The 72,089-nt window shown below is 36.8% G+C and overlaps 4 protein-coding genes across 5 annotated transcripts in view; 2 read left to right on the forward strand and 2 right to left on the reverse strand.

The window, feature by feature from the left end:
* Nucleotides 1-18,736: 18,736 nt before the first annotated feature.
* Nucleotides 18,737-24,421, forward strand: LOC100893005. Its single transcript, XM_003731570.3, has 5 exons — nt 18,737-18,810; nt 19,856-19,922; nt 21,969-22,039; nt 22,871-22,945; nt 23,952-24,421. The coding sequence occupies exons 2-5, from the start codon at nt 19,856-19,858 to the stop codon at nt 24,039-24,041; spliced, it is 303 nt and encodes a 100-aa protein (XP_003731618.2). The 5' UTR covers nt 18,737-18,810; the 3' UTR covers nt 24,042-24,421.
* Nucleotides 24,422-27,174: 2,753 nt separating this feature from the next.
* Nucleotides 27,175-30,402, forward strand: LOC105446823 (serine-aspartate repeat-containing protein I-like). Its single transcript, XM_011684122.2, has 3 exons — nt 27,175-27,207; nt 28,601-28,667; nt 29,459-30,402. The coding sequence occupies exons 1-3, from the start codon at nt 27,175-27,177 to the stop codon at nt 29,752-29,754; spliced, it is 396 nt and encodes a 131-aa protein (XP_011682424.2). The 3' UTR covers nt 29,755-30,402.
* Nucleotides 30,403-36,448: 6,046 nt separating this feature from the next.
* On the reverse strand, nt 36,449-60,002 carry LOC581330 (slowpoke-binding protein). Of its 2 annotated transcripts, XM_781336.5 has the most exons (15): nt 59,324-59,998; nt 54,575-54,648; nt 54,035-54,132; nt 52,848-52,928; nt 51,948-52,099; nt 50,667-50,777; nt 49,648-49,743; nt 48,491-48,576; nt 47,892-47,998; nt 47,244-47,341; nt 46,604-46,654; nt 45,926-45,991; nt 43,607-43,668; nt 41,343-41,384; nt 36,449-40,364 (listed from the first exon to the last, which is right to left on the reverse strand). In XM_781336.5, the coding sequence occupies exons 1-15, from the start codon at nt 59,363-59,365 to the stop codon at nt 40,052-40,054; spliced, it is 1,479 nt and encodes a 492-aa protein (XP_786429.4). In that variant the 5' UTR covers nt 59,366-59,998; the 3' UTR covers nt 36,449-40,051. The 2 variants fall into 2 exon arrangements, with proteins under 2 accessions (XP_786429.4, XP_011682420.2); XM_011684118.2 differs by lacking the exon at nt 41,343-41,384 and having other exon boundaries at nt 59,324-60,002.
* A 1,849-nt stretch (nt 60,003-61,851) lies between these two features.
* Nucleotides 61,852-72,089, reverse strand: part of LOC581215 (GRAM domain-containing protein 4) — an 18,125-nt gene continuing 7,887 nt past the window's right edge. Inside the window, exons 8-17 of the mRNA XM_003724077.3 lie at nt 71,940-72,031; nt 71,271-71,362; nt 70,634-70,682; nt 68,620-68,738; nt 67,975-68,084; nt 67,279-67,433; nt 66,437-66,572; nt 65,791-65,878; nt 64,935-65,016; nt 61,852-64,455 (exon numbers count right to left, since the gene is read on the reverse strand). Of these exons, the coding sequence (XP_003724125.1) occupies nt 64,162-64,455; nt 64,935-65,016; nt 65,791-65,878; nt 66,437-66,572; nt 67,279-67,433; nt 67,975-68,084; nt 68,620-68,738; nt 70,634-70,682; nt 71,271-71,362; nt 71,940-72,031 (1,217 nt within the window). The 3' untranslated portion in view covers nt 61,852-64,161. The remainder of the gene's footprint in view (nt 64,456-64,934; nt 65,017-65,790; nt 65,879-66,436; nt 66,573-67,278; nt 67,434-67,974; nt 68,085-68,619; nt 68,739-70,633; nt 70,683-71,270; nt 71,363-71,939; nt 72,032-72,089) is intronic.

Consider the following 72,089-nt stretch of genomic DNA (forward strand, 5'->3'; position numbering starts at 1 on the left):
GGATTAGTTGCATGTTCGTCATTGCAATCAAGATCGTTCTAGGGGTCAAAAGCGTGAACCCGATTTGCCCCCATAGACAATGCGTGTAATGCATGGGCGGAAAACGTACAGGATCTGTATTATGACCGGAGTTAAATTGTTTTTTCTCTCTCTCTTTATGTCTCTTTATGGGCCGTATATGGTATCATTGGAAAGAGAATTTCATGGTCGTTATTGTAAACTACTCTCTTTTTTTATATGATAATCCTATCGAAACATGTGATGTAAAATAGATTTAAAGGACAAAATGGCGTCTTAAATGGCCCCCTTGACCAATTTTAAAAATCCGGCCAAGAGGTGCCCTGCGTATTGCATCTCGGAATGTCATTGCAAATTTTCAAGGAAAAAAAAGGATGTTTAGGGGCGAAAAGTAGTCTGAAAAAATGACGTCTTGGCCGATAAGTGTTATAATCGGGCGGAATTCGTATAGTGACCCTTGTTCAAATGCGATTTACTCACAATTTTCTGTGTAAACATATACCATACTTGGTATCATTCGAAAGGGCACTTCATTGCGGTCAGTTTGACACCATTGTCATCTGCACGCAATGTACTGCACGCATTAAAGGCGCTATTATGTGATGCATAGCAAATTCATCATTTTTGGCGATAACTTTGCGCTGACGTTATTAAAATTTACTAAACTTGGCAGACAGTTGTCACGTATATGGATACATGTGTCTGCCAAGTTTCAACGACGTAGGTATAAAGATCGCCATTTTAGAGCAAGTTGAAGTTATTTCGGAATTTTCTTGAAAATGGCGAATTTGGAGGGCAATTTTCGCAAAGTTGGTCAGTGATAGGGTATATAATTTTGTATATGGCTGGAAAGGGCATATCCTCAGGTATCTAAATCCAAAAAAAGGTACGGGTCTGCCAAGCCATAATGGAGATACGGCCACAGAGAGAAAGCCAATTTCCAGAACTTTAGAGGGCGCTATTTATGTTTTGCAAAGCCATTGGAGCGTGAAATTGGGCATGGCTATCAGCAATTATGAGACAAACATACTGTGAGATTTTAATACAAAACGGACATTATATGAGAAAGTTATGGCAGTTTTAGATTATTTAGGGGTCCATTTTTCAAGAATTTGAGAGATTTTTGACGGAGTCAGTTTCAGATTTGAATTTTGAGTACGAAGATGGCATTTTGAAGGTCAGGTCATACGTCGCAGATGAAAGAACATCTATTAGACTATCTAGAGGAATTTGTTAGAAGTTTGTAGGATCTAGGATAGTGGAGATAGGAAGGAAGACAGAAAGGCCTTAAAATGGACCAAAAACGGACAAAATGGCGCCTGGACGGTTATGCATGAGTGATTTCGAAAATCAAAGAATGTAGTGACCTTGATGAGATGTTAGAGACCATGCCTATGAAATTTGAAAGGAAAAGGACATGAGGAAAGCACCGAACCAGGAATAACAAACACTACGTGCAAAACGAATGCGATTTTCTGACGATAAGGAACAGGAAAAGGAGGAAAACTAGAAATGCAATCGTGTCACAACGATGTGCGTGCAATGACGCCATGTTTCTACTCTCGGACTATCCAGAGCAATATGTAAGAAGTCTATAGCTTCTGTGATAGTGGAGATAGTTAGGGCGAAAGAAAGGTCACCAATACGGCCCGAAACGGAAAAAAATGGTGCCTGGACGGTCACGCATGAGGGTTTCCGGAGAACAAAGAATTCAGTGACCTTGAAGGAATGCTAGAGACTACGCCTACGAATTGTGAAGGGAATTGGAGTAGAGGAAGGGATCTCGAAATGGCTCGCAAGCACTGCGTGCAAAACCAATAGGACTTGGTGCATGATCAACATGTTGCGACGCGTGCTTTGGCACGAACGGCCGCCCATACTAACACAACCGAATAACAGTCTTAAAAATGACGTCATGGCCGAAACGTGTTATAACAGGGCGGAAACTCGGCGGAATTCGTATAGTGACCCTTGTTCAAATGCGATTTACTCACAATTTTCTGCGTGAACATATACCATACTTGGTATCATTCGAAAGGGCACTTCAGTGCGGTTAGTTTGAAAACATTGTCATCTGCGCAAAACATACTACACGCATCAAACGCGCTATTACGTAAAGCATAGTAAATTCATCATTTTGGGCGATAACTTGGCAAAGAGGGCATTAAAATTTACTAAACTTAGCAGACAGTTGTCACGTATATGGATACATGTGTCTGCCAAGTTTCAATGACGTAGGTCTAAAGATCGCCGGTTTAGAGCAAGTTGAAGTTATTTCTCAATTTTCTTGAAAATGGCGAATTTGGAGGGCAATTTTCTCAAATTTGGTCAGTGATAGGGTATATAATTTTGCATATGGCTGGAAAGGGCATATCTTCAAGTATCTAAATCCAAAAAAGGGTACGGGTTTGCAAAGCCATTATGGAGATACGGCCACAGAGAGAAAGCCAATTCCCAGAACTTTAGAGGGCGCTATTTATGTTTTGCAGAGCCATTGGAGCGTGAAATTTGGCATGGCTATGTGCAATTATGAGATAAAGATACTGTAAGATTTAATTACAAAACGGAATTTATATTAGAAAGTTATGACAGTTTTAGATTATTTAGGGGTCAATTTTTCAAGAATTTGAGAGATTGTTGACGGAGTCGGTTTCAGATTTGAATTTTGAGTATGAAGATGGCATTTTGAAGGGCAGATTATACGTCGCAGATTAAAGAACATCTCTTAGACTATTTAGAGAAATTTGTTAGAAGTTTGTAGGATCTAAGATAGTGGAGATAGGAAGGAAGATAGAAAGGCTTTAAAATGGACCAGAAACAGACAAAATGGCGCCTGGACGTTTATGCATGAGTGATTTCAGAAAACGAAAAAGTAGGTGACCTGGATGAGATGCTAGAGATGATGCCTACGAAATTTGAAAGGAAATGGACATGATGAAGGCACCTAACTAGGAATAACAAGCACTATGTGCAAAACGAATGTGATTTCCGGACGATAAGGAATATACTAAGGAGAATATTAATGGGGCAGAATGTGAACGAAAACAAGGCAATGACGATTTCGTCATTGCAAAAATGCAATCGTGTCACAACGATGTGCGTGCAATGACGCCGTGTTTCTACGTGTCGAACGAAAGAGCTTCTCTCGGACTATCCAGAGCAATTTGTACGAAGTCTTTAGCTTCTGTAATATTGGAGACAGGTAGGGCGAAAGAAAGGCCTCAATAGTGACCTTCATGGGATGGTAGTGACTATGCCTACGAAGTTTGAAAGAAATTGGGATAGGGGAAAGAACCTAGAAAGGGCTCGCAAGCACTGCGTGCAAAAACAAATGGGATTAGTTGCATGTTCGTCAAATCAATCAAGATCGTTCTAGGGGTCAAAAGCGTGAACCCGATTTGCCCCATAGACAATGCGTGTAATGCATGGGCGGAAAACGTACAGGATCTGTATTATGACCGGAGTTAAATTGTTTTTTCTCTCTCTCTTTATGTCTCTTTATGGGCCGTATCTGGTATCATTGGAAAGAAAATTTCATGGTTGTTATTGTAAACTACTCTCTTTTTTTCTATGATAATCCTATCGAAACATGTGATGTAAAATAGATTTAAAGGACAAAATGGCGTCTTAAATGGTCCCCTTGACTACTTTCAAAAATCCGGCCACGAGGTGCCCTGCGTATTGCATCTCGGAATGTCATTGCAAATTTTCAACGAAAAAAAAGGATGTTTAGGGGGCGAAAAGTAGTCTGAAAAAATGACGTCATCGCCGATAAGTGTTATAATCGGGCGGAATTCGTATAGTGACCCTTGTTCAAAAGCGATTTACTCACAATTTTCTGTGTAAACATATACCATACTTGGTATCATTCGAAAGGGCACTTCATTGCGGTCAGTTTGACACCATTGTTATCTGCGCGCAATGTATTGCACGCATTAAACGCGCTATTACGTAATGCATAGTAAATTCATCATTTTTGGCGATTACTTTGCGCTAACATATTTGAATTTTACCAAACTTAGTAAACAGTTGTCACGTATATGGATACATATGTCTGCCAAGTTTCATTGATGTAGGTATAAAGATCGCCATTTTAGAGCAAGTTGAAGTTATTTCTCAATTTTCTTGAAAATGGCGAATTTGGACGGCAATTTTCTCAAATTTGGTCAGTGATAGGGTATATAATTTTGTATATGGCTGGAAAGGGCATATCTTTAAGTATCTAAATCCAAAAAAGGGTACGGGTTTGCTAAGCCATTATGGAGATACGGCCACAGAGAGAAAGCCAATTCCCAGAACTTTAGAGGGCGCTATTTATGTTGTGCAAAGCCATTGGAGCGTGAAATTTAGCATGGCTATGTGCAATTATGAGATAAAGATACTGTGAGATTTAAATACAAAACGGAATTTATATGAGAAAGTTATGGCAGTTTTAGATTATTTAGGGGTCCATTTTTCAAGAACTTGAGAGATTTTTGACGGAGTCGGTTTTAGATTTGAATTTCGAGTATGAAGATGGCATTTTGAAGGTCAAGTCATGTGTCGCAGATGAAAGAACATCTCTCAGACTATCTAGAGGAATTTGTTAGAAGTTTGTAGGATCTAGGATAGTGGAGATAGGAAGGAAGATATAAAGGCCTTAAAATGGACCAGAAACGGACAAAATGGCGCCTGGACGGTCATGCATGAGTGATTTCCAAAATCGAAGAATGTAGTGACCTTGATGAGATGGTAGAGACTATGCCTATGAAATTTGAAAGGAAAAGGACATGAGGAAAGCACCTAACTAGGAATCACAAACACTACGTGCAAAACGAATGCGATTTCCTGACGATAAGGATAAGGATAAGGAAAAGGAAAAGGAAAAGGAGAATATTAATGGGGCAGAATGTGAACGAAAACAAGGCAATGACGAAGGTCGTCATTGCAACTAGAAATGCAATCGTGTCACAACGATGTGCGTGCAATGACGCCGTGTTTCTACGTGTCGAACGAAAGAGCTTCTCTCGGACTATCCAGAGCAATTTGTACGAAGTCTTTAGCTTCTGTAATATTGGAGACAGGTAGGGCGAAAGAAAGGCCTCAATAGTGACCTTGATGGGATGGTATGACTATGCCTACGATGTTTGAAAGAAATTGGGATAGGGGAAACAACCTAGAAAGGGCTCGCAAGCACTGCGTGCAAAAACAAATGGGATTAGTTGCACGTTCGTCATTGCAATCAAGATCGTTCTAGGGGTCAAAAGCGTGAACCCGATTTGCCCCATAGACAATGTGTGTAATGCATGGGCGGAAAACGTAGAGGATCTGTATTATGACCGGAGTTAAATTGTTTTTTCTCTCTCTCTTTATGTCTCTTCATGGGCCGTATATGGTATCATTGGAAAGAGAATTTCATGGTCGTTATTGTAAACTACTCTCTTTTTTTCTATGATAATCCTATCGAAACATGTGATGTAAAATAGATTTAAAGGACAAAATGGCGTCTTAAATGGCCCCCTTGACCAATTTCAAAAATCCGGCCACGAGGTGCCCTGCGTATTGCATCTCGGAATGTCATTGCAAATTTTCAAGGAAAAAAAAGGATGTTTAGGGGGCGAAAAGTAGTCTGAAAAAAATGACGTCATGGCCGATAAGTGTTATAATCGGGCGGAATTCGTATAGTGACCCTTGTTCAAATGCGATTTACTCACAATTTTCTGTGTAAACATATACCATACTTGGTATCATTCGAAAGGGCACTTCATTGCGGTCAGTTTGACACCATTGTCATCTGCACGCAATGTACTGCACGCATTAAAGGCGCTATTACGTAATGCATAGTAAATTCATCATTTTTGGCGATAACTTTGCGCTGACATATTCGAATTTTACCAAACTTGGTAAACAGTTGTCACGTATATGGATACATATGTCTGCAAAGTTTCATTGATGTAGGTATAACGATCGCAATTTTAGAGCAAGTTGAAGTTATTTCTCAATTTTCTTGAAAATGGCTTATTTGGAGGGCAATTTTCTCAAATTTGGTCAGTGATAGGGTATATAATTTTGTATATGGCTGGAAAGGGCATATCTTCAAGTATCTAAATCCAAAAAAGGGTACGGGTTTGCCAAGCCATTATGGAGATACGGCCACAGACAGAAAGCCAATTCCCAGAACTTTAGAGGGCGCTATTTATGTTTTGCACAGCCATTGGAGCATGAAATTTGGCATGGCTATGTGCAATTATAAGATAAGGATAATGTGAGATTTAAACACAAAACGGAATTTATATGAGAAAGTTATGGCAGTTTTAGATTTTTAGGGGTCCATTTTTCAAGAATTTGAGAGATTTTTGACGGAGTCAGTTTCAGATTTGAATTTTGAGTACGAAGATGGCATTTTGAAGGTCAGGTCATACGTCGCAGATGAAAGAACATCTATTAGACTATCTAGAGGAATTTGTTAGAAGTTTGTAGAATCTAGGATAGTGGAGATAGGAAGGAAGACAGAAAGGCCTTAAAATGGACCAAAAACGGACAAAATGGCGCCTGGACGGTTATGCATGAGTGATTTCGAAAATCAAAGAATGTAGTGACCTTGATGAGATGTTAGAGACCATGCCTATGAAATTTGAAAGGAAAAGGACATGATGAAAGCACCGAACCAGGAATAACAAACACTACGTGCAAAACGAATGCGATTTCCTGACGATAAGGAACAGGAAAAGGAGGAAAAGGAGAATATTAATGGGGCAGAATGTGAACGAAAACAAGGCAATGACGAAGGTTCGTCATTGCAAGGAGAATATTAATGGGGCAGAATGTGAACGAAAACAAGGCAATGACGAAGGTCGTCATTGCAACTAGGAATAACAAACATTACGTGCAAAACGAATGCGATTTCCTGACGATAAGGAAAAGGAAAAGGAGGAAAAGGAGAATACTAGAAATGCAATCGTGTCACAACGATGTGCGTGCAATGACGCCGTGTTTCTACGTGTCGAACGAAAGAGCTTCTCTCGGACTATCCAGAGCAATTTGTACGAAGTCTTTAGCTTCTGTAATATTGGAGACAGGTAGGGCGAAAGAAAGGCCTCAACAGTGACCTTGATGGGATGGTAGTGACTATGCCTACGATGTTTGAAAGAAATTGGGATAGGGGAAAGAACCTAGAAAGGGCTCGCAAGCACTACGTGCAAAAACAAAGGGGATTAGTTGCATGTTCGTCATTGCAATCAAGATCGTTCTAGGGGTCAAAAGCGTGAACCCGATTTGCCCCATAGACAATGCGTGTAATGCATGGACGGAAAACGTACAGGATCTGTATTATGACCGGAGTTAAATTGTTTTTTTTCTCTCTCTTTATGTTTCTTTATGGGCCGTATATGGTATCATTGGAAAGAGAATTTCATGGTCGTTATTGTAAACTACTCTTTTTTTTTATATGATAATCCTATCGAAACATGTGATGTAAAATAGATTTAAAGGACAAAATGGCGTCTTAAATGGCCACCTTGACCAATTTCAAAAATCCGGCCAAGAGGTGCCCTGCGTATTGCATCTCGGAATGTCATTGCAAATTTTCAAGGAAAAAAAAGGATGTTTAGGGGGCGAAAAGTAGTCTGAAAAAATGACGTCATGGCCGATAAGTGTTATAATCGGGCGGAATTCGTATAGTGACCCTTGTTCAAATGCGATTTACTCACAATTTTCTGTGTAAACATATACCATACTTGGTATCATTCGAAAGGGCACTTCATTGCGGTCAGTTTGACACCATTGTCATCTGCACGCAATGTACTGCACGCACTAAAGGCGCTATTACGTAATGCATAGCAAATTCATCATTTTTGGCGATAACTTTGCAACGAGGGCATTACAATTTATTAAACTTGGCAGACAGTTGTCACGTATATGGATACATATGTGTGCCAAGTTTCATTGGTGTAGGTATAAAGATCGCCAATTTAGCGCAAGTTGAAGTTATTTTGGAATTTTCTTGAAAATGGCGAATTTGGAGGGCATTTTTCTCAAAGTCAGTCAGTGTAAGGGTATATAATTTTGTATATGGCTGGAAAGGGCATATCTTCAAGTATCTAAATCCAAAAAAGGGTACGGATTTGCCAAGCCATAATGGAGATACGGCCATAGAAAGAAAGCCAATTCCCAGAACTTTAGAGGGCGCTATTTACGTTTTGCAAAGCCATTAGAGCGTGAAATTTGGCATGGCTATGTGCAATTATGAGATAAAGATACTGTGAGATTTAAATACAAAACGGAATTTATATGAGAAAGTTATGGCAGTTTTAGATTATTTAGGGGTCATTTTTTCAAGAATTTGAGAGATTGTTGACGGAGACGGTTTCAGATTTGAATTTTGAGTATGAAGATGGCATTTTGAAGGGCAGGTTATACGTCGCAGATAAAAGAACATCTCTTGGACTATCTAGAGGAATTTGTTAGAAATGTGTAGGATCTAGGATAGTGGAGATAGGAAGGAAGAAAGAAAGGCCTTAAAATGGACCAGAAACGGACAAAATGGCGCCTGGACGGTTATGCATGAGTGATTTCGAAAATCGAAGAATGTAGTGACCTTGAAGGGATGTTAGAGACTATGCCTATGAAATGTGAAAGGAAAAGGACATGAGAAAAGCACCTAACTAGGAATAACAAACATTACGTGCAAAACGAATGCGATTTCCTGACGATAAGGAAAAGGAAAAGGAGGAAAAGGAGAATATTAATGGGGCAGAATGTGAACGAAAACAAGGCAATGACGAAGGTCGTCATTGCAAATACTAGAAATGCAATCGTCTCAAAACGATGTGCGTGCAATGACGCCATGTTTCTACGTGTCAAACGAAAGAGCTTCTCTCGCACTATCCAGAGCAATTTGTACGAAGTCTGTAGCTTCTGTGATATTGGAGATAGGTAGGGCGAAAGAAAGGCCTCAACAGTGACCTTGATGAGATGGTAGTGGCTATGCCTATACGAAGCTTGAAAGAAATTGGGATAGGGGAAGGAACCTAGAAAGGGCTCGCAAGCACTGCGTGCAAAAACCAATGGGATTCGGTGCATGTTCGTCATTGCAATGAAGATCGTTCTGGGGGCCAAAAGCATGAACCCGATATGCCCCATAGACAATGCGTGTAATTCATGGCCGGAAAACGTACAGGATCTGTATTATGACCGGAGTTAAATTGTTTTTTCTCTCTCTCTTTATGTCTCTTTATGGGCCGTATTTGGTATCATTAGAAAGAGAATTTCATGGTTGTTATTGTAAACCACTCTCTTTTTTTTATGATAATCCTATCGAAACACGTGATGTAAAATAGATTTATAGAACAAAATGGCGTCTTGAATGGCCCCCTTGACCAATTTCAAAAATCCGGCCAAGAGGTGCCCTGCGTATTGGAACTCGGCATGCAACTGCAAATTTTCAAGGAAAAAAAAGGACATTTAAGGGGCGAAAAGCAGTCTGAAAAAAATGACGTCATAGCCGATACGTGTTAGATTCGGGCGGAAACTCGGCGGAATTCGTGTAGTGACCTTTGTTCAATGCGATTTACTCACAATTTTCTGTGTGAAAATATACTATATTTGGTATCATTCGAAAGGGCACTTCATTGCGGTCAGTTTGAAACCATTGTCATTTGCGCAAAACGTACTGCACGCATCAAACGCGCTATTACGTAAAGCATAGTAAATTCATCATTTTGGGCGATAACTTGGCGAAGAGGGCATTACAATTTACTAAACTTTACAGACAGTTGTCACGTATATGGATACATGTGTCTGCCAAGTTTCATTGATGTAGGTATAAAGATCGCTGGTTTAGAGCAAGTTGAAGTTATTTCTCAATTTTCTTGAAAATGGCGAATTTGGAGGGCAATTTTCTCAAATTTGGTCAGTGATAGGGTATATGATTTTGTATATGGCTGGAAAGGGCATATCTTCAAGTATCTAAATCCAAAAAAGGGTACGGGTTTGCCAAGCCATTATGGAGATACGGCCACAGAGAGAAAGCCAATTCCCAGAACTTTAGAGGGCGCTATTTATGTTGTGCAAAGCCATTGGAGCGTGAAATATGGCATGGCTATATGCAATTATGAGATAAAGATACTGTGAGATTTAAATGCAAAACGGAATTTATATGAGAAAGTTATGGCAGTTTTAGATTATTTAGGGGTCAATTTTTCAAGAATTTGAGAGATAGTTGACGGAGTCGGTTTCAGATTTGAATTTTGAGTATGAAGACGGCATTTTGAAGGGCAGGTTATACGTCGCAGATTAAAGAACATCTCTTAGACTATCTAGAGGAATTTGTTAGAAGTTTATAGGATCTAGGATAGTGGAGATAGGAAGGAAGAAAGAAAGGCCTTAAAATGGACCAGAAACGGACAAAATGGCGCCTGGACGGTTATGCATGAGTGACTTCGAAAATCGAAGAATGTAGTGACCTTGAAGGGATGTTACAGACTATGCCTATGAAATTTGAAAGGAAAAGGACATGAGGAAAGCACCTAACTAGGAATAACAAACATTACGTGCAAAACGAATGCGATTTCCTGACGATAAGGATAAGGAAAAGGAGGAAAAGGAGAATATTAATGGGGCAGAATGTGAACGAAAACAAGGCAATGACGAAGGTCGTCATTGCAAAAAAGAAGAGGGGAAGAGGGGAAGAGGGGAAAGAGAGAGCCCACATGTTATTACTCCAAGTCGCTGTCGGGGTCAAAGTGGGGGATTTGTTTCCGACCTCCGTTACCACGTAGGAGTGCATGGTCTCGCCACCATGCCGACATCAAATCCTGCATACACTGGCATCCATGCCTTCCGTATCATGATCCTCCTCAAGGGGCGGATCCGAGGTTTTCCAATGAGGGAGGGGGCACAAGTCCCCATTTCTAATTTCATTTAACTCCAAAAAGTCAACAATGGGTCTAAAAGGAGCACAGGCTGATTGTCCGCCACCCCACCCACCTGAAATTTGCGCCTGTCCACCCGTGTCAACATTTTATACTCAGAGGAAGAAAAAAAAGCTTTAACGATGAATTTCTATAGTAATATATGCCTTCTTCATTTAAACAAAAAATCATTTACAATTTTTTAAAAGCGCAGGTCATCGAAAGATGAAAGATACCCTTTCCTTTCCTTGCTTTGCTTTGTAGTCCCTGGGTAAAATCTCAACACAATGGTATTCCAGTGAAATATTTTATTTCATCATTTTCGTAATTTATACGATCGAGTCCAATCGTCAACCTCCATTGAAGTTCTCGAATGTTATTGTTTCTGAAAATATCAAGTTTCCTATATCGTCGATCCTTTGGAGGTTGATGAAACTCGTCGGGGTCATTCAGGGTCAAGTAGTGAACTCCTCCTGACATCATTAATAAGATGCTTGGGTTTTCAGTAGGTCACCCCCCCCCCCCCCCCCCCCACGCCCTGTTACTCTACATCGTCTTATGTTGTGTGTGTAAGGCCATTAAATATTTCAGATTCAGGATAGCATGTTAGTGTATATCAGTGGCGGAACTAGGAGGTAAGGGGGCACGTACCCCAAGTTCATACCACCCCAACGGCAGTAACCGTGCTTCCATTAACATTCTCTCTTTTTCGCGGTTGTATACAAATTTTTCAATACATTTCATTGGTCTTTGGTTTACCGTAGTTTACTTCTTTTAAATAAAAGATGCACAATGTAAGAATATACGGTTAATGCGACATAGACAGTAGCAAAAATATGATTGAAATGGGTCAGCACTGGTTCACGGGTACAATTTTATTGAGGGAGGGGTAGAGCTGACGTCACTCTCCTGAATATCAAAGTTGTAGTTGCATTTCGATTTTGACATCTTATAACAGCCGCTTTATTTCTGGCATTAAGTATACTAGATAATTGTAGATATGAAAACTACAAATAAACCACCTCTTTTCCCTGATGAGGTGACGAATGCCGGAATATGATGTGTCGAGTGGCCGAATACTGGTAATTTCAAAACTCTCGTCTGGGCTATTCAGCCCCCTCCCTCTATTTTATATGCATGTGTAGCCAAGTAACCAAATTTGCAAACAAATTGAAGTCCCAAATAGTATTGTTATTGCAATAATAGTCATTCAAAATTCATCATGATTTAAGATCATAAAATTGCACTCAGGTAGTACTGCTGAAATATGATCAGTAATTCCAGTAATATAGTTTATTTGAAAGAAATTGAAAACGTCATTATGATCCAGGCACAATAGGAAGAACTACACTGTAACATAAACTAAGAGTTTTGGGTGTAGGTTTATTAAATGATCATAATGAACATGAGATTGTCGTAAATTTGAGTTTATGCTAATACGCATGCAGACCGCATGCAACGATCATGAAATATGATATTTAACGTAAATCACATAACACGGCCAATACAATTGTGTTGTCGTGTACGGTGGAAAGTCAAGGGTATTGCGAATTACAGCAATCGGCCTTATGTAGCCTCCCACCCCCCCCCCCCCCCATTACCCATTATTGTCTTCTTTAGTTATCTATATTTATATACTTAGAGAGAGAGAGGGAGGAAGGGAGGGAGAGAGGGAGGGAGGGGGAGAGAGAGAGAGAGAGAGAGAGAGAGGGGGGAGGGAGAAAGGGAGGGAGGGGGGGGGGGGTGGAGAAAGAGAGATAACGAACAAGGAAAAGGGAGAGAGGGAACCAAGAGAAAGGAGACATCCTCATAATATTCGTATCGAAATTTATAAATCCAGATTCGCAAAAACGACATGCGCCATCACGTGTTGAAAATGCTGGAAATATAAAGCCATTTTCTGCTGCCTTCGTGTTTTTGATCTGACGAATAGACTATTATTGAGCTGAAGATTGATTTGAAATCCCATTGTGAGTTAAGATGGGGATGACATAGAGAAAGAATCTTCAAATTGGTGGAATGTCCAAATGAGATCATTCTTCCCCCGATAGAATTTTTTTTTTTTAATATAAGATTAAAGAAAGACAATTAAAGGCACATGTACTATGTCCCATTTGCAGACCCAAAAATAAAATGTTTAAATTCCAACGGCATTAGAAAGATAATACTAATTTGGAAATTCCCTCAAAACGAAAGTGTTTCAAAATGGCTTTTTGTGGAAAATAACGGCCGTTAGTTGTCGAATCGAATTTAGTGAGCGCGCTCGTTTAATTGAATAGTCTGATTTTCAGAACCTTTTGTGCTGCACAAAGATTCAATCAGTTTGATTTTGGCCATTACAAGAAGTGGGTTTAGGTAACTCTTTTTTTCGCCTCCATATCTTTTCCTCTCAGATTTCATTATCGTATCCACTCCTATTGCACCCCTGATAATGTACTAACAAAATTATGTACAAAACATAACTGCTCTCAATCTTTTAATTTCGATTTCTGAATAAAACAAAATTACCTGTAAATTTCTATGTTTGTGTATAAAAATACAACTCACGGACATGCAATGGGCACTGACCAGGGGCGTTTTGATCCATTTTCCTCGAGTGCGGGAACCATAAACTTAGAGAGAGAGAGAGAGGAAGAGAGGGAGGGAGGGAGGGAGAGAGAGAGAAAGAGACAGACAGAGAGAGAGAGAGAGAGAGAGAGAGAGGAATAGGGGGATGACTGCGCCTATTGCATCACTCTCTTACACTTTTCTATTCATCACTATTTGTCATGGATCACACACAAGGGAATATAAATTGGCGTATATTAGGATGATATTAAATCCTGTCTCCTACGTAATAATATCGATATTTTACCTATATCTATTCTCTCTATCTCTCTCTCTCTCTCTCTCTCTCTCTCCCTCTCTCTATTCTATTGTTAAATCCCTGCCTTGATTTGTTTAAATATTTCAAGGAAAATAATTGGACCTGTCTCAAGAAACAAGAATCAACCCGCCAGATAGTAGCGACACAACCCTCAACTTGCTATTGGCCTTTGAACAGATACTTTTAAGAGATGACGCTTCTAACGAAATATGAGGAAGGACCCACCCTTTTAACCCTATTTTGAAATCTCCCCCTCTCCCCCTTTTTTTCCCACACCTTTTTTCTCCCCTCCCCCTTACCCTTTCCCCCTTTTCTCTCTTTCTTTCTCTCTCTCAATGTAAAAATTTGAAACTATAATATGGGTCAGCTTTACACATGTTAAGAGAGAGAGAAAGAGAGAGAGAAAGAGAGAGAGAGAGAGAGAGACACACACACACACACACACACACACACACTTGACGATACATACGGTCAAACAGAGACATACAGAGAAATGTGTACAAAAAGACTGACACACGGAGAATCTCAGACAAGATAAAATACACTCATATTGGTCAGAAAGTAGGGGGATTCGAGAGGAGGGGGGGGGGGGGGGGGGGGGGGGGGAGGGTAAGAGTGGAGGTTATGTAGATAAAACAAAGTAAAAACCTGACGCACCAGCTACTGGTGGGATGCAGTAATAATAAGCAGATAGATATATTGAATCATACAACCCCTCTCTCTCTCTCTCTCTCTCTCTCTCTCTCTCTCTCTCTCTCTCTCTCTCTCTCTCTCCCTCCCTCCCTCCCTCCCTCCCTCTCTCTCTAAAAAGACTGAAATACAATTTTAAGTTTAAATGTTTGTAGGTTATGACACCGAGAGTTCATTCTACTTTCAATGGGTGTGCACACGCTTTGTCATCCGATGTTTTCTAATTGTTTTGTTGTTCTTTTTCCCAAGGTTCCTTGCGGGTTGACTATGTTCATGATAGTTCAAGCTTCATAAAAGCAGATGCTTAACCAAGAGCCGGAAGCATTGCCAAAACCATGCAATTAGAAAGCCTTTTTTGTAATGGTTTAAGACCTAGTATCACGCACCCCCCGAAATACCTTTATTCAAATATGTAATACATGCAGTTCAACGGTTTTTCTATGATCAAGGTGAAGGATACACCCCCTATTAAGTGCGTTCATACGAAACGCATTTAAATAGAAAGAAATACAGAAGACTGAACCTTTTTTCGTCTTTCAACAGTTCATCAACAGTGAAGTATTTTATCTTTCATAAAAGTGTTTTTATATACAGTTCTTATTTTCACACAAAAACACTTTCATCTATTCATAATGTACTTGATATATTCCGATGGGAGGGGGGGGGGGGGTCTACCTTTTACTATAAGTAGGCCTAAGGCTAATGGAAACCACATTTATCTTTTTTGTGGTTCAAGACGTATAAACAAAGTTTGAATCTCGAATCTCGAATCTTGGCAATGTGTGACCGTGGTTTCACGATTGGTTGTGTTCTGTTCAGTCAGGGGGTCAGGAGGTGAAGTTTGATCAATCACACCCATGTTCTCTAATCAACATTTAGGCGTAGGCTACCCAGGTATAACTTTACAGGCGGAGGGGTGTGAGGGGTGTGGAGGTGGATCCAGGCGCGTACGCAGGGGGGGGGGGGGGGGGGGGGGGTTATGGGGGTTGAGCTCCCCCTTTAACTTTTTTATGTGTGTGTTTTTAATGAACCCCCCTCCCTTTGTTTTGTTTTTTAATAAAAAAATAAAAAAATAAAAAAAATAAAAACAAATTGTGGTAATGGGTGACCCCCAAAAAGCTGCCCTTACCCCCCCCCCCCCCAACGATACAAAATATCGATCGGTCAATTTTTCTAGTTACCCCCCCCCCCCCCCCGGCTGAATCGCTTCCCCCTCCCAGATGAGATCGGAGTCATCACCTGATGGGGCCGTAATGTCTTGGTAGTCTCCCATGTTGTTTGTATAGATTTCATGGGCCTTTAGAATGGGGTTGGGTGAGGTCAGTGGCGTACGCAGGAATTTTTCAAGCAAGGAGGGTTTTAAAAAAATTGAAAATCGCGCCGACCGGAATTTCGCTCAGTGGGGTGGGCTGGGGGAGGGGGGAGGGGGGGGGGGGGTAACAATTTTTTTTTGCCCCCGGAAATGGGAAAATCGCGTAGGCCGATATTTCGCTCAGTGGGGGAGAGGGGGGTTTAAGAAGCATTAATTTTGTATTATTGTTTTTTTAATTCACCACACCCCCCATGAGAAACAAAAAAATTGATTGGAATGTTTAACCCCCAAACACCCCCCCCCCCCCCCCCCCCCCCCCTGCGTACGCGCCTTAGTGGGGTACGTGGGCCGTGGGTTAAATTTGCTATTAAATCCGGCATTTTTTTGTTCTTGTGTAGATTTTTTGTTGTTTAGGTAATCATGAATGAAGTAATAACTGTTACATAATTTTTTGGAATCCAAATTTAGTGCTCAAACGATCAAATGTTTACCCAAAACAAAAAACTTATTCAGTCCCTGATAATTATAGTCGTAGCTCTCCTATTTTATTTTATCCATTTCGTAACTGTAACAGTTATTGTCGTCAATTTACATTATAAACAATATAACGTTTTGTACAATGACAAATGTTTTAAACCTGTGTGATACATTGCCGATTCATTTACTGCTCTTGACATGGCTTATTTCTCTCTCTCTCTCCATTTCTCTCTCCCCTCTTTCTTTCTTTGTCTCTTTCCTCCTTTACTTTCTACCAATTTCCTTATATATTTTCTCCTCTTCCAATTTTTTATGGAGATATTTTAATGCCTTTTTATTAAAGTGATTTGATGTTTTTTCCGCTGTTAATTTTAATTATTACATTGTCGTTTTTGCTTTTTGTTTAGTGCTTTTTACTACTTTTAATGCGTATTATGTTTATATGTTAGTTTTATACTGTTCTTACCTTTGCTTTTGAGCTTTGGTGATATTCTTTATTTATATTTCCGTGTACTACATTTTTATCCTGTTCAGGACCATGATGTAAAGCAGATTTTGTATCTACAAAGTATATCTGATTCTTGTTATCCTGAATAAATATATTTCAATAAAATAAAAATAAAAATAATGAATTAACTCGAGTCATGTCGCAAATGTTCTAGATATATACGAACCAAAATGTTATGACTGTCTTTGTAAAAACAATCTCTTTGATAATTTCGCTGAATATTATTGATCAAACGATGTGATGTATACATGATTCCATCGTCTGGCATGGTACTTGATCAACAGCTGACTGCACAATCCACGTTTATTGGATAAACTAGTAACATCCGTTTCCTAAATCCCTGTACATATCCCGTATCATCTGCACTTTTAGGGAAATCTTTTTTTTTTTCATAGGGAGGGTGTCCGATTTTTTCTGATAGGATGAGGGAAAGAGCAAAGGAGTAATTTGACGTATGGAAGAAAACAGAAGAAGAAACAAATAAAGGTGAGAAGAGAGAGGGGAAGAAGGGTCACACAAAATTAATATTTGTTAGCTTTTTTATAGATTTGTTTTCCTCCCCCTCCTCCTCCTACTTTTCTGCTCTGTCTCTGTCTCTCTCTCTCTCTCTCCCTCTCTCTCTCTTTGTCTCTCTCTGTCTCTCTCTGTCTCTCTCTGTCTCTATATGTCCGTCTGTCTCTACCTCTCTCTGTGTCTCTCTGTGTCTTTCTCTCTCTGTCTCTCTCACATTCACTTTCTCCTTCTTTCTATATAATTATCTCTCTTTTCACTCGCTAACGCGCGCACACACACCACACAATCTATACTCTTCTTTCAAAACCATCTACTCATCCCCCTGAATGATCTGCCTCAGTGATATTCATCTATGGCCTTAAAACCCTTGCACACGACCCAAGTCCTAAGTAGATGACTCTGATTGGTGGAAAGCCAAGTTACGTCATGGAGTTGCGTTCAACCGCAAACATAATTATACAAGAGGTACAATGAGTATGAACTTGAAGGTTCTTCTTTACATACGCGCGAGTGTGTTCTATGGGATCCCTCCCATTCCCAATGGTAAATTAATAAAGTTCTAGATGCATATTGCTGTGTTTGTTTTGCTTTTTATAATTTTCTTAACTGTATTCTTTGTTTCCATGTCAATTATACGAGATGACATAATAACAAGTAATATTTCCTTTCTATCGCACTTTTCCCTCTCTGTTTGTCTCTCTCTCTTTCCCTCTTTTATCTGTCCTTTGTTCCCCCTGTATTTTTCGATTTCTGTTTAATCTTTCACACACTCTCTCCGTCCCTCACTCTTTCTCCGTATTTTGTTTCTTTCCCCCCTCTCCCTCTCTCTTTCTCTCTCTCTTTTCTCTCTCTTTCTCTCTCTCTCTCTCTCTCTCTCTTTCTCCTTCTCCACGCCTCTATTCTATCTTTGTATCACATTATTTCTCTTCCCTCGTCCCCTCTACAATACTGGATCTCTATGCGCTACGCGGGTGGGGAGGGGGGGGGGGCACAAAGTCTAGAAAGTAGTTGGTGGGGTTGGTGATGAGTGGTGGTTCGTTAAAAGATGAGTGTGGTGGTAGGACGAAAGCCAAATCAGGAGAAAGAAAGATTATTTTTAAAGGTTTTAGGAAATGTTGGATCGAAATACAAAATCGACTTAAAGAAAATCCACTATTTCAGCTGTTATCGCATCTGTTTCTATGTCTAATCGTGCTGTTTATTTTTTCCAATAATCTTTCCAGTGGTTTTGGCGTAATAATGCACTAAACTGAACTGCTGAATAAAAAAGATTATTGCATTGTTATTGAAATCATCCAATACAAGCAATAATAATACGATTATGGAGTAAAGTAGAAACTTCCAAAGAGATTATTTGGTTTTCCATTTTGTATACTCTGTTGTAGTCGATCATGATTTTGCAAGAATGTCGAAAACTATATAAACGGGAGAGAATTCTCAATTAAAAATCATAACTTGATTGGAGTAATCAACTAAGAGATACATTATTATTAAACCAGTATTCTCCAGAGGAACAGTAGTACATTACAACATCAAGGTAAGTGCTGATATTCTGTGTTATCCATTTATTTCTGATAATCACGATGACGTATTTTCTTTTGCATTTCTTGTGAATTGTTTTCTTAAAGGGATCCGGTAACTTTGTCTTAGATCTAATCTAATCTAATGTCTTAGAAATAATCCTTGATTTAGCTCATGCTGCAATGATAATTATAAACCTTTAGGTTATTCAGGAACTCCTTGACTTTTACAAGCCGATCGCCTGTCTGATTATCAAGATATTAATGATTGGAATTACAAATTTTGAAAACCGTTCGCTGAACGGTTTTCATAACACTACAGTCTATTGGGGAAAACGAGTATGGTAAAACCGGTCACTCAAATATTTTTACTTTTTTGAGGCACTTCTTGATCATTTTGAAGCGCGATTTTTTTAGGGCTTCAATATTACACCATATCACAGACACTGGTAACATGTAGGACCGTGTATCTCACATTTAACATTGTTAAACGATCCCTTTAAGTGGTACACTAAGGGGGCAACAAGGTAAGCAAATCATGATGATGGACAGGGACGTCTCTATTCAAGAGGTTTGTTAAGGTGATCATGGGGGGGGGGGGGAGCTGTCAAACAATTTTAAAACAAATTAATTGTCAGAGAAGCAACATTTTCTGTTTGCCGACAAGGGTTTTCAAAAATAGATACCTAAAATATTTGATAGGCATATTTTCGAGTGGGTTTTTTTATAATCCATCCCACATTCCAACATACGTTTCATGACGTAGAACAATTTATAACGGTATGTATGCAAGGCGATCATAACTGTAGTAATTTGTTACAAAATTGCATAAAATCAGCATAGTTTGTGTAATTTGTAAAAATGACCTATTCAAGCAATAATGTCTCAATAATTAAAATTGAAATCTCTGACATCATTTCAGAGACGGGTGAATGAAAATGATAGTTTTCTTGCAGTCAGAAGGACTTTAACTTATACATTTTTTGTTAAATAGAGTTAATGATTTTCTGCTCTCCACAGATGACACTATAATTAAAATGTATACATTTTTTTAAATCCCAGATGAAGACCGCATCACTCATTGCTTTTCTTGCTGCAGTCTGCCTCCTCATGGCCACATCAACACAAGGTAAGTCTATAACTAAAATACTAATCCTATGCTTATTGCACACGAGGCGTCATTTGCCTGACGTATGACTGCGTCAGTGACCTACACTATCTTTGACGCTCCATGAGAGAGAGAGAGAGAGAGAGAGAGAGAGAGAGAGAGAGTAGAGCGTTTGTAGAATGAACGGTGCAATTAGTGAGTTAAATTAACAGAGTATGGGCCAAATGCCGACGCAAGCTTTATTAGCGCAGATAATAACGCAGTCCGCGAAATGACGCCTCTAGTCCAACGTGCATAAATGTATATGCTATGGATATGTCCCATGCACACCGTGTTTTCTTAACTTAAGCAAGCATAATGCAGATCCAAGTTAAAGGAAATTCAACCTTTTATAACAACACCCTATAAGCTGTATGAAATTAATTTTAAAAAAGTCAAAGAAACTAGCGCAAATTTGAATGTTTAGAAGATAAGATCACTATATCTGTATCTGTATGAATGTCAAATTGGCAAATTGGTCATTCGAACGCGAAGTATTTGGGCAAATTCTTTCATTTGTTTTCCAGTAAATATAATAAATATAACATAATTTTTATCCTGAAATAAAAGGGAGTGGGGTTGAGTACTTAAAGAGAAAGAACATTTTTTTTAAATGAAGTCAGAAAACAACCTTCAGCATCATGCCATCTCGATCAAAGTTAAGAACGAAGAGGACACATGCACCAGCAGCAAAATGGATTTTAGATGCAGTGCTCGTAATATGTTTGTTCTATACTAACTTTGCCCTCATAATAATTTTCCAGTTTACATATTTTTGTTTTGGTAAAACAACTAATTAAAAATCAATGATAAAATTTGTATATAGTATGGGTTGCTGAAGAGAGATCTAAGACATTATTTTATTGGCAATTACTCCGTTAGGAATAATGAATATATACATGCATATTTCTCAAAAAAATTGTAATTATAATGATGATAAAGATGATACAGTGAAATTTCATTTTTGCGTGTATTCTAAAGATTATTGAAATGTGCCTAATAATATGAGATTGAATCGTTTAATGAATAACATGATTTTACAGCATATCATTCTTAACTTTACAGTAAAGCTTTACATAGGAATTGATAAAAAAAATATCTTACAGGTACATTGTTAATCAAACCATATTTACAAGTAAATTGTTGTTAATTTTGACATAAATCAATCTAAACCTGCATAAAATTCCTTTTTTTGGCAATTTTAATGCCTTTTGATGTATCAAAAATAATTATGTTTGCTTCTTTTGTGTTAATTTTGACATGAATCAATCTAAATATGCCTTAAATTCATTTCCGGAAATTTTAAAGTTTTTTTTTTTATGTATCCAAAAAAATGTTTGCTTCTTTTGTTTTTCTTTGTTATGCAAGATACCCGTAAAGTACAATGACATAAACAAGACCATATTTCAAATTCTATTGTTCCGTTTTTTACTTTCTTTATAATTGTATGCATTTAACATTTAAAGGTAAAGACCAGTTATGGTCAAGCGATTGCATTGTGAAAGAAACGTTGTGGAATCGATCAGAAAAGGTTGATCATCTAGCATCTAGCATCTGCAAGGTTCTGGAATCATCAAAATGATAAGAAATTTGGCCCATTCTTCGTAAAGTTACAAGCACTATACACAGAAAGATGTATATGGGACTACCCTATATCTCTCACAAACCATGAGAGAAACAAATTTACCAAATATATGAATTAGTAGGCGGTTTCCCGGCAAATTTTTTATCATCATGTATTAGTCAAAACATATTCTTTCACATGATTGGTAATGAGAGCTTCCATTTCATTTTTTGAAATTGGGGCGTTTCCAATACTGGTCTTTACCTTTAACTTTTCAAAAGGTTGTAAGTTACATTAATTTCGATAATCATTTTTAAATCTGCCAGCAAAATGACAAATGTAATTTTAAAACATGATACAAATTCTTTCTTTTTATTTTGATTTCCATTAAAGACCGATTTTTTGCGTCATGATTTGTATAAAATAGTTCCCAAAATGTTATGTTTTTCTTTGATATTTCTCAGGTCGAGCTGTAGTCCGAGGTGAAGGAGGGGAGGCTCTAGATAGAGCAAAGAGGCAGACATCTACAAGCGTGGTAAGTTCTCAGAAAAATTGTAGTGATGATTTTAAACTTATTACTATGACTACAGAAATCTTCATTTGTTTGCAGTTTATCAGACATTATATTGTGCCTTGAGCGTGCACCTCATATAGATCGAATTTTTTAAAAAATTACAGAGAGGGTTTTCATGTGCTGGGACGGATCAAGGATTTGGTAAAGAGTGCGCACAGTATCCCTAACATTTGCTGACAAGCACAACAAAGGTCATCATTTTTTTCGGGGCCTTTTTACAACAGAATTTTGTGACAAAGAGAAAATGGTATGCCATCCGCTCTAAATCCGTAGGTGGTTATGTTTATATATTAGGTGCCTTAATTGATGCAGTAAAATTAGTGTGAAAACGCAATTTGAAATGATTTCAAGATAATTATGTAAGATATTTAAACTGAAGCACTGCTTAACGTTGCTTGACCGTGGATGGAGAGGGTGGGTCGTGGTGGTGGTGGTGGGGGGGGGGGGGGGGGGGGGGTGGTTGGAGCGTGGATTGTCAGCCGCGTCTATACCCCCGAACACATTATACAATATTTTTACTTATTTTTTTTCTTCTCAGTTGATAATAATTACTTTATGTTTTGTTTTTAAATAAAAGCGAACGCTAGCTTAAATGATTCAAAGTTAATCAAAATTCATTATGAGTAACACGATTTGCAACTACAATTATTATAGAATATGTTTTGGTTATAATTTGTTATACCTTTTGAACTAAAATGTCTCTACTCCGATATTTGAAAAAAAACTTCTGTAATCTAACATCTAAAGACGTAACCGAAATGACCATGTTTCTTGATTGTTTCATTTTAACAGGAGAGTACGAGTGACGAAAGTACGAGTGACGAAAGTACGAGTGACGAAACTACGACTTCGACGACTAATGACTCGGTAAGCTGATATTCTTTGATTTCGTCCAGCACCTTTAATTTAAGTTTAAAGGGGTTAGAGAAGGGGACAAATATTTCATAAATGCATATTGCGAAGGAAACAAATATTCAAATTAATATTTCATATTGTTGACACCGCTACAGCCTATAATAACGGGCCTGGATTAATATTAAATACAAAAATGCCATTATGATGTAATGTCTCTATGCGTTTCCAAATAACTTTGTACTGTTATTATTATTATCCCGGCTTAAAGGTAATAAAACGTTTTGGTATGGGGTCATGAATTTGGTTCAAATGAACATATTGGAAGCATATTATGCGATCCTACAATATTCAGTGATCGTTGTCGCGGTTGAAATCGAGTCTAAAGTTATTAAATTGTAAATAATACACTCTTTATGTTGTATAGGTCAAGATATTAATTAAGCTTATAAAAAAATGTTTATTGACTAAAATCGACCAATTAGCTACCATTGTACGGCCGTAGGCGCTATTTGAATTTTATCAAAATTTACCGGGAGCACCGTTAAATTGACTAATACTGGGTCGAGTGTGGCAAATGTAGATGAATGTCTTGCCGCGGCGGGATTCAAACCCCGTACCATGTGCATGGTTCACAGTCCAGAGTCTTATCCACTAGACCCCAACACCTTACAATGTCGGTCTCGTGGTTACATCATTTTAGAATAACAGCTTTTGAAATAAATGTCATGTAATCGCATACATGTAAAACCATCTCACAATATACTAACTAATCAATGCAGGCTTATTGACCTATGCATTCGCGTATTATGATAACGATAAACTGGGAAATGCATGTTTATTTATTCATTAATGCTTTTACTAGTTTATCTATTTATTCATTTTTTATTCATTCATTTATCGATAGATCGATTTCTTTGTTTATAATTTATTTAATCATTTATTCATTCATCTATTTAATACACGAAATTAATTTAGATGAAGTAAAGATGATATCTTGTTTACGGTTGTCATTGATTAGGATTCAAGTGAAGAGAGTGAATCCGCCGAGACTACCACTGCAGCTGCAACAACGGCTGCTGTTACAACGGTTGCTGCAACAACAGTATAGGACATCAATAGAATAATAACCCACCAACACCCCGGGCAACGACTAAACAACGTCCTGTATTAATCTTGTAGTTTTTCAGGCAACTGTGATAATTATCATATTCGGTCAGCGAGATGCTTATATTGTTGTTATCCCCATTAAACTTTCATGTATTGTTTTGCCTGATACATTTCTATGACGAAATGATATATCAAAACGTTAAAGAAAAATTAAGTTCCACGATAACAGCTGAAATGCATGATGTACCTTCAATTACAAGTTTTGTTAAAGGGAGACATTTCGCCTGCTCACTACATTCTATGTAGGCCAATGTTCCCCTAAAATAAAAATAAAAGCTGTTTTTAGGAAGACATTAATTTGGATCATTAAATGCCACAGTAGCAACGTTTTTTTTAGCTTTTTTGTTTGTTTGTTTTCAATAAACATAAATTATTGAAATTTGTTTGTATTCATTTGATTCAATGAAAAATAATAAATATATCAACTAAATGTTAAGTTAATCCATGATTGTTCGTTTGTCTGTTTTTTAAAACTCTTTTGCATTCCCATTGAGAGTAGAACTCTGTTGTGAACTTAACAATGGTTACACATTGAGTACCCATGTTTAAAATAATTGCAGATATAGTCTACCGCCATGATTGAAATACACTGCATTCACTCTTTCCGTATTGAAACTGAAATTACGTTTAAAAAAACGAAGCAAATGTCAGATCATCTAAAACATAATCTCCCCTCCCTTTGTATGTCTGTCTCCCCCTCTCTTTATCTCTATCTCTCTGTCTCTCAGTGCCTCTCTGATGTCTATCTGTCCGTGTGTGTGTGTGTCTCTCTCTTTCCATCATTTCTCCCTCTTCCCTTTTCTCTCTTAATTCTTCCTTAGTGTGAAAGTGGGAGTTGATCGAGGCACCATGACCCCCATCCTCCCTTTCTCCCTTTCTGTGATGTTCTGCACCTTCTTTCACAAAAGCACTAGTATGATTGGTGTGTATGGAGAAAGAACCTTTAAAATGTTGAAGTGGAAAGCTACTGCCGTGTGGTCAGTATAACCTACAAAATGTGTGCTAGTGGTGAACCAAAAAGGTTTTCAACAGTAATGTTGTGACCACAATTAATGGTAATATTCAGAGATGGAGAGTGACAAATGGAGAGCAGGCATGGAATAGGTAAGGGAGAAGGGAGAGAGAGTGAACAGAAGAGAGCGAGAGAGAGAGAGAGAGAGAGAGAGAGAGAGAGAGAGAGAGAGAAAAGAGAGAGAGAGAGAGAGAGATAGAGATAGAGAGGCAGATATATAGAGAAAAGGGAGAGATAGAGAAATAGAGAGAGATATATACAATTATATAGAGTGAGTGACAGAGAAGAGCAGAGGGAGAGGAGAGAGAGAGGGGGAGGGGAGGGACGGTAAAGAGAGAGAGAGAGAGAGAGAGAGAGGGGGGGAGAGGGGTATAGAGGAGGGGGACAGGGGAGTGGAGTGGCCATGGACCCTCCTAGTAGGTCCACGAATAGACACAGACAACATAAAAGGAGATTTAAGAATGTCAGTCACAAAACCAAGATGAAGGAGGGGAGAGAAAAAATAGACAGAGAAAGAGAGGAGGGAAGAGAGACAAAGAGGAAAAGGAGAAAGGCAAAGAGATGAAAATCGACAGGAAAGCAAAGAGGAAAGAGAGAAAACTAGTGGGGAAGAAAGGGAGGGGGTCATTGTTTAAAAACACATGATACGACACCACCCCATCTTCTTATTCGATGGCCTTGTTCTCTAACAATTCTCATCCAAATCGTAAGTTTGGTGCCTCCCACATCCCCCTTCCCCGGTTACCCCAGCTCCCGAAAAGGGCATACATTCGTTAATAAGGCGAAACAAAATTGATCTATCGTGCCAACCATATGTTAATTGCATAATAAATGGATGTCAACAGTAATCGACCGTTACAAAACTGAAAGTACATCTCCATAGCAACGTATGATGTCGGCTGTTGGGGTCGTGCATACATCGACATGTATTGATCAAACAACATGTGAAAATTTGGTTCGACACATCACGAAAACTCATCGAAAGTTGAATGAGATCATCACATCTGTCCCATGTATGGTAATTTTTGTTTGCGGTTGACATTACAAGGTCACTTTAAATTGGTTAAGTTGATTAACAGATTTTCGAATAGCAAAGGAAGTTACTAGATATTGTTGACAATGTAACCGTCGACGACGAGTCTAAAATTTTTAACAAAAAACAAAAAACAAAAAACAAAAAACAAAAAACAAAACAAAAACAAACAAAAAAAATACAAAAAACAAAACAAAGTAACAATGATTAGTTATCAGTTCAGCCCATAACTTGTAAATACATAAACCATTTGGTCCACGGGCGGACATATTATTGCTCTTATAACATGGAGGGGACAAATTGTTGTACATGTAGGTCCTGCTCCAGATTTCTCTGACAAGCAATAAAACAAATCAAAAACAAAACGAGAAAAGTCACATACAAATAAATAAATAAACAGATAGTATAAAATCAAAAAAGAAACTAAACAATAAGACTTCATACCATACAACTCAAATAATTGTTTCAAAAATGAAGAAAAGAATACAAGTGATCTGAATATTACCCACTGAAACACATTACGAATTGTGGCATGTTTTGTTCAAAAATAACTTAACTGCTGTTTTTTCAAAATAAGCAAAATATACAACTTTTAAAAAGCAAAATGGTGCCAAATTTTTGTTTTTTAACTCCGATTTTATTGTATGTATTCAATACATTTCTTTAAACTTTATTATCAAGCTCGGTACAAGGATATTGATATCGAGTCACATTGATGCTCTCCTTCAAAGTTCAATGCCAGTCTGGTCAAGGCTAGAAAACTACTATTTTTTTAATGTTTGTTCTTTTATCTACTGACTGTTCTTTGTTTTTTAAGGGACATGTACACCTCCTTAAAGGTGTAAATAAAGGAATGAGAGAGAAGAAGAAGGAGAAGAAGAAAAGGAAAAAAGGAAAAGAAAAAGAACGAAAGAGAAGAAGAAGAACAACAAAAACAACAACAACAACAAGACGAAGAACAAGAACAAGAAAAGGAAGAACAAGAAGAAGAGGAGGAGGAAAGGGAGGAGGAGGAGGAACAGGAACAGGATGAAGGAGAAGAAGAGGAAGAGGAAGAAGAAGGTGGGGGCACTACACATCGGATAAACCTAATTTGGCATAAATTAAGACGAGAAGAGAGAGAGAGAGAGAGAGAGAGAGAGAGAGAGAGAGAGAGAGATTTAATTAGAACATGATCCCTCATTGTACCATATTTAAAATTACATCGTTTTTGTTTTGAGTCAGCTTTAAAATACATTTTACGTTTGTTTTGTTTTTTGGTCGTTAGAGAATTTTTAGGACTTGTGCCCTCCTCCCTGTATTATGTACCCGTCTCTAAATCCCCTTGTCATGCTATCCTTTGAATTCAGAAAATAAAACTTATATCGGGGTACATGTACTATCATCACAATGATTAATTTAATTTGCACTTGTAAATTTGACTGAAAATAAATAAGAGTTGTGTTTGATCATGATTGTGAACTCTGACCAGTCCTTGAGGACATGTAGACTAGTCATATCTGGTTTCCGGTGTTTTTTCACCTCTGTTGTTTTCTGTCACGTTGTATCTCAATAATAAAAAATAAAAAACATGGCCCCGCCCACATCAACCTGCTGCTCATAAATAGAGGAAGATTCCCCAGCCCTGATCACTAATTTCTCGTTTCTAGTACTTCGTCAATATTCTATCTTCCAGCTTCTCCCACAAGATAAAGTAAGTTGAATATCGGATTTATTATCAGCACTTTTTAATCAACAAATTGATTGTGTCAGTCGACCCTTACTGTTGGAAGACAATATTGAATGTGCAGATTATTGGCTGAGGTTTGGTAGAGGAATACTATGAATAACTTTGAATTTTACTGACTTATTATTTCCTTTATTTTTTTTAATGATTTCGGATGATTTATTTGCAGACGGAAAAGTAGCAAATTTGATCGGCTGTTTTGACCGAAATCTTGGTCTTTTATTGTTCCTCTATTATTAAAGACCCATTTTTAAAGCTTTTTCTGTCCTATGTGTGATTATTCATTTGCTTCATTGTGAGTGCAGTGAAAAACCGGTGTAAAAATTCTCTTGTTTATAGTGATTACTGTATCATTTCATGATAACTGTGATTCATTCGATGATAGCCAACTTATCATTTTAGGGTAAAGCATGTTTGCATTAGATTCGAGAGCAAATATACTGTTCAGACGGGTATATAGAGAATTGCAGCTCGGCTTGATTTGTTATTTTGGTTAAAGATTTTAATCCTGATTTTATTCATTTCGTTACAAGGAACACACAAATCGAATAGTACTCCACCATGTACACTAACACCACACTACTCTGAAAATGTTTCTTTTTCATTTTCAAAAACATATAATGTCAATAAAGCATGTGTTGGAAAAAAATGTTGAAATCATTCAATCGTATGTTTGATCGTTCGGAATGACTCCATTTAACAAAATTAATAACCATTTTCTTTATGCAGATGAAGTTCTCACTCTTGCTCCTCCTCTGCATGTTTGCCTGCACAGCATGGATGCAGACGGCATACGGTGAGTACCTGTCATAATCATCTCATCAGACATTAAATTTCAATACATTCAGTACATTGACATACATAGGACAAAGACTGACAAAACAGGGGGGGGTGAGGGGAATAGACAACCATGGGCTCTCCGGGCCTGCACTTCTTTTAAAATAGAGACTCAAGAGTTAGGGACATCAGAAGAATTTCCATTCAATTTTTTTGTTGGCGCATTTTAATTTTTTGGGCCTTGTCAGCAAATTAGCGTAAAATAACATTGATGACCTCTCTTTTGTTTTGTTTTGGTAAGATATTAAAACCTCTGTCGATAAATTTGGTTGGACTCATCTTTTTTTATTCAAAATGGCCTAGCGAAATTTCTCAATTGATAACAATTTGTGACAATGAGACAATCATATCGTTACTTATAAGGAAAGTTTTCTCTGTGAGAAGATCCTGCCATACGGGTTCATTATCACTGATTTAGGTCAATTTAAAACGGAATGTCATCAATAGCCCTACTACAGAAAAAATGATAACATAATGAACGTGTAAACATTGCGTTGACTTACTGTCGAATGTGTGAATATGCCAACTGTAGGTAATAACGCAATCGGGAATTACGCCCTTTTTTTTTAATCAAAAGGCAACCATGCTTAAAGTTTTAAGACAATTGTGGTTTCTGCATGATTATCTTTCGTTTTCTTGCTTCCCATTTGTTACTACAATTTCGTAGATTGTCATTGTGACTGACTATACTACATTTTGTATTTGTAAAGCCAAGAATTAAGCGCTACTTAACTTTGTTCGCACTTCTAGCCGACGGTGACGGTGACGGCGATGGCGACGGTGACGGCGATGGCGACGGTGACGGCGATGGCGACGGAGGAGATGTAGCAGAACTGAACGCCGACGCTGACGCCGATGCTGACGCCGATGCTGACGCCGATGCTGACGCCGATGCTGATGCCGACGCTGACGCCGATGCTGCAACCGATGTAGCAGAACTGAACGCCGACGCTGACGCCGATGCTGACACCGATGCTGACGCCGATGTTGACGCCGATGCTGACACCGATGCTGATGCCGACGCAGACGCTGCTGACAGGAGATGATCAGACAATAACGATCCAGTGAGGGACAGAGAGAGCTAGAGAGAGAGAGACACACACACACAGAGGTGTTAAATTGTTATTCAGATGCATACAAAAAAGTAATCATTTTACTGGAATATCTTTCTCTAATTCAAATAAATATGATCAAGGGGATTAGATGCTTTAAACCACATGTGCACATGTATACTAAGAGACGGAAACTTACAATTTCTCACATAATTATGAGGCTTCTAAGTGTACATGCTTTGCTGAGGAACAGGTCTCAGCTGATGACAGGCTGTTAACCCTGTTATCCGTGTATTATAAATCCTGTATAGAAACCGTATCTCTCGTTTGGAAGTATTATCACTGCCTTTGTATATTCTAAATTGTACACTGTCTTTTAAAAGACAACTTGAGTCTTTAGTTTGATATCACTTATGTTCATGGAGGTGGGTTTATTTCAAGAGAAGTGGAAAAGCCAAGGTGACTCTTTAATTTTGTTGTAGGCCTACCACTGCATGAAATATGATGTGTATGTGAAAACAGCAATACACATCTGAAGAAATTCAGGGTTAAGGTACATTTTTGTTAACATCCTCAGTTTTGTAAATTTTCGTTTTCTTTGATTTTAATTGAAATAAATCACGTCTTTGTATTAACAACCAACATCTTTGTGGTAGTATCTTTATCATACTTTTTGTATTTGTGCAGTTTGTGATGAATTGTATTATGGAAACGCATGCATGATATAACTGACATAACAAGTGTTTATTAGTTGTTGGAAAAAATGATTGTGTAATCTGTTTATCTACACCAAGATTTATACTTTTTTTCAGAGAAATGTTAATGACAACTTAGTACAGTTTTTAAAAAAATAGTCAGGATAGAAATTTAGAGACAAAGAGGGAGATAAAGACGAAGAGAGAGAGAGAGAGAGAGAGAGAGCAGTGTTATGAGCTGGGTAGGGCAAGGACACAAAAAAATCACCAGGGGGGGAAAAAGTAAAAAGTGTGATGGCGATCTCTCAGAAAGAGTGTTAAGCCTTCGAATATCTCCATTAAAATTACTTTTAAAAAAATAAAAAATTCTCCTCTTTTATGTAAAGAAGGAGTGGAAAAGGGGAAATGAAAATCGCAAGAAAATAATGTCGCTAGTGGTTGCGATTTTGGACATGGGGAAGATAAAGTTCGAAAATATGTATGTCCATGGTAAGGGTGACCGTGAATGTGTTTTGTTCGTGGGTGTGGTATGTATGTGTGTGTGTGTGTGTGTGCCACTCTCTCTCTCTCTCTCTGTGCATGTGTGTGTGTAGTGTGTGTGTTAGTTTAATATAGAGATATAGAGAGAGGGAGAGATGGGAGAGGAGGGAGGGCAAGAGAAAGTGCGGGAGTCCGTATGGCAGACGCGGATCCATGGGCCGATTCTAGCGCCCCCCCCCCAAAATGTATATATATTAGTGGTCCTCCTCTCCAGCACCCCCCCCCCTGCTTATTCACCGGCTTGATGAATCGTTGCTAAATATTTTCTCACGAATTGCCCCCCCCCCCCCCCCCCCCCCCCCCCCCCCCCCCCCCCCGCCTTACTCTTCAAGCGCGAAACGGTGCTGGGGCGGCACTTTACCGTTTTCAAATTGATAATAACCGTTACTTTGAAGGTTTCCATGCGGGAAATGTTGATAACCTTGTCCGATCTATCCTTCACTTTAACATGCAATTATACACATTTAAACAATATCTAAAATTAATGAAAGTCTACTTTCTGTGATGAATTTTTGATTAAAGTGGTGCGAAACTGATAAATAGTCTTTATTTCTGAAATTGGTGCCGTGACAGCAAAAAAGGTTGAAAAACGCTGTGATAGAGAGAGAAAGAGAGAGAAAGAGAGAGAGAGAGAGAAAGAGAGAGAGAGAGAGAGAGAGAGAGAGAGAGAGAGAGAGAGATGGGCCGATCGGCCGAGAAAGGCGGTAAAACAATGTGAGAAGCGAAACAGCTCGAATTATCGACTCTTTTAAGAGCAACTGAAACGCGTTCTCCGCATTATCTGACGCAACCCGTTGAGGCTCTTCATCTAATCAATACAAATCATATTATATCAAGGTTGAAACCGAGAAAAATAAGTTCAATATCGAAGAAAGAAAAAGGTGAAGAATGTCTTATTTGGTCTTGGGTTCTATTAATCAAGATTTTAATAAGTGCGTTTTGTGATGAAGGAAACGCCTCACTAAAAAAAGAATTTGACACCCACAAGCGCGCTATCTAACTATTCGTCAATCGTTTACTTTATCGACGAGGTTTAAAAATTGTCTGATCACAGAGCGATAAACTCTTGCATCATTTTCAACGCCACGTAAGGGAGAAAATAAGAAGGGGTAAGTACAGCAATTAGCCATCTGATATTTTCTTTGTTCATTAGTAAGTATGATCAATTATTTACAACGTATAGGATGCTTGGTGAGCAGCATTCAGGTAGGCCTATAGATGCCTTCACACACCAAATGGTTTGTCACATCAAGGTACTGAGGTGCAAGAAAATTATGCTTCAAAGCTAAATCAAGGCTTAAATGTTGAATACTTTGAAAAATGAGGAAACATGTTTTGAATCGGGAGTGAATTGATTTAGAATTATTTGAAGTTTATTTTATTTTTCTTCAAACAGAGGTTTTAGATAATTACATCCATCAGGGCCCCGTGTTACACCCACAAATGTAATAACGCCCACAAAATGTAATAACGCCCACAAATGTAATAACACTTTACCCACAAATGTAATAACACCCACAAATGTAATAACACTTTACCCACAAATGTAATAACACCCACAAATGTAATAACACTTTACCCACAAATGTAATAATTTCACCCACAAAATATGTAATAACCACTTTACCTACAAATGTAATAATTTTGAATAACCCACAAATGTAAAAATGACATTACCCACAAATGTAATACATTTGAAGGGATATTTTGTCGAATTTGTTCAAAACTAAAACCCTGTAATAAAGCATGGGTATAGCGCGCAGTCTTTACTCCAGACCCGGTTATTTCAAAAATTAAAAAAATCTTCAAAACTAAGACCCCATAATCCTTTTCCTGTAGAATAACATGAGAATCGAGCGTAGTCTTTTCTCCAGACCCGGTTATTCAAAAGTTAAAAAAAAAAAAAAAAAAAAAACTTTTAAACTAAGACCCCTCCATCTTCCAAATTAAGACCCGGTAATAAAGCATGGGATTAGAGCATAGTCTTTAATTCAGACTCGGTTATTTATAAAAAAAAATCTTCCTAACTAAGACCTCACCATCTCATTCCTGTGGAATAACATGGGTATAGAGCGTAGTCTTTCCTCCAGACCCGGTTATTTCAAAATAAATAGTAATTTAAACAAATCTTCGAAACTAAGACCCACCATCTTATTCCTCTTTTTTTTCATTTAAAAATAAATTACATTATTCCATATGTGGATAAAACACGTCACAAATAAATGATTGGTCGGCGGTTAGACGAACTGACGAATCAGTCAAAATGGTCCACATATTATATAACACACAGAGGAGGGACCGATTCGATGGTTCGTTGACCGTCGACGATTTTTTTTCCCTTTCTCTCCCTCTCCATTAATGTTAAAAACTTTCCTTTACAATTCACTGCTCTTGTTATTTTCTAACTCACGTTCGTCCCTATTCTCCTTTCATTTCCCTTCGTTCTCTCTTTGTAGTATCCCTTCCATTTATCTTTCCTCCTTTCACTCCATCGGTCTGTTTTTACCCGTTTCTATCCTCTCCATTCTCTCGATCGATTTCCTTCAAAGGTGGATATTCATGTTCGTGTAAACATGTTTACACGGAAATTCAATTTGCTCGCCCATTAGCTAACCATGCGGGCCAAAGTTCTTTCTAACATAATTTCCCATCGAAGGAGACCACAGTGTCGCGTTCAGTGCTCGCGAAGTAATATTCGCACTACGTCTTCTTAAACAGATCAGGGTTTCCTCTAAAAATCACACTTTATTGTCTGTCTTCTTACATTCACAGCTGGATAACCAATATTCATCACTTATAATCGGCCACCTGCTCATGACTTTTCTTCATCCTTTGCTCAAATTAACCATTTCACTGTCAGTTATACGCCAGCCAGCCCTACCTGGAGGAGGGTTAGTAGAAGTTAGTGGCGGACGGCTTAAGGTGGCAAGTGAGAGCAACCGGTTACCATACCTCGCTAGTCACCTGACGGAAGCCAGATGAAATCGAGGGACGTACACGTCAAAAGGATAATATTGTTCGAGGTTCGTTGGATAAGGGAGCTGCGACAATGATGCCCTTGGATGTTGCCAAGTAATCCATTTAAGATGGACTACCTGCAGATCCTTAGTGTGTTGGTTTTATGCATTCGTTTTGAACAATGCATGGCCGGAGAAATCGAGGTGTGTTGTACTCGTGAAGATAAAGTAGCTCAAATTGATCAATCTATGAGAAAATGCTCTGATGGAAATTATCGCCTAATCGACAGCGTTTCTCAAGAAAGTCAAATGCACGTATGCATTGGGATTGACTTTATCAACGGAACAGGTTCAAATATAGGGAATACATCATTGTTTAACGATAAACTTTCAAGACAAGATGTTCGGCAAAGACGTCGATCACCTGCTGAAATGGTTAGATTTCAAACAGCAATTGGTAAAAATGCGACGGTAATTTTTTTGGGCAAGAAGCATCACTGTTGTGATCAAGATGAACAATTTGTCAATCGTAGAACACACAGCCTGCCGCATGACAGGGAAAGTCCTGCAGGAGAAAAGGTCAATTCGGTCAGCTCTGTCACTTATCGAGGTGCGGATTCACCTCACCTGTCCCAGTTGGAGACAGCATCTAGACGATACACACTGAAACACCCCTTTACATCGGAAGGTGTTTCTCATGGTCCCATTCATCGCTCTCTACTCGGACAGATTCCATTTTGCAATGTGGCTCATCTGCGTTCTTCGGTAGCTTGCTCGGGGGTAGTGATCACCCCTAATCACATCTTGACAGCAGCCCACTGCGTTCATGACGGGTTTCACTTCGACAGGCGGTTGCAGAAAATGCGCGTCGGCGTTCCAAACAGTAACGGATTTGAAAATCGCCGCGTTCAACGCGTACACGTCCCACGCCGTTGGCTCAACAGTGCGGATCAACGCAACGCCGCCGCGGGACGCACCGACTCCGAACGGGCCGTTTACGATTTTTCCGTTATCGAGTTAGACCGCGATATCAGCAGCACGCCCGTTTGTCCAAGAAATGAAACACGTGCTACAATAACTAACTCTGCCACTGGATACAAAGATCACCAACAATACAGAGCAGTGAGAGCAAGACCAAGAACGAGACTTGGCTTTGTCAGTTTTCCCGCCAGCGGGGAGCATCGGTTGTGGCAGACGACCTGTTCAACTTTGGACCAATCAACAGCGTCCGTTCGAAGCGGACTGCTCGCCACAAGCTGTCCATCACTGGCAGGTAGCTCGGGGACTGGGGTCTTTGCGCAGCCCCCGACAATGTCCGCATCAGCTTTGCTTATGTCCTCGTCGTTACGGGATCTTATCGGACTAGTTTCACACGAGGCTAGGGTTACGAATAACCGTTCTTACATGGTGGTGACCGTTTTAAATCAAAGTAAAAGAAGACTTATTTGCGCAATGATGGAATCCAGCGTCTTCAGTTTCTGCTCAAACAATATGCCAAACAAGCATCGTTTTGTATCCTATTCTTTACACAGGGCTCGTATGAAAAATATTTGATTGGTCTTGAAATTACTACTGATATCACAAACATCCATGGCTAGAGTAGACTGGAATCTAAAATAATCACAATCACAAAAACTTTCAAGAAATAAAGTTAAGGGCAATTCCAATACCCTATTGTCTTGCCTATAAAAATCATGTTCAGACTGGTGCCGCGAGAGGCGACTGAAGTTGTCATAGGTTGATTTGAACGTCTTAACGATGCTTTCAACTTTACATTTCAGATCAAAGCATGTTGTTTTGATTGATCAAATTTCTCTGCATAACCACTAGTCTTGCTAACATTATTTCTACATACGAACGTTTTTATTTCAGGTTCAGAACTGTCACATTTTTATCTGTTTGCTCAACTAGGACCAGGGGGTGTTTCACAAAGATCCCAAGTCGAACTTAACTCTTAAGTTGGACTTAAATATTATGCAGAGCCATTTGTAACTTTAAAACAAAATATGTTCACAAGCAAAAATTCAAGTATTTCTACTTTTTTTTATAAATTCCACATCAAGGACATGAAATCTCCTTGATAATAGAAACTATGAACGATTTGAATCAACATGTTATGCCTTTTAAAATAACTGTTACAAAATATTTTCATGGATGCTAACGGCTTTCCATTATTGTTAAGTCCAACTTAAAGATAAGTTCAACTTAATATCTTTGTGAAACACCCCCCCCCCAGGAATTAAAAGGGGATGTGTTAAAAATAAATGCCTAGATTGTCCCTATAAGGTCCAAGTTTCTTCAGCAGTATATTGATGCATGTTATGCATTTGTTATCTCAGCATTTCACTGGTGTATTCATAAACTTTGGGAACATGTAGACAATCAAATTTAATTAGCATGCTTTCAAAGCACCGACATCAATACAATCAGACACCTCTAATAATAAGAACAACTTGTTTGACAATATGATTTTAAACTCTTTACTACAGGAGACAGTTTTAAATAATATCATTGCATTTATTAAATACTGCTCGATATACAAAATATTTGCATGCATAGATCTGAGTATCGAATCACATTTGCAATAATGGTTTTGCATTTTAATTATGTAAATACACAAATAAATTGTCTTAGTATTGTAAGTAGAATACCTAAAATATACATTCCTTGTGTCATATAATATGTATGTATGCTATTTGTTAAAGGTACAAAGGGAAAGTTCTATTCTACTTTTTGATACACCTTTTGCCACTTAAGAAGGGTTTTTTTCTTCCCCGAAGTGAAATAGTATCTAATGGTGTGAATTGCACATCCATACATTTTTGTTTTTATCATCTGTAAAGTATATTCAACTGAATACATGCCAGCAAGATTTGATTTTGTGGGTTTGGAGAAATCAAAACTTACTGCAGCATCAACATCGTCTTAGTCACACACTTCACTTTCTTAAAATCAGAGCAAGTCCTTTTATTCTTTAAACTATTTCATGAGAAATATTTATTATCTGGCTAGACAAGAAAGATTTCCAATAAATCTCTCTAGAATATTTTCCAAATATATCTAGTGATAAATAAATTGTGAGTTACAGCTAGAGGCATAATAATGACATTTAGGTAGGGCTTAAAACTAATGTTTCTAAGCAGGTTAAGCACCATACTACGGTACGCTTTAGATACCAATTTACATGTAATGCAGTGGAGAAAGAAACAATGTTAATCTTATGTTATGGAATGGAAAGAATTACCAGTAATCATTTTTTTACTGGTTAATCATGTAAATAATGAATTTCTTCATGACAACAAATGAAAAAGCTTATTTGTAAGAACAATAACTAAAACTAAAATACATGTAATTATTGCACTTAACTATAAAAAAAATATTACAATAGCTCAAAGTAATGATTGTCCAGTTAAAACATTTCAGAATTTTATACAAGTTTACTCTTATTGAAAGTCAGTAAAATACTTTTAAAATATGTTATAATGTAAATTTGGTAATAATTTACTAGCACAAGCAATATATCTTCAAATTTTTGCTTACAAGCTTTCTTAATTGTATACAAAAATAGATCAAAATACAAGTATACTGTATATATTAGAAGAATTTCATGTAGTCAATGAAATCTAAAAAAACAGGGTACATTTTATTGATTAAAGGGAAGGCCGGTGTATTATTTCCTATGTACAATTAACTATTCATAAGTCAAATCTGTTGGGAATCTGTTTGACTCATGCAAAATTGACTTAAAAAGTGTACATAATACATGTTTTGCATAGTTTGGTCCCAAACCTATGCTGCTTCAAGTGACGCAGAGTCAACTGTATTACTGACAGCATCACAATTTTTAACATACTTCAATAACTTGAATCTGACCAAATAACAACAAAATTACTTTGGTGATGTAAATATGTATGTTTGGTTTTCTTTATCTATTGCCATTTATCTGCTTTACCATCTTACATATACTTATAACTTTGTTGCAGAGATGCCAAGTTCAATGATCAGCTATGCGTGACATTTTCATGACTCAGCGCGCGAGCGAGGGTATAGCGTACGTTTCAAAATCGCGCATGCACATCATGCTCGAGAGCGTTTTCAGACCCTTGATGCGTGACACTTGGTAGCTCTGTTGTTGTCTAACCTTGATTACTTTCTTTTCGTTTACCATGAATAGTGGTTCTGATCTTTGTAAAATATTTTCATTACTTCGTTATTCTAAAAATAGCTCATTCTGAATGGTAGAGTACATGTACTCATCCTTCTTTTTGTCCAGTTTGGTTGTTTGAATATGTTAATTTATGTGATAAAATTCAAATTAATTTCATCATTTCATCGTCAATTTACTCTCATACCCAAAATATTAGTTTTCTTGTGATATTCTGTTGCAAAACTCTGTTATTTGTGATATATATATATATATATATATATATATATATATATATATATGGTATATGAATTAATGAATAAATTGTTCATGAAATGTCACCAAGTCTTATCAAATTAGAAAGTCCTCTGTTATTTCTTAATGAGTATCACCCCTCCCATCCCCCTCACAAAATAAGACTTTGAGGGAATACCAATATGGTGGCATGTTCACTCAAGTGAAGAACTGGGCCATTGATATGGTGACACCACAGAGTGTGCATCGTGAATGGGTATAAGCCTTCCCCCTTTCTTATTTCCGTGGTCATGTCCCTGGTTCCTAGCAGCTGAAGTACAGAGCATATGCAGTATGTTGTCAGTCTAAAATTACAGACACTGCTAAGCAACGTGAAGGACAAGGGTTTGTGTCTACAAACTATTACTACAGTACATGAATGAACAAAAAGGAATCATGAAAGACCTATTTTGGTCCTAGTATGCATCAATACAACACACATTTTGCTAGTTAGCATCCAAAGATAATATAAAGTTATAAAAATCTATCTAAACCCAAGTTTATATACTTGATTTTTAAAAACTCACACAGATTGCAGATAATAGCCTGAAAGTCTAGTTCTATTTGTACACAGCTAAAATATATTAACACAAAGTTATTGCAGAATCAATTTCAAACCCTGTTAACTTTCAAATCATTAAGAAGTAGAACAATGTCAGTGGGTTTCCATTCTATTCAAGAGATGGAAACCAATTACTATTTGACACATGATTTCAAACCAACGGGTCAATTACAATTTGTATGATGGGGCCCTGATGATATTGTGATTGTGAACAGATGATGATCAATATTGTAATTTTTTTTGTTTTAGTCATTTTTCTATCGGATTCAATCATTTATTACCTATTTCTATCGCAAACATGAACAGCAATAAGTCAATATGACAAATGTGAACATATTACATCTGATGTGCATATTCTACATAATAATCTTTTAACCTTAAAACAAACTTTAACATTTACAAATCTTTTAATAAAACTTCATAAACATTTAGTACAGCAGTGTACTGTTGGTGAAAATGACATGTTTAAAAATAATCAAATCTGGTTAGTTATCAATGTTGTTTCTATATAAAATACAATAACAGTCAAGTAAAAACGTGATTTAAAAAACATGTGCGATTGACTTTACCTTAAGTTCAAAGTATCGATGTCTTATGGAAGCTTAGCGAATTATATTATTATATCATAGATTCATAAAAGCAAGGATATTTACAGCTACAAGTTATTCTTACATTATTTACTAATCTACATATCTACATATATATATACTGCTGTGGCGAATAATTAGATAAAAATCAACCCTAAAAGTCCTACAGTGTATTCACATGTGCATGATATCAAATTATTGGAAGACTCTTTCATATAAAAATAATTACATATTAAAGCTGCAGCTTTGAACTGTACAATTTTTTTTTTAATCACACTTTCATTGAATGTATGACATTGATTACATAATGGTTACCTCTATAGATTTTATCATTTATTTAATCAATATCCTCATAATCAATTTCAAAATAGAGTTGGTTTTCTTCCTCTCAAATGAAGACTTGTCTGGCATTACTTTACAACACTAAATTGATTATGTGTTCAATAGTTTTAACAAAAAAAACTGTTTTTGTACTCCATTGGAAGGCATAACAACATCAATAAGAAAAGGCATTACACTTTTGGAGCACTTTTATCACGGGTGACCGTTTTCTTCAAATTCATCCCCTTCTTTATGTCACTTAAGAGAGCACCCCTACCTTCCGTATTTGGAACATCCCTTGCAGCATTACTGTTATTGGAGGATTGGGCAAATCCAACTGCTGGTGGGGGTGCTGGCACTGATGGTGGAGGAGGGACAGCAAGCTGGATCAGGGGAGGGGGTGGTATAGTGACAGCAGGTGCTGATGATGGTTTGCTCTGACTGGAATTAGCTAGGTCTCCGTTGGTTGTTGGTGCTCGCTTTGATGAACTCTTGTTCTTGTTTCTGTTCAATGATAAATAAAAAGTACTAATTAACTATTCAAAAAGTAGATAATTGAGAAGAATATGAGGAAGACGAACAGGAATGGAATGGGAGGAGGAAGAAGAATAAGAATAAAGAGTAGAAGAAGAAAGATAAAGTAGGAAAAGAAGGAGAAAAAATGGAAGGTGAAGGAGGAGGAAGGGGATAATGAATATTTGTGACAAAGGCACCAAGTTCATTTACAGTTGTATGTAACTTAACGCGTCAAAACCAGTTTTATATGAAACATTGGATACAATTTCCACCCTGTTTGCTATATAATAAAAATTAATTACATTTTTTGTGTGTGAGGACAGTCGTCTTCACCAGTTTTCATTTGTAGTTAAAATAATCATATTAACAAAAAAACAGAAGATAGTTCTATGTTAAGTGGGATGCAAAAGTGCCTATTTTCATCTCTTTCATGAAAGAAAGAAAATGAATTCTCCCTCCAAGAGTAGACTGAACAGTCAGTTATATGACAAACCCACTATGCACAAAAATTGGTTGGAAAACCAAGTCAAATAGAGAAGTTAAAAACATATTCACATTCCTTGATTAAAACATAGTCAATGGAAATCAAACCATAACGGCCTAAAAAAAAAATTAAAAATTGCTGTCTGTCTCAAATTTTATCATTTATTCTTATGGTGGAAAGGCTATGCATTTTATGAAACGCACATTTACAATACCATCCAAACATCACAATGTTACTAACATTGCGATGACATGAAGTTGCTCAAACATCACAATTTAACCAACATTGTGATGTTCACTTTAAACATCATTATTTTACTATCATCGCTATGTCACGGTAGAATTTTTTAACGAACTACACCAAAATAGCATGGTGGCTAAGAAACTTTCATCATAACATCGCGATGTTTCCATAATAACAATGTTTGAATGGTACTATACATGTTAATGAGCGTATTTTTTTTATGATTGGCTAATACTAACCTGAGAGATGACCTTGAGCTCACATGTGTCCTTGAGCGAGATCTAGAATATATTTTTAAGATACAGATGATTTCATGAAATGAGATGTGATGACACTTTGTGATTCATGATTTGAATAACATGAAGCTGCTGTGACTTTTTTTGCATGGTTATAGGTTGGCAGGACAATGGTATTTGATCATTTGGTGTACCGTATGCTACCAAGCATTGTGGAGTTCTGGGCCCCGTCTTACAAAGAGTTGATATTGATCCGAATCAATATCAAGTCACTAAATCAATCACAAGTCTGCAGTCTCCCATCTCTTATGTACATAGTTGTGATTGATATCAATCACAAATAAGTTGCGATTGATATCAACTCTTTGTAATACAGGGCTCTGAACATTAAAGATAAACTTGAGTTCTGGTAATGCGATTGCATTGTGAAAGAAAAGGTGTGGAATGGATCAGAAAAGTTGATCATATAGCATGTAAGTAATGGTGTGTAATGCAAGGTTCTGGAGTCATCAAAATCATCATAAATTTGGCAGAGTCTTGGTAAAGTAACAATCACTTACACAGAAAGCTGTACATGGGACAACACACATGTTGTCGGGGCTGGTACTACCCTGATTTCCTTATCTTTCTATGCTCATTACTCAGCCAGTATACATTTTCTTACAAAATTGTGTGGCACATGACATTTATTTGTAATCTTGAACATTCAGTGTAAGTTTCGTTAGATTCTGTGAGAATTTATTTTCTTTTTTTTACCAGAACTCAAGATTATCTTTAATTGACATGAAATGTGTCATTTGACTTTACACTTGGTCTGATTTAGGCTTAAGAATTTAGTTATTAACTTAATATAATGATCATATATACTAAAATCTGAGATGTGGTCGGTCATATATAAAGGGACAAAACAGCTTGGACTTGCCCAGGCATAATGAAATATATGTATATGTATTTAGACTCCCGTAAGAGAAATATTATAAATACTATGAGGCAGCTTTACACTGTATTAGGCTAAACATTTCTCGTAATATCTTTAATTTTCCCCTTTTAATCTAGCTTTTCCTGTATCGCAATTCCAGGTATTCATACAAACTTCCAAATATATTACATCAAGCCCTCTAAAGTCATCAAACTACTACATAAACAAATTCAAGAACCAGCAGAAGACGTCTTTATAGGCTAATAGTGTTAACATACAGGTTACTTTGATATGTATGCTCCAATGAGAAGCACTGCTGGAGGGGGAGCAAGTGCAATTTTCTGGAGAAAGTGTATTTATTTATCAAGAGTAAATGTAATTTGAAGTGGAGCATTCTAAAAAAACATGTCTATCCATGACAGCTCTAACACGAGGTCAAGTGCCTCTCACACACATTTTAATCCGCTGTTTAATGGAAAAATCCCTCCACTCTTGAAGATTCTGATAATTTATTATTTACATCAGGCCTTTGAGCTGTGCAATCAAATATGCGTATTTTATCTCCTCTCGATGATAGCCATAACAACTAAGTAATATTTCCTGATGTTAAGCTTCTTCTGGGGAAATCCCCTCAAATTCCCATTGACAGTGTGAACAACATCAAGACAAAGGAAATCCACAATTTATCTTGTCTCTGTATGCAGTAATACAATTTGTGTGCATGAAGTAACACACAACTCTCAGGTATGCGTTTAATGTACACAGGCTCAAACAATGTATATGCGCATTAAAAAATTAAAGCTTTTCATAGCTCTACATGAAACATTTAAAGTACTAGCAGTTTTAATGGTAGGACAGCTTGCACTTGCACTTGAATTTGAATGTGAGGTGAGCTTGATTGGTCATGAAAAAGATGAGCTCTCAAAATTTTTAAATTTTGGCCTGAAACATTCCTCTCAGGTTTTACTCTTATGTTGTAGCTACCAAATGATTTTAGACCCATTATGAGCCGTAGCCCATTTCATCTCCCGAAAAATGAGTGACAATACCTTTAACTCTTTCTGTGCCACTCTCATTTCAAACTGTTTTCAGACAAGTACAATAGTCACTTTCTGAGTTCTTATTCTTTTTCTCAATGAGTATGAAGCACTAATCATACAAGCAAACTTCAAAATGCATGAATCGCTTTCTGTTTCATTACAAAAGAGAATATTTTACACATTAGTCAAATACGTGATCTCATTTTTATATTTGCGGAAGGAAATTTCTGCCCACAGCATGGAAAGGGTGAATAGTATATTGGCATGATGAACAATTTATGTATTATATTTGTTGGTTTCAGACTTACTTGAGAACTTTGCCTTTCTTTGCTGCTTTGATTAGAGCTTTCATTGCTGCAGTCAGGTGGATCTGTAAAGTGAAAAATATAATTTAATCTTCTTTATTTATATAATTCCTTCTATTCAAATCACTTTTGTTTATTTCATTTCATATCATCATTTCCTTTTAAATATTTCATTTTTTTAAAGTTTAATATAAGTCATGTCAACAGTTCTCTTCATTTCATATTATTTTATCTTAACTGAAATACATTGTATTTATCAATAACATATATTTTTAATTTATCGATCACACTTGGTGTTTGTCCAAATATATTGAAAATTTCTAAAATAATCTCAATATATAAAAAAGATGATTCTTCATTAGTAAATAATTATCGTCCTATTTCCCTTTTACCGGCTATCTCAAAAATTCTTGAAAAAATTATTTATGAACGACTTTATGATTTTTTAAATAGTAATGATTTACTTGTTCCTAATCAGTTTGGTTTTAGAAAGCATCATTCGACAGATCATGCAATTATTCAACTTTATGATAAAATTATTACATCATTGGCTAATAAGGAACACAGTGTAGGCATTTTTATGGACCTGAGTAAGGCCTTTGATACTATTGATCATAAAATATTGTTTGATAAATTACACTTTTATGGAGTAAGGGGTATTGCTTTATCATGGTTTAAAAATTATTTGTTAAATAGAGAACAGTATGTATACTTTCAATCTAAAGAGTCAAGTAGATTACCTATAACTTGTGGCATCCCTCAGGGATCGATTCTAGGTCCTTTATTATTTTTGTTATACGTTAATGATATTGTAAAATCATCTAAACTTTTAACATTTATATTGTATGCAGACGACACTAATGTATTTTATTCTCATACAAATTTAGACACACTTACGTCAATCTTAAATGTTGAATTATCTAAAATATACGTTTGGTTTAAGTCTAATAAGTTATCTTTAAATTTTACTAAAACAAACTTTATATACTTTAGAAATGTTCATTCACCAAAAATAAAAAAAATTGTAGATTATATATTAATGATATTTTGCTTTTAGAAAAAAATTCTGTCAAATTTTTGGGCATAGCCATTGATTCTAATTTAACTTGGTCCGATCATATACATAATATATTGAGCACTGTTTCTAGGAACATTGGAATATTATATAAATTGAAATTATTACTAACTCCCAAATCTCTTTTTATGATTTATAATGCCTTTGTACTTTCGCATATTTATTATTGTAATATCGTATGGGGAAACTGTTGTAAAACTAAAATTAATTCACTTGAACTTTTACAAAAGAAAGCCTTACGAATTTGTACACAATCTGATTATTTAGCACACACTACACCTATTTTTAAAACATTGAAAACTCTCAAAGTAACTGATATGCACATTTTTCAAACAGCTTTTTTTATGTATAAATCTGTCTCCAACTTACTTCCTAAGTCCTTTCATGATTTTTATATTCATAATGTTAATGTACATTCGTACCCCACGAGGCACTCTATGGATTTTCATTTAACTAACCCTAAAATTGTTTTGGCACAAAAATCAATAAGACACAATGGACCCGATGTGTGGAACTCCTTGCTTATAACATTAAAATTATGTACAACACTTGTTTCCTTTAAAGTGAAGACGAACGAATATTTATTGATAAGGTATGAAAATTAGATTCTGGTCATAATATACTACATGTACTTTGTTTTAATATAAATATTCATTGTTTATTTGTATATAAAAAGGAAATTATTTGATAGATTGAGGAGCTCGCGCAGTGCACTCTTCACTTTGCACAGCACTCTCTTCACCCGCTCTTTCTTCCTGTCTCCTCTCCTCCTTTTGTAAGGCCGGTATCATTTCAAGCTTTGCTTACGATATTGGTCTTCTGCATTCTCCCCCCTTTCTTTCTTTTCAAATACGATTAATTGTACTATTGATTATTTATATTTATTTATTTGTGAATTACTACTTGTATTACTTATCATTATATTGCTAAAATGTATTCATTGTTATTTTTGTTATTGTTTATGGAAAATGCAGAAATAAAACTTGAAACTGAAACTGAAACTGTTATTACTTCATTATGTCATCTTTTCAGTTCAGTCCCTTTTCACCTTTCCATTTCATTACATGATATTTCATTTCATAATATTTTTCATTCTACACAGAAATTCACAATATAATCACACATTGCAAATCATATATATATATATGACAGAACATTGACTTTAAAAAAATGAAATCACACTAAAACAGAGTTGATCATTGCACTTGGGGGGAAAAATTGAACTAAAAGCCTAAAAAATAACTTACATTCTGCGGTGGATGTTTTTTCAGCTCTGTCAATTTGACATCAGCAAAGAAATGGTGATCGGCTATCTGTTCAGGTCAAATCAAATGCAAAGATTACTTCCTGAATATGAGCTCCTCCATACGAATTCATTAGGACCAACAACATCAAAATAATTTGTTTGTGGTCATAAAGCAAGTTTTCATAAAAGAGACTAATATCCAATAACAAATCAATTTTAAGAATACGCTATTTTAATTTTAATAAGTTGAAGTTATACTGGGCAATTAAACAAAAATGATCTCTTCCTTAAAAGTTAAAACATTTTTCTTCTTCTGATGACTGACATTAGTACTCATGGGTAAATCAATGTTAATGTTTCCAAAGGTGCATGGTCGCTATAATATCAAGAGGTTCATTATGCATACTGTAGACAAACGGCGGTTATTATTCTTTCTATTAAAACACCTATGAATGAGTCGAAGGTTTCTAAACACTAAGGAACATGAGAGAGGTAATATAGAGAAATGACAAAGAGAGAGGGGGGTGAAAGAGAGAAAATAGAGAAGAGTAGGAGGAAAGGGAGGGAGGGAGGGAGAGAGAGAGAGAGAGAGAGAAAGAGAGACAGAGATAGATAGGCAGGCAGACATAGTTTTAAAGAAAGAGAGGAAGAGATTGATACAGACATAGGATGAACTCACATCAGATAGAGAAGGATAATCGCCTGCTACATCAAAGATGAATTCTAGGAGCTGTAAAAGTAAAACAGACACAAACATATACTAGTTTTGAGTATCAAGAATTCATTAAAAAGTACCACATGAACAATTAGGCCCAGTGAAATCAATAAGCATTAATTGGCTTTGATAATCAATGACAATCCCTTTCAGTTGTTGAAAAAAACCTACAATAAATGAGTATTTGCCACATCTCAAATTAACATTTCTTTCATGAAGTACTAGAAAGTGTCTAATATTGTGATAAATATTTGAATGAGAAACATTTATTTGATTCAGATGGACTTTTTCTTTCAATAGAATAGTATTTCTTATCACTCTGCGATATCGGGGGGGGGGGGGGGGGGGGGGGGGGGGGGGGGGAAGGGGGGGGGGTATGACCACCAAAAAAAAAATCAAAAAATCAAAAAATCGTGCCGTTTTATTGTTTTACTTTTTCACTCAAGGGGGGGGGGGGGGGGGGCTTTAAACCGCTGAAACACCCCCCCCCCCTCCCCTAGATCCACCCCTGGACGTAATCTCCATTCCTCCATCTAAACTTTGTAACATTTCAAAATCAAATACAAGAACAATAGGGCAAGATAGAAATGTCACTTATATGTACCTGTATAAGTTCTGGATGTTGACATCTGTTGAGTTGTGCCCTCGTCGGAACAGCTTCCTCCAGCTCTTTCCCTGCCCCCATCTCATACAGGAGATGACCTATGTAAAATATGGAATAATGATCTGTTAATCTTCTCTTCTCTTGCTCTTTCGGTCCTTCAATTGGTCTTTCAGCATTTTCATTTAATATGAAAGTTATCACAAAAATCCACCCTTTAGAAACAATTTTCACTAAACATGCATTGTCCATGGACTTTACACTTTAGTCTTAGTATTCAACAGGATGAGCTTTCAGCTAAATAAAGTATGCCAGCATATATATACATACATAATTTCTTTGCTGGAAAAGCACATGACCAGTAAAGATGTTAAAAAAGAAAGAGATCCCTCACTTATATAAAAAATACAATATCTATTCAAACTAGCATATTTATAAACATCTTATTCGTAAGTTTTGAGGTATCGTAGTATTCATGAAAGAACTATTCGCTCAGTAGGCATCTATTAGAAAATCATGTATATAATTTCTTAGGAGCTTCTTTGATCACCATATTGAGAGCAAGAAGGGAATTATACTCAAGTTGAATGATTATGAGGTAGTCAATGTCCTTCTGGCTTTGTGGTTTAGTATTGCTTCATGGTGACTTACCCATACAGAGGCTGTCAATAGCCTCTGGCTTCTCCTTCAGCAGGCGCCTTATGACAGGCAAGAGCTTGGAGGTGTATCCTAGGAAGACATTCTCATAACCTGACAACCTTCAGCGTGATGTCATTAGAAGAAGAGAGAGAGAGAGAGAGAGAGAGAGAGAGGAAGAGAGTGAGTGAGTGAGTGAGTGAGTGAGAGCGAGAGAGAGAGAGAGAGAGAGAGTGTGTGAGAGAAGAGAGAGAGAGAGCAAGAGAGGAAGAGATCGGAGAGAAAGAAAGAAAGAAAGACAGACAGATAGACAAACAGGGCAGAAAATATCAAAAGATGTTAAAATTAAGGTCATTATAACTATCTCCATACTGTAGCGATCGATCCATACTGGTATGAAAACTAGTTTTCAGGAAATACCCAGTTATAGTCATATAACTTTGATAAATGTATCTCTTCATTGACAAGGCAATATTAATCAATATGAAGCAAGGAATTTCACACTCATTTACATATTATTTTCATTGAATAATGACAGTGAAGTCAATAACAGACTTGCAGATTTATTTTAAAAGTATGTGTTCACTGTCCATAATTCATAACTTAAATCTCACCTGCAAGCTCCTTTCTTGATGATGACATTGCCTGCTTGGATGTGACAGTGGGGAGGAAACCCATTCTCTTGGAGGTACAAGGCTCCCTATATCGGGACAAATACAAACATGTTGCAATTCAAGTTTTTATTTTTGAAGATATAAATTGCCTACAGGGAAAATGGGAAATAGGCAAAAAAAGCTTGCTCTATCATTTGTTATATTCTACTTTTTCTAGTTTGATCTACAATCAACCAACTCCACTTAATTTCTTCCCTTTCTACAGCTGTCTCCGCCAGTCTCTTTTATGTTTGATTTGATTGTTCTTATTCTTTCACTCCCTTCCTCTCTCCAGCTCTCTCTGTCTCTCTCATCTTATTCTTTATGATATATATTTTTTTTTCATCTTGACTACTCCTATTGATCCTAGTTCTACCCTGATTCATATATGATGCATGCTCTGCAGCTGTACTTTGCTTCATTATAACATCCTGTACTCTACTATCTTCTTTCTGTTCTCTCCTGTGGCAAAATGTGCTCCAGGCATTATTTTGTAAAAAATGTGGGGTAAAGGGATTAGGTTTGCGATGTGGATTTGAGGGTAAGGTTCAGTGTTAGGGTATATAGTGTTGGGACCAGGGAAGATGTTAGGAATTGAGTCGGTGTGGGAAAGTGGATGTTTTCATTTGAGAAGACATGTAACAGACATGCTCTGAGGATCAGCTGGACTGCTCACAAGAAGAAACAAGTCAGTCCTTGAGGAATTGGAGATTGAGCAAAGGTTTATAGGGTCTACTGAGAAAGCGGAAACTGCCGTATTTTGGACACATCATCAGGCCAAAAATCTCTGTACCCGCATCCTTGAGGGTCAATTTAATGGTATAAGGTCAAGAGGAAGGTGAAGAAGGAGGTGGACAGATATTGAACATGGGACAGTGAGATCCCTTGCAGATTGCACAGAAACAGCGAGAGAGAGAGAGAGAGAGAGAGAGAGAGAGAGAAAGGAGAGGGAGATGGTGGAGAGCATTGGTGTATGAATCCATGACCCACCGGCCCTCAGGGGTGAGGATGGGAGAAGAACGAATGAACTAAATGGGTAATTGACTACAGAGCAATTTTTACTAGAGCTTGTGTCGTAAAACCCAAACTTGACTAATTCACTCGTATAGAATGTTTACCTTGAGTATTTGTAGACCAAACAGTCTGATTTGTTTCAGTGCAAGACCTCTGGATTTCATGCCATACTTGTTGGACCAATCAAGTTTTGCTTTCGCCTGTATATAAAGTATAACATATATCATGCAAATAAACTTGCACATCGTATATAAAATTGATAATGTCATAAAGTTGGTAAGATCATGTGCTACAATGTCAGATAATTTGGATGAAATTTATACATGGGTCAACTTGTAATGTCATCAAAAACCTCTGCATATACTTCATCAAATGTTATGTGTACTATGTGCTAAGTACTTAACTATCATCATACAAACCTTTCAAAAGTGAAATTTAAAGCTCTTTGTTTCATTGCTTATCTTGGTACAAGATGTCTTCAAAATAATAAAACTTTATAATGTGTTTAATTTTATTCACTTTATGTTCAAATGCAAATTGACTGAATAGCAATGAAAAAATATAGTACATACGTTCAATATCTTTAATTAAAGATATTCAAAGAATATCAGCTAATACATACTACAGCTTTTCTTTAGCTTCTATTTATATTGTCCATTTTTTACTTCCTATTCATTCTTGCAATTTACTTTGATGTGTGCAAGACAAAGAGCTTTAGTATTTCGGTATTCCCTACTGTTCTTTGATTGTGTAGTCAAAATCATCTCTTTCATTATAGATTTTATAGGAACATAAACAAAAGGGGACTTACATGGCTCATTATAAACTGATCAAATACATGTACAAGTCAATGAAATGTACAAAATATTACTTATCATAGGCATCCGTAAGGTACTGTCTATCTAGAACTATTCCAAAGTGCACAAGGAAAATGGAGGTAAAACTAAAGGAGTGTCATATATTCATTCATTATTTATTTATACATTTCTGCATTTTTCATCACATTACATGGTATAGTCATGTAAATAAATAAAATTTCCTCACTTAATCTTAATGCCTTCTTTGGGTTAAGGATGTACAACTTAGAATCAAATAATAATGATATACTTTCCTTCTAACTTACATTGTAAATATAATCCTTGAGGGAACCGTTTGAGTTGAATTCTTGTGTCACTATCACCACCTCATGCTCTTCCCACAGATCAATATCAGCAGTAGGCCAAATGTAAGGATGCTGTCAATGAAATAACAACATTATATAATTAGTCAAACCTGCTTCAGTGACCACCTGTCTACAAAGGCCACATTTGTTGTTTCCCTTGAAAATGGTTTCTCATTGAATCATGTACTAAAGGAACCTGTCTACAAAGGCCACTTCTTGTGTTTCCCTTGGGTGGTCGCTATAGACAGGTTTGACTGTATTTTTATTTCCAGTTTCATCCGTCACTTACTTACTGGTACTTTAATAAGCCATTCAGGCATTCATCAAACATGTAGACAAAGCATCTTCAGAATATCATACTTTCTTGCTGATGACCAAATCTGGGACCCTGTTTCATAAAACTTGCTTTCAATAACAACTGCCACAGATCTATGACAAATCTGCTAACAACCAATCAAATGCAAGGATTTCAGTAGCTTATAACAGTTTTTGTAACTTGTTATTAATAACAAGTTTTATGAAACAAGGCCTCAATACTAAATTGTAGTCAAATATTAAGCTATGCCCTGTTACATGTATATATTTCTTTAAAAGTCCATCTCTTCAAAGCACTGGAAGCTCACAAATGTGGGAGTTTCCTTATCATCATAGGAACTCAGCATTCTTATCATAAGAGCGCTGTTTCCTGAAACTTGTTATCACTAACAAGTAACAATAACTGTTATAAGCTACTGAAATCATGGCATTTGATTGGCTGAGAGAAACTGGTTATTGATAACAAGTTTTGTGAAACAGGGCCCATGTCTCAACACTAACAGGGGCATGGCACACCTACAGCCCTAAAATTTAGATCCCAACCCAAATTGTCAAATATTAAGCAGTGACCCCTGTACACAGGTTGATGATAAATCGCTTCATTGACATTTTCTCCTTGCTTTTCTATTGTCAAAGATATACGGTTAGGATTTACTGGTTTTAGATTGGGTTTGAGATTAGGGTAAGATTCAGTAAGGTAAAGAATTAGGTTTGGGGTGGAGTAAGAAATTTGTTAAAGGGGGTGGCAAATACTGGTTAACGCCATCTACGACTTCTTTTGGACAACTACCCGTCAACGATTGGACTAGATTAACGGTCAGCGGGCACAGATCCTAAAATTTGAAATCTGACCTCTTCAAAAAAGTTAGTGAGGAGCCCTGAAGGAATAAATGAGCTTAGGATGAGTTAGTTTCATGAAGCCTTTACCTGTAAATCGAGCAGCATATCTCTGATGGTTTTCTGGTTTGAGGAGCTGAATGGAAGAGGACATCCAGGGCTCTTGGAGCACTGCGTTACCACCAAGTCCTTCCATTTTCCATGCTCTCTGACAAGGAACCAATGCTTGTCCACTCGGCTACCTGCATGAATGGTGTATTAACAACATGTATGGAGGCACAGAGTTGAAATGGTACTATTTCACTGTCACAGGGATGTGACTGAAATACATTAACTGCAACTTTATCTATTCTTTATTCAGAGATAAAGATGTTTTAATTTTCATTTGCAGGATATTTTCTGTTAACAAAATGAGTAAATGTCATTTTGTGAGAGGAATTGGTTGATCTCGACATGCACTGTATTTCAACCAATCTCTATCACAAAAATTACTTTGGAAATCAAACTCATCCTGGCACATTGCCAAATGAAATAAAAACACAAAGTGACAGAAAACAGGCCTATGTACAGGAGTAATGTAAATCTTCTTTTTTTCCAGTCTAATATCTGTCTGGTGTTGATCGTGTCAGTTTGACTGGGATATGTCAAAATATATCAATCCACACGTAAGAAACAGATATCACATACCGGTAATAAATGTATGCTAAGCTTTTATAAAATATGACACTCATGCTACTCCATGAAAACTGAATTGTAACCAACTTGATTTGGTTGGTTGATGCAGACATCCTATAGATAATCAATTAGTTTATAGTGTACCGGTAGTCACTTTTTTTTCTGTTTTTCTTTTTTCTTTGTAATATTTCAAACTAGATGAATAAATGGATGAACCATCAATACTTTTTAGTTTTGCATGAAATACCACTGTATAGTAACAACTAGTTTTAATTAATTATCTTGGATGATAGAAAATTGTGACCTTTTACTTACCCATATCAGGGAGATGCTGACTGAAGCTGTATTTCGGGTTGTGAGATCGCATGTAAAACTGGAAATTCAGGAGTGCATCGTCTGTATGTATCAAGAGCGAACATGTCATGTTATAAATAAAAACTTTGCTTCACGGCAGATTATGCTAAGATTCTTTCTCAGGGAATATCAAGGTAAGAGTATAAGACTATGAGATGCACATGTTTCAAAGATTAAAATATATCTGAAATCATTTCATATTTTTTTTATACTGTGAAATGAAAATTTTGAAAATATTTGGGCCTCAGGCAAATATTTAATACTATTTAATACTAGAAAGGGCCTGATATGAAATTACGTTTTTGTTTTGTTAACTCCATTCTAAAGACGAAACTCAATGGAGTAAACTTGCGATGAAGATATCAAAGAATTGGCTTTGCTTGAGGAGGTTACAGGTAGAAGCTCTAAGTATGGTGCATAAGACTTTAGACTTTCAACTCCTGAAAGCTTGGACATGTTTTGTTTCGCAACCGAATCACATTAGGGCGCATTAGCAATGAGACGGAAAGCACAGGAGACGGAGTGTTTAACCAACTGTGACGGGTCTCGCACTCTTGTTACCGTCGTGATATTCAAGCGCTTACGCTGTCTGCTAAAGGCGACGGGGACGCAAAGTCCGTATCCAATTCCCGCGCTGAACTGCACACCTGCTGCCTTTTGGTGCTAGTGCTCTAGGGCCTTGAGGCTTGGCCGGAGCGCAGGGGCAATGGACCCGGCGGTGGGCTGTAGTGCACAGCGTGCAGGCACATCGTGCATAACGATGAAAAAGGGCCCCCAAAGTAGGCCTAAACGGCCAAACCATTAATTTATTGTAGATTGAGGTAGAGAATAAGCTACTTTCCCTGTTTTTATCTTCAGTAGTCATGGTAGTGACCTGCATTGATAGATGTAGATAAAAATTATTTGTCAGCTCTCTCTCTTATGTCGTGTTTAGGGAACGAATGCTATGTTGGCCGAGGACCGTTCCGAAAATCGACGGGACGGAGAGATTTCAGATTCGCGCATGCGCAGTTGTTTTTTTTTCGCTCGCGTTACCGTCTCCTGTGCGTACCGTCTCGTTGCTAAAGCGCCCTAGTGACTATACAGGGGGCAGGTTCTGCCCTCCCCCTCTCTTTTACGATCATGAAAACGATGATAGAAAAGTTTACCTCTGACTTCATTCCTCTGGATTTGTCTGGCTTGAGAGAGTTTCTCAGGCAGGGCAAGATCATCTCTTAAAGGAGTATAGTCATAACGAGTGCAACGTCTATAACAAATCACATTGAAAGAAAAAAACAAGAACAGATTATGCAAGCAATAAGTTACAGGAAAGAAACCCAATTTACAAAAAAAAATGATAGATCACAATAAATAATGTAATTGTACTTTCTATTATCCAAAAATTACTCCTCTTCCCATCTCCCTTCATCCTTTTTGCTATCCCTCCCCCTTCTCTTCTCCTTCCCTCCTTCTATCAAAGTTTAAAAAGTAGCATAACAGGTGCAAAATTTTATTTTGTTTTAAATAGACATAGAAATTATGATGGTTACTACACATCATCTTACTGTAAATATGAATGTACAGTGTACCATATATCTATCTTGTCAAATAACCAAATTCTCTATAATTATTCAAATGCCCCATTTGGATTTTAAATCTTATCTGAATTTGATACAAATATTTGCATTTATTGTATTTCACTGTCTTACCTGTATAACTTGTAGGCTAAGAAGATCAGAAGAAGAAGCACTATGAAAGACACGATCCCAATGAGTATCGGTAACTGTGGAAAAGGTATGAAAGAGCTTTAATATATTTGATAAATGATAGCTGTGCAATATCAATCCAGGGTAACTTATGTCTGCATGCCTACATAAAGTACTAGATCTATTGATAAAGAGAGTGAGAAAGAGAGGGCGGGAGGGAGGGAGGGAGGGAGGGAGGGAGGGAGGGAGAGAGAGAGAGGGAGGGAGAGAGAGAGAGAGGGGGGGGGGGAGGGTCTTTGAAGTGAGCTTTGTGTGAAATGTCTCTTTTTTAAATCTCTGTCTTGCCCCTTTCGAAACACCAAGGTGTACTTTTTATATTCAAAATATTAGGCCAGGACAAATGTTGAACTTTGCACCATCCATTATCGATGAGATAACAATTACCTATACAAAATCAAACAAAAGTATTACAAAACACAGAAATCAAATACTCCCATACAGCATACACTGTAGTCCATAGTGCACAGGATAACTGTATTCTATCTGAAAATGAATTGCTAGTGACATTCATAAATACAGGGTATCATCTTTTTCAAGCTGTTGAAATCTATTCAAATACTTTAATGTCTCTTTATATATTTACATTCAGCTCATGACCTCCATACCCCTCTCCGCCTTCACATAGTATCCACTCTCAATGTTGTCATTTCCACATCCTGTTTTTTCTATTTCATTCCACTTCACATGGTCCTATTGTTTGATTCTCATTTATATTCAGAAGATCTCATGATCACCCTTCCATACTGTCTATTGGTTTTTCCTTCTCCCTAAGTTCTCCCACAAATTTTATATTGTACTACTAGTACTCCATTTACTGTTGTTTGTGACTGGTGTTTAATTCATGATGTGACTTATGTTCTGATCTGTTAAAATTGAGTTTATCTGGTAAAGTCAGTGGAATGTTCACAGGATCTCATCTCAGCAAGACATCATTTATTTTAGTCTATTTCAAATACAATTAAGATAATTGCTCATTTATTTTGGAAGACAGTCTCTATTATTGGAGGCAAAACTGACAGGACAGCATGATTAGGAACAACACCAGCAACATGGCCAACTTAGAGTTAGATAAACTTGTAGATGAACAAGTAACTCTATTAAAGTATTATGCTAGCTTAGTTCAAGCAAGAGTCTGGAAATTGGAAACTTGTTTAGCTTGCCAACACACTCATTGTTTTAAAAACTGTAAGATTCCTTAAGATTTAGGGCCCCCTGCCATCCAAATACAAGTTTATTCCTGTTGGTCTGTAGTCCTGACTACATCTCATATTTTGATATGTAAACTTCTGAATGTGTTTCATAGATCTCATTCCCCTTGAGTCATCACCTGTCAGTCCTCAATGAGCTAACTTGAGAAAGTGGTATGTAACTTAGCAAAAGTTGACCACCTGTTACAATGACAACAATAGCAACATGTAAGTTGCTATGTCAGACATGGCACAAAAAAGACGAAAGACTTGATGCATGGCTGATCGTCAACAAAACAAAGTTAAGTCTTTTGTGAACTCCGTTTGTTGCTAGGGCGGGCAGCCAATGAAAACAAATTTGTTTAACCAAATTATGGAAATGCACGCAACAGAACTTTGTTATCCCTGGCTCATTCTTCCCGATCGAGGTGTCATATGAAAGGGCAGAAAATGAACTGTCTAGAAATGTGATTTTCTCTTTGAAATTCAGATACAGCCCCTCCAAATGACTTTTTGGTACCCTCTCTTCAAATTGTGACTCAGTTTCGAACCTGCGTCCTCGGCTGAATCAGTTTGTAACTTCCACTTTTAGCTAGATTACAGGCGCACGCCACAACGGTGCATAACTTGTGATTTATATCTAAATATGAAAAAATGGTTAAGAAAAGATAATTCAAACTCGCAAGAGTATCACTGTGATCACAGTGCTAGTGTACTTTCGCACATGTACAGCCATTGGGTGGGCTTCATTCCGCCAAACGCATTAATTGGTCTCCTCATACACATGACTGTACTTGTGTGTGACTGAATGAAGCAAGTCTTGTGCGAAAGTGCATTAGCCCATTAGCCCCCTCGAGATCACTGCTGTTTGAGTTTGCAAATCCTAATTCATAATCCAAATTTCAATCAACTGATCAACTCAAATCAAACAAAGTTTCTCAAAGTCAAACAATAAAATTATCTTGGTAAAACCTTATCACAGCAGCTTGGCAAAAGACGGTAAAGTGCAGGGCCCTCAGCTCATGGAGAGTAGAATTGATACCGATGAGGCTACCCCGGGTAAACAAGATTATGAATATTATTATGTCAACTAGCAGGACCCGTGGAAAATCCACGGGATTCTAGGGGAGGGGGCCAAATAGATAGATAGAGGCCTATGTGCTATCCAAAAAAAAATTTAGATTATCTTTATATAGAGAATTTTTATAATATATGCTGTTTGACCATGAATGGCGCATCGTAAAACAAACTATGTCAGATAGGATCTCGATAATTACGATTTATTTGCATTATTATTGTTGTGATTTCAATGTAGTTTCATGAAAAGACTACATATGCAGAGGCTTGGATTATGATTATGTTGGCATTGTTCACAAAATGTGTATAATTATTTTCAAAGTAAAGATTTTACGCGAAAAATCGGACGGTTTGTGCACAAATTGACTCGACTGTTTGTGGGACTGTGAGCGCAGAATCCAGTGAAAGATTTTTTTTGTTCGGGGACTCGATATATATCAAATTTTGGGAAAATTTTTGGGGGCTACTTTTTTATCTTTCGGGGGCTCATTTTTCTTGGGCTAATTTTTTATTAATTCATTTAAAGATGCAGTTTGTTTAGTTTAGTAGCGTAGTGTTACGTAAAAAAGGCGTACTTTCTGCGTCAAGTTTCTACGCCGAAAGTACGCGAATTTTGTTAAACATATCAAATTGTTTGCGTCCATCTTGCGTACTTTTTTGTGTCCCTCAGGGTATAGTAACGTAGGCCAGCGTACTCTCAGCTCAGCGTAGTTGGTACGCAACTCTACTATGGACCCCACGCCAATTAGTGATCGACCTGCCAGTGTCACAAATAAGGCATTAGAAATATGCTCATCTGACCGTAATTAAATGCCTAAAACCCCTGAGCTTTCAGGGGTTCAGCCCTTTGTACCCGTGGACACCACGCCTGCACTCAAATCGCTTTGAGTTACCTGACCCCCCCCCCCCCATACTTCAAAAATTGATTTGATGCAAGAACTGTATCATACTAAAAGTATTATCATGTTTTTAAACGACCATGAGGACCGTCTGATTTTCTTGTGAAAACTTTACTTTGAAAAATAATTATCGAAATTCAGTATACAACTATACATGGCCAGAATAATCACAATCTAAGCCCAGGTTTCATACATCTATTCACGAAACTATATTGAAGTCGGGGCAATAATAGCAATTTCAAAGTGTTGTTTAGACTCTCCTCACACCACGGATAGGCCTGGCTACTCCGGTCACCGCTACTCCATCATGCTCACACACTCAGCTCCGACAGCACCGCCGACAGCAGCGCTCAACTGCCGTGGCAATACACTGTGGACTCAAGGCAGTTTGCAACTGAACTGTCACGTGAAGGCGTACTATATCACAGATCTATTTGCGCTATTCTTGTTGTGATTTCGATGTAGTTTTCATGAAAAGACCAATAAAACAGAAGCTTGGACTATGATTATGTTGGCATAGATCACAGAATTTGTATAATTATTTTCAGAGTAAAGATTTTACGTGAAAATAGGTCCATGGTTTGCGCCAGTTGTCGCAATCGCCTCGACTCGAATCGACTGTGGTGTGTGCATGTGTGTGACCTGAGAGCGTGTAATACACGTACACTATGGGCGCCTGGCCTACAAAGCATATATCCTATAGAAAGACGCATAACACGGGTCAGCTCAACCCGTTGAGCGTACATATTGGCTACATCCCATCACCCGGGTGAGTCGTCTGTTGATGTGTATTTCTCTTACACGCTACAAAGCGAATCCTATAGCAAGAGGTCTTACTCAGGATACGCCGCAGCCTTTTACAATAAGACTTGCTACACCCGTTGACGCGAGTGGATTCTCGTCCATCGTGTGTCTCTTCGTCTCTCTTTGATAATTAGACAGAGGGCGGGTGCACGCCTTGCGGACTCGCTCTCGCGGGTTCGTCGCCTCCTCGCAATCCACGACGCCCGCCGTGCTCTCGTCCGCCCGTCATCCCCGGCACCCCGAAACCGCGTTTAACGGCGTGGACGTCGATCGCGGGGTCGACGTGGCACGCGGGTTACGGGAGACAGGCCTCGTGGAATTGTGCCGCCCTCCCCGCGCCACGGCGGAGGCGGGCGGGGTCGGGGAAAGACGTTTTTGAGGAACCGTTTTGGCCCGTGTTGGACCCCCCGCGGCGATTTTGCGTATTAGTAATATAGATGCCATATGCTTGGTTTTACTGACAGAAATAACCGTCTGATATGGGTCATTTCTTTAGTAAAACTGACATTTGTTGACATTCCCCATAACCGGGGGTCTAGTGGAGCCAGACGTAGTCTCAGTGGAACAACCGACGATATAGAGAGACTGAAGCTTTTGGTCTAGCTTGGTTTAATAAATTCGGATATGATTATATTTTTACTAACGAAAATATACATTGACGGGACTAAACACAACATAATGATTAAATACATCATCAATTACTAAACCATAAACGCAATACGAACCCATATATGTTCCTGCAGGTAATTCATTGCTGATACTGCCATTTTCTCCGTCAACTAAAAAATATCATACTAGCATTGCCTGATTTTGGTTATCCAGGAAAAGCAGATTGTAAGGTGACGGCTTTCGCTTTCGACGCTCCTGGAATCAGCTGCTGATCTTCGATCGCATTATATCAATACAAACAAAACCCTTGCGATATGCATCATATCATGTGACTGGTTGGCGCATAGTCAAATTATGAGTCCAGCGCGTGAGCTCCAAGAGTTATGGAGAGTTAATACAAAAAATACTTGTAAATGTCGAGTTTGTCGAGATTTTAAATATGAACTGATACTTAAAGGCTTATTTTTCTACTACACATGCTAGACCGAGTATCAGATGGTTTGATATAAAAACTGGATTAAACATTATTGTGAAGGGTGCTCCTCATCTGATGGTATATTATGACAAAGACCGACACACAAAAGAGTAGGAAAACATAATAGAAAAGCCCAGGACTTGACCTGATGATGATCCATCCAGGACAGTTAACGTAAAAAGATATAAATCATTAGAAATAGCTTTTAATAATTGGCATGATAGTTATACAGATATAAAGGAAGCCATATGTAATGTGATAAATGAAAATAGTAAATAGTCAAGTTCTTCTTTTTTCACTAATTAAACCCCCCAAAAATGAATGTTGAGATAATTAATGACTTTTCAGGACATAAAATGGGTAATCCAGATAAATCGTAATTCAATCCTGACACTGTAACCATGCTATTTAGACTCAAGCCCCTTGTTTAAAATGAATTTGACATATGCTTATGTTGTTGGAGCTACAGAAGAAGAAAACAACAAGCAAATAAACAACAAACTGCAAGATATATTGTTATACATTATCATATCATTTATTAATTTTAGTATTGCCATGAGAGTACTGATACAAAACAATTAATAACTATTTGCACAAAATTGTTCTTTTCTCTGCTTTCATGCAAGTGGAATCTCTAGCTAGGCTCTCTCTCTCTCTCTCTCTCTCTCTCTCTTTCCTATCCCTTAAGCCATCAATCCCTCTCTTTTCTTTCTCTCTTCCTATATATCCCTTTCACAGAATAATTAGAAGTCAAATAAACAGAGCTATGAATATGAACTAAAAAAGTGCAACAATTCATGTTAGGGGGTAATTAATCCCAAATTGCAAAAATAATTTCTTTTGAGGGGACTACATGATTGTCTTTTTCATAAAAATCATAAAAATTTCACAGAAAAGATTGTCTTTTCCATAAAAAAATCAGGATGCGCAGCCTATAAGTGTGTAATACCATAAATAACTGATATTGCATCATGATGAACAATACTTTTGTTTAATGAATGATTATAAAATAATCTCATGAAATCATACTAGTAATAGATGTACATGAACTTGATTAACTTAAAGCCACACTGTACTAGAAGCATTACTGCAAAATCCCTATAGAGATCCTATATAAGAAAACTAGAGCAATGATGCACTACGCATACCACACACGCATTGCTGCTGTGCTGAATTGAATAGGCCTTGCACCATCTTAAACTCAGCGTCCTGCCTGGATTACAACATGTGACACCATGGGAACGAGTTGAATGAATCACTTTTCTATGCTATTTTCCTTGGTTTGTACCACTATATGCAAATTAAAACTCTCATGGCTATATATCGGTATGCTCGTCTCATACAGTGTATTATTTACCATTTACTTATTTTCCCCTAGATATAGTGGCTAGAACATGCAGATTGCTACATACATACATACATATTTCCCAATGAGTAGTATTATTGTCATCTGGACTCAGTGAAGTAGGGAAACCCCCCAAAAAATGCCCTTTTTACTTAATTAGAATAAAAATAAATTAGAAGAAAAATTGCACATTTCTGAAGCAAAAAGGTTACTTTGGGGTTACTTAGTTGAAAAAAGTGGAGGAGGGTGCACTCTACCTTCTTTTCAATTGGTTCCCCAAAAGTGTTATTTTTTTTTCTTCGGAGATCAAAATGGAGAGAGGCACTTAATTATCAACAACAAAAAAGGGGGATACTTCTTGGAGCAAAACTGGCACTTTGGCGGTACTTAATTGAAAAAGTGCCATTTTTCCTTCTGAGATAAAAAGATGCAACTATAGGGAAAAGGACAATAAGTTGGGGCATATTTCCTTCTGTCTACAAAGGGGGAATTAGGTATTGGTATACACAATGTTGGCAAGTTGACCATGAGATGGCGCTGTGCAATAAACAGTACGCTGAGACAGAAAGTTCATCAGTTCAGTATCGCTTTAAATCTCTAAACATGTATTCAAACATCAGAATGTTCCTATTTCACACTCAGGTATACTGCCCTGTTGGCCACCAATGTATAAAGCAATTACATGTTACTCGGTGGATTCTCTTTACTGTTGCAGCAATATATGAATTTATATGTATTTGTACTATACTAGAATTAGACAACATGTATTATTGTTAATTATTATTGATCACTTTCAATCATTGACAGAATCTGATCGAAAATTATTATCAATACTGTCAAGATGCATGATTTAATTGAAAAATATTAGTCACTGTTGAGCATAATACAAAATCTATTTTATTATCTTCGAACTATCAATTCCACATTATATTTGGTCTCAAACACAGACAAAGCCTATTATAAAGGCAATAATGTACCATCAGTTTACCATAAAAAAGACACATTCAGTACAAAAATCTTAAGTGTATTAATGCAAAGCACATATACAATTATCTAAATGTAAACCAGGAGTGGTATTCTGAAAACTATTTTGTATTCAAGTTTATTGAGAAGTATTTAACAAAATGTATAATAAATAAAAGATATGATGCCTCACTGTAAATGACTGTCCATAAGTGAATGCTTACATGAATGATTCTTAAAGACATCTGTTCAAACCGTAACGAAAGATGAAATCATTTTCAAAATACCACCAAGTTAGTTTCTTTGGTAGATACAACAACAAAAAAGAAAGAAAATCAACATTTCAGAGAAATAGCAAGATATGAATCATAAATATACATACAATGCATTACAAAATTAAAGGCAAATAAACGAAAAAGTTTCGCACATAATGATATTACATACCGGTACAGCAAAATATTAAAAACAAAAAATAAAGAAAGCAAGTCATTTATATTTCAAAATGGAATGGAAGAAAAATGGACAATATATAGGTGTCATATACATCATTTCATTTAATGTGTGCTTTCAAGCAATGAATTAGAACTTGGGTTCAAACTAAATTACTGTAAATATTTCACAGCTTGCTTTAAAGAGTGAAACTGATTTCACTTTAACTATGAGCACGACCACTTGTTTTTTAAGCTGCATACCATATCAAGCATACCATATCAAGCACAAACAACACCTGAAAGCACTGAATGGCTGGCATCAAGTATTTTCAAAACCTACACAATAGTGTGTTTTGGGGAGAAACTTCTCCATTTCAGTAAAACCACTAAGTAGTTCATCTAAGTCTTGAAAAGTGTAAAAAAAGAAACATTAATTATGTTGTTGATTCCCTAAGAGATAGTGCAGAATTATACTCTGACACTAATAACTGTAACATAGAGGCGTATTGTAACTAGAAACTACACATCATTATTTTCTTCAAAATTTAGTTGAAAATATTATGAATTGTCTAGAAATTGCTCATATGAAAGTCTACATAAAAACTGTTAACAATTCTATATCTACTAAACAGCATTCGAATGAAATTCAATTTTGATAAAGTGTATTTCATTTATTCAATTGCATCAAGATTAGATATTTGATCAGTCACAAATATACAGTAATTATAGGAGTATCAAAAGTCAAGACTGCATAGATAAAAAATAACATATTTCTAATTTACTACACAGTACATATTGCTTCAAATACCAGTTGCAAATAACTCAGCTAAATGCAAATAGTACTCTCTCTGGATTTCTACAATAGTAAATAGTAAATATGTAAATAGACAAACATACATCATGTTCAAGGAAATAGTGGATATAGATTTTTTTGCTTAAGTATGAAAATTATTAACTGTGACGTTAGAAGCAATTGACCCTATGAGGGCGCTATTTATTTGCAGCACATATTTCCACATGTGGAAGTACAGGGGGAGATTTTGAACTCTGGACATATCATCCTGTTTTTCATGAGCCCAACATTGTTGAATTGAATATTGCATCTATATTTGTTCTACTAGACAATTGATTGTTTTATATATTTATTAAATTGCAGGTTGAACCACTTGCTACCATCCATGCGCATGGTCTCTACTTAAATGAGCAGTCACCATTGTGGTTTACTTTGTCGTAGAGGTCGGGATTCCTAATATAAACGTCACAGCTGCTTTTGATACATAAAACATGTTGGTCCTAAAATGGCCGTGGCCTCAACGTACAGTGAGCTTTACTCTTGTCCCCATCATTAGTCATCTTTATAGTCTTGTTCATTCAATCTCACTTTCATAATCACTCTTTAATCAAAGTAAAGTCTCAAAATTACTGCTCAGTCTCTGAGTTAGTACCGTACGTCTCCTGCTTCATCTAGTGATGCGGCTGCATGTCTACGACTACCAGCTCTGCTCTCAACTTCTCCCTGGGATGCGTTTTCTTTGGCTTCCATGAGAGATGTGCTTCACTTTTGTCCACATCCTGGGTTGTTCTTTGTCTTGTTAATTTAATATAATCTTAAAAAGCCTAGGATGATTTTTCTTTGGCTTCCATGAGCGATGCATGTGCTTCACTTTTGTCCACATCCTAGGTTAATGTTCTTTGTTTTGTTCATTTAATATCATCTAAAAAAGAAAAATGTCCACATCACTAATCATTTTCAGAGTCGCTTCCGTCTCCTGCCTCATCATGCGATGATACAGATGCTTCTCTCTGACTACCGGCTCTGCTCTTAACTTCCCCGTGAGATGATGTGCTGGCTTCCATGTTTGACGAGCTGTTATGATGCTGGATGGCTCTTTGGGCTGCCTGCCACGTCTCCACCAGCTGGTCGTAGATCAGATTCCGTCGGAGCATGCCGCCAAACAGCACCGGTTTGTCTGCTGAGGAGAGGTGGATCTCTATGGACATGCCATTACCTGGTAGGAAGTTAAAAGGTTTGGCCTGGGCATAGAGAAAAGAGGGGTTGAATGTCAGAGTACCAGGAGAATGAGAGGGAGAGGGAGAGAGAGATAGAGGGAGAGGGAGAGAGAGAGAGAGAGAGATAGAGGGATAGGGAGAGAGCGGGGGAGGATGGGGTTAAGACGTTAAGAGGAGAACGGTCTAAAGAAAGTCTTTTATCATCATAGATTTTCATATTACTAATAAAAAACAACATCTTATCATAAGGGGGGAAAAAGGAGCTATGATGGCTCAATGGGTAGGTATTTGATAACGGCAGGTCCAAAGTTCCAACTATGTCAGTACCCTAGTGCCCTATCAAAGATAAGGCATGATCACCAAATACTCTTTTTTCCTCAAGAATGACTAAAGCTAGACAGGTCCTTTCAATGAGCGAACACATTCTTAATTTCTAGCCAGTAAAATGCCATAAAAACATCAAATTATACATAAAATATGAGGTAAACTATTGCCTGAATTACCTTTTCAATTCTAAGGATGTCTTTCAGGGGTATCAGCATGTTGCCTTCTTTGGTCAATCTAGACTTCTCAAAGCATAGGAAACTATAAGAAGGGAGTAAAAAGAATATAACATAAACAAATTTCAACTTCCGTACTCATTCCATCTTTACAATCTTCTTCTTCTTCAAGATAATCTGCCTCCTTCAATACTGAAGATTCTTGCAGATGCCGTATACTCGGCCTGATTGGGGTGTGCAGGTGGACCATTACACCGGGGTTTCCCCCTACTCTTATACGAATAGTGCAATGGGTTCTTAATGTGCAAGGGTGGTGACTCTCCTGTACACGGGGCCTTCATTTAACGTCCTATCCGAGGGACGAAGTGCTTTTCTACTTGACATAACCTGCGTCTATGAACAAGGGAAGGGGCACGTTAACACACAACGCAATCTTCAGTCCTCCGCCTGGGTGGGAGTCGAACCCGGGATCTTTGGTTTGACAGGCAGACGCTTTACCGACTGAGCCAACTCGCCTCCTTGGCATACTTGTTAAAATCAAATTTGATATCTTTTTGTAGTTGATAAACAATCTTTGTTAAAGTAGCATTTCATACAATTTTATAAGAGTTTAATAAAGTAACACATTAAGACGTGAACATTTTATTCTCACAAAATGCAAGTATTAAGAGGAAAATCAGATTAAATTCGAAAACCAGATACTATTTCAGCATACTCTCACAACTCTGTCACATTTTATGTGTATCAAATTTGGAAGAGGATTGACAATGAATACAGAAGTTCATTTGTGATATTCACAACACATTCAGCCTTTTACTGCAGCAATTTCCTTGTCAGAAGTGATTTTTTTCAAAGTTACCTCTTTGTAAGATAAAATCTGCCATTCTTGAAAGCTCCTGTAACAGTATTCTTGCTGATCAATGTACAGCGCTTGCCCTCCTTCCATCCTATCAATACAAAATACCATGAATAAAGAAATGTCTTGTTTTCAAAGATTAGTGACCATTTGTGGATTGTGCTAGCAAAGTCTTAGGGTACAGCAATAAACAAATTCTATTTCTCACTTAGACTTCAAATCAGAACATAAAAATGCATAAAAGCCTTCAAACATTCTCTTCTTTTTCTTTTATAGAAATAAATCCATGACTTTGGTATACAACATTATGACATAGCATATCATTTCATATATTGGGCATTTATTTAAGTTCATTATCTTAAATTGTACAATTGTTGGCTTCTAATATATAGTTATGATCAAATAACAATGATTTATTATTTGCAAATGATCTTTCTATAGTTTACATTATCAACGATATTATAGTAAACTAAAAGATGGTTACCAAACAAACAAAAAAGTAGAAGAGTCGAGGTCTCTTTTCTTTCCAGTAACAAAAAAAAAAAAAAAAATGGCTTTGAGGGGAAAATGAAGGTAATTTAAGAAAAATGTAAATAAAAGAGAGGAAAGGAAAACTATATAAAACTACGTTTGACTCATTTTTGCTCACCTGGTAGGGGTTGTTCAGATTCAGGCACATTGAATGTCTCTGCAAATGCTTTGAACCTCTTACTTGCAGGTTCTGGGTCCTGTGTCTCTTCTCCATTGAACCGGATAGTTATACCCTCAATATCTGGGACTAGGAACTAACAAAAGGATAGAGAGATTTGAAAATCCTTGTAGAGATTCATATATTGAACAGTAGTTGAACTTTCCTGACAATACTCCAGGAATACAATTATTGCAAAGAATTTGAAGGAATAACTTAACAGAAATTTCAGTATCCTAATGTATTGCCTCTAGATATCACTGTTCTCATTGTGTAATATGTCATTGTAACATTCAAAAGGTGATGTTTAAGTCTGTTAGAAATTGCCTTTATGTATTTTCTTTCATGTTTTGGGGAACACTTGTTTTATTTTTGCTTGTGCTCATGATTCCTCGTAGGTTTGATTCTCCTATTTTTATGATGACAAAAGAAGAGTGATCGAGAGCGAACAAAAAAAGAATGCTATCACTATCTTAATAAGCTAAGGGCAGAATATCTAACAAAACAAGTTTTTAAATTCTCATTGCTTTTTCCTTTCCTTCCTTGTCGAAGCATATATATCAACATACATTTAGTTTCAATGAAATAAAGTAGATCCAAAATCATTTACAATAAAACAAGGAAAGATGAAATCTTCTTTTATCTCTTGAAAGACAATATGTGACAACAGGTGTAAACTTAATCTCATGGAATAAAAGAGCTTCTAAAGTTGAACAGAAACTAAATACAGACAGACAGACAGACAAACAGACAGGCACAGAGACAGACACACGCACAGAAAAACAATAACAGTGCATGCTTACCTGCTGGGTTTCTTCAATTGCACGTCTATGTTCAAGTTCTGCAGCTGTTGGTACTTCCTTGAATATCTTCTCCTCAAAACTGTACTTGGCCTTCAGACGAGGATATTTCTTTAGCACCCAATTGACGAGGAATATCTTCACACCAAGAATTAGACCTAGGAAGATGGCATAGTACAGATGAGGGTCATTATCAGTTGGTGCTATGGCAGTATCACTCATGCATGTAATGAGAATGAACCCCAGTCATAGTCATACCTATGACATTGTTTTGTCCACAGCAATATCTAGCCATTACTAAAACATTTCTTCATGTTTGGAATGTGCTAATGCATATGATGGAAATCAGGGATCAATCTACATTGCACTTAAATTAGCTAATACGCATGTCAGAGGAATGAGAACACAGATCTATGGAATGTCAAGTGGAGTGCCAAGCGGAGTGCCATTTCATCAAGAAAATACTGTGCGTCTAAAACAAACTTAAAAATTACATGTACAAGATAACTTGTTTAAGGTAAAGATGTTGAGACTTGGCACTCTATACATCAGTAGACTAATTCAACTTTAATATTCAGTGAAGTTTCAAGCTTGGCCCAAGTTAGTCCTCTTCTGCAAGTAATTGGCCACTGAGTATAAATTTTTATGCAATTGTCAACTGTTCATGCTACTTTTAGATATGAAAGTGATCCTACTTACCAAGCATTGTGAGTAGGGTAGACCCTGATATAAATAATGAAGCTACAAACGCAACCATTAGATTGGTATACAGCTTCTTTGTCAGAGCAGGATTTGTCCAATACAAGAAGCTACAATAATAAATATTAAAAAACAATTATATATCATAAACATGTATCATAGTATCAGGAGCAAACTCTTCTATTTCTATATTGCTGTTTTAATAGTTCAGTTTGAAATAAACTATAATATAATATAATTACAAAATAATGCCTCTGGTGGATGGAGGCATAACAATTGCATAGTTTATGAGAAATTTTAAAATCAAAGTTTGCATTCTCTGTTGTTTTGTGTTTATAACACCATTGTCAAATTTCCCATCATGGGAGAAAAAAAGCTAAACTTTACTATTAACTATTAAACTTACAAACAATAATTGTGTAAAAAAAATGCATTTCAATAACAGTTTACAACATCATATACTACATCAAAGGTAAGAATGACATGTCGAAATATCTAGGGTACCATTTCCACTCCTTAATTCTTTATTTTATTCTGTAAAGCGCATGTGTTAGCACTATACCAAAAACATTTTTGTTTAAATTATTATTGTTATCATTGTCATTTAAACGGAAAAATATATATAAAAGACAGGTGTGAACTCACTTATGTATCTTTTCCATCTGATCAGCCAAACTACCCAAGATATTCTGTACTCTCCTACTGACATGTAACACCAGCTGAAACCTGTCTGACATAGACAGAGGGGGCCTTTCATCGGGTGTCTGCATGGAGAGAGAGAGAGAGAGGGGGGATGAGAGAGAGAGGGAGACGAGAAAGAGAGGGAGGGAGAGAGAGAGGGGGGAGAGGGGGAGGGAGAGAGAAAGAGAGAGAAAGCAAGAGAGAGAGAGAGAAAGAGAGTTAGTGAGAGAAATAGTTTCAAGTATTTACCTCTACCATACCACCAAGTTCAAAACAAAATACGAAGAAGAATTCATTTTAAACATGCTTCCTTTTCACTGTTTATCTATATAAACAAGGGAAACGCTCTCAGCGGTCTCGCCTGCATAATGCAAATCAATATGATAAACCAGAACGTCAATGACGTAGCGCTCATCCGCATCTCGCAACAACAAATATCCTAAATTTTATGTGGTACACTTTTGAACTGGTCAAAAAATAAAAATTTGATGCCCTGGAAGGGACATAATTTCATTTCATTTGCATAAAGTACCATAAATAATTAATGGAGCAAAATCTCACAATTCTGTGTAGAAGTTTAGTGTTCCAAATTTAGCTCTACCAGATAAGACAAACCAAATCAAAATCGGTCAACAAATGAGGGAGAATAAGCAATTTTTGTTATTTTTGGAATAAATTTGCATAAATTACCATTATTAATTAATGGAGAACAATTTCAAAATTTGGTGTAGAAGTTTAGTGTACCAAAGTTAGCTCTACCAGATAAAGCAAACCAAATCCAAATCGGTCGAGAAATGAAGGAGAAGAAGCATTTTTTGTGATTTCGAATAAATTTGCATAAATTAGCATAGATAATGAATTTCACGATCCTGTGTAGAAGTTTTAAACCCCCCTCCTAGCCCTATCATATGAAACAATCAGAATCAAAATCGGTTGAAAAATAACGAAGAAGAATCATTTTGAAAATCTTGATGTTGATGCCACAACAAAGTCCAAGTTTGTTGACCTTAAATGACATTTGACCTTAACTTAGTGACCTGATGATTGGGGCGACTTGATAACCCTATAGTCCAAGTTTCATTGACTAAGAACTTATACTTTCAAAATTATATCAAAAATTCAAAAACTTAACCTTAGGTTAAGTTTTCGATGATGATGCTACAACATAGTCCAAGTCTGTTGACCTGAAATGACCTTTGACCTTGACTTTGTGATCTGAAATTCTACTCACATGATTGGGGATACTTGATTACCCTATAGTCAAAGTTTCATTGACTAAGAACCTAAACTTTAAAAATTATATCAAAAATTCAAAAACTTAACCTTAGGTTAAGTTTTTGATGTTGACGCCATCGCCGTCGCCGTCGCCGTCGCCGCCGTCACCGGAAAAGCGGCGCCTATGTCTCGCTTTTTGCTACGCAGGCGAGACAAAAAGTATGCCATGCTATCAAATACATGTATCATAATCTATTCATATCTTTATTTTTCAAAAAGAGAGATCAGCATGTCTTTTTTCTCAAAATGTAATATCCTGGTTTCAAATTTGGACTGTATATTAAGCAGCATTATGCATCTACAGGGTTAATGATAGCAATGTTTTAAACATATAAATGTTTCCATCTATTCTATTTGTTTTCCTTTTTCTCAGTTCTTCAGTGATATGAACAAACTGTACAATAATCTCTTACATATGAAATGAATCTCCCAATTGCCTCTTGCGACATTATAATACTACCGACTACATACCAGCAAAATAACTAAGTTATTCAAGAAACATACGTTATGTGCATCAATGAAGTATGATAATGATATCAATTTAACAACCACAATGACATCATATGCTTTCAAATTGCCTTGATAGTTTCAAGGCCATTTTCACGCAAAATTTGTTCCTAATAGTTTTAAATTAAGTACTGGTAGTAAATGTAAATGTATGTGGCTGAGTCATTAGGCATGACAATGATTATATAGAACTTACCACTTCCACTAGATGATATGGAAGAAGTGAAAATTGAATAGTCCAGCCCCTAAAAGATAGAAAATAAGTTTCATAGTTTATTGATCACATATCTATCGCAGATTCTCAATAACAGAGATATTTATATGCAAGCAATATAAAAGTTGATGATACCCTTTCCACTATTCAGTTTTATACACTGTATACCACTGGGAACTCCTTTTATATATAAACATATTTGTCTATAAAAAATCAAGGTTTGCTTTTATTATTGTCCTTGAAATATTTTGAGGGAATTTTCTAACATAGTATTGTCTTTCAAATGTCGTTGGAATTTAACCTTTTCATGTTTTGGCCCTGCAAATGGGACATAAACCTTTAAGAGAAACATAGCTGACTCTACTAGGAATGGAGTACAAGAGGAATGGAGTACAAGAGGGCTGAAAATATGAGAAAAAAACAACAACAACAAGAAAAAGCATAAACAATAAACAAAAAACAAATAACAACAAAATCAAGCACAACAAAACTAATAGACTATATTTCCAACTGAATCATTGCCATTACAGTTTGCATTGGCCAAACAATGCATTTATAGGACACAAATACAAACAAAGTTTTATATGTTTGGCAAGGTTTTTTTTAATGGGATTATTACCTCGAGATGAAGTAGGTAGTAGTAAGGTACCATAGCAATAATCCAAGCAGTACTGTAGCACTCCAGCCTCTCCATACCACATACATGTACAACTACGGGGAGAGAAAATTAGGATGATAACATAATATGTAAAAGATTAATCACACATAGAATATAAAAATGCTATTTCTTCTAAAGGTAATGTGACTGATAGACAAAAATAAGTTCTCTACCAGATTTGTAATGAATAGTTCAGTTTAGACTGTAGGCTGATTTCAACAATAGTCACTACCAAAAAAAGTAAATGTTGCATTTCAAATTATGTAACAAAACAAGAAATCATAAAACTGAATCCATTTGTAACAGCTTCAAAACAACATGGTTTCCAGTAACGTCTCTATTGGACTTTGTTGCATTAAATGTACCAGAAGATCCAAAAACTGAATGGTGAGAGAAAGTATTTTCTGAGAGAAATTTGTAGAGGAAATACCTGTTATCATTTTGAATACCGGTATATGTATTAATTGTGTTACAGCATTTTTCCCTCTTATTCTATAATATCATGTATTTTATTCAGCAAATCAATTCCATATTCTACTCTATATTTACTCCATTCTATAAATTAGTATGTTCTCTATTGTATTGTGAAGATCTATTTCGTAAATTAATCCTGCCATGACATGCACTTACAACGAATGCGAGGAAAGTGTTTGAAGCTGATTTCCAGGACACAAGGGCAGATATTGCTTTACAAAATAGGAGTCCAGGCTCGTATCCGGCTTCTACATGAACAATAGTGAAAATAATAAGATAAACAAAATGAAAAGTTATTAAAATTGA

This window comes from Strongylocentrotus purpuratus, unplaced genomic scaffold (assembly GCF_000002235.5).
Source record: "Strongylocentrotus purpuratus isolate Spur 01 unplaced genomic scaffold, Spur_5.0 spur5_scaffold_6, whole genome shotgun sequence".
Classification (NCBI taxonomy): Eukaryota; Metazoa; Echinodermata; class Echinoidea; order Camarodonta; family Strongylocentrotidae; genus Strongylocentrotus; species Strongylocentrotus purpuratus.

Bases quoted from the DNA above. Each gene is read 5' to 3' on its own strand.
- LOC100893005 (XM_003731570.3), top strand. From the start codon at position 19,856: ATGAAGACCGCATCACTCATTGCTTTTCTTGCTGCAGTCTGCCTCCTC. The intron at 22,040-22,870 runs GTAAGTTCTCAG...TCATTTTAACAG, and splicing joins GGCAGACATCTACAAGCGTG to GAGAGTACGAGTGACGAAAG. The intron at 22,946-23,951 runs GTAAGCTGATAT...GTCATTGATTAG, and splicing joins CTTCGACGACTAATGACTCG to GATTCAAGTGAAGAGAGTGA.
- LOC105446823 (XM_011684122.2), top strand. From the start codon at position 27,175: ATGAAGGAGAAGAAGAGGAAGAGGAAGAAGAAG. The intron at 27,208-28,600 runs GTGGGGGCACTA...TTCTTTATGCAG, and splicing joins AGAGGAAGAGGAAGAAGAAG to ATGAAGTTCTCACTCTTGCT. The intron at 28,668-29,458 runs GTGAGTACCTGT...TCGCACTTCTAG, and splicing joins ATGGATGCAGACGGCATACG to CCGACGGTGACGGTGACGGC.
- LOC581330 (XM_781336.5), bottom strand. From the start codon at position 59,365: ATGGCAGTATCAGCAATGAATTACCTGCAGGAACATATATGG. The intron at 50,778-51,947 runs GTAAAGGCTTCA...TTTCATTGACAG, and splicing joins ATATGCTGCTCGATTTACAG to CATCCTTACATTTGGCCTAC. The intron at 43,669-45,925 runs GTAAGTTATTTT...TTCACTTTACAG, and splicing joins AAAAACATCCACCGCAGAAT to ATCCACCTGACTGCAGCAAT.